At 32.0% G+C, this 72,089-nt stretch overlaps 3 protein-coding genes and 1 long non-coding RNA gene across 11 annotated transcripts; 3 read left to right on the top strand and 1 right to left on the bottom strand.

Moving 5' to 3' along the window:
* Positions 1-4,253: 4,253 nt before the first annotated feature.
* On the top strand, positions 4,254-12,658 carry LOC111409895 (RNA polymerase II-associated protein 3). Of its 7 annotated transcripts, none has more exons than XM_023039999.1 (13): positions 4,254-4,385; positions 4,898-4,996; positions 5,425-5,491; positions 5,576-5,625; positions 5,724-5,848; positions 5,927-6,048; positions 6,131-6,213; positions 7,656-7,817; positions 8,352-8,447; positions 10,575-10,757; positions 11,135-11,229; positions 11,324-11,421; positions 12,278-12,658. In XM_023039999.1, exons 1-13 carry the CDS (start codon positions 4,344-4,346, stop codon positions 12,373-12,375), a joined length of 1,320 nt encoding a protein of 439 aa, XP_022895767.1. In that variant the 5' UTR covers positions 4,254-4,343; the 3' UTR covers positions 12,376-12,658. The 7 variants fall into 7 exon arrangements, with proteins under 7 accessions (XP_022895767.1, XP_022895766.1, XP_022895765.1 ...); XM_023039998.1 differs by having other exon boundaries at positions 5,410-5,491; XM_023039997.1 differs by adding an exon at positions 10,218-10,220 and having other exon boundaries at positions 5,410-5,625; positions 8,352-8,441; positions 10,596-10,757.
* Positions 12,659-16,352: 3,694 nt separating this feature from the next.
* On the top strand, positions 16,353-17,807 carry LOC111409894. The gene is made up of 2 exons (XR_002705570.1): positions 16,353-16,557; positions 16,662-17,807. It is a non-coding gene; the product is annotated as an uncharacterized LOC111409894 (long non-coding RNA).
* Positions 17,808-40,506: 22,699 nt separating this feature from the next.
* LOC111409893 (homeobox protein knotted-1-like 1) lies at positions 40,507-56,597 on the top strand. Of its 2 annotated transcripts, none has more exons than XM_023039991.1 (5): positions 40,507-41,078; positions 41,219-41,329; positions 41,494-41,662; positions 54,652-54,893; positions 56,251-56,597. In XM_023039991.1, exons 1-5 carry the CDS (start codon positions 40,866-40,868, stop codon positions 56,443-56,445), a joined length of 930 nt encoding a protein of 309 aa, XP_022895759.1. In that variant the 5' UTR covers positions 40,507-40,865; the 3' UTR covers positions 56,446-56,597. The 2 variants fall into 2 exon arrangements, with proteins under 2 accessions (XP_022895759.1, XP_022895758.1); XM_023039990.1 differs by having other exon boundaries at positions 54,643-54,893.
* Positions 56,598-59,822: 3,225 nt separating this feature from the next.
* LOC111409892 (nicotianamine synthase-like) lies at positions 59,823-61,046 on the bottom strand. The gene has a single exon (XM_023039989.1). The coding sequence runs from the start codon at positions 60,933-60,935 to the stop codon at positions 59,979-59,981; it is 957 nt and encodes a 318-aa protein (XP_022895757.1). The 5' UTR covers positions 60,936-61,046; the 3' UTR covers positions 59,823-59,978.
* Between the last annotated feature and the right edge of the window lie 11,043 nt (positions 61,047-72,089).

The following is a 72,089-nucleotide window of genomic DNA, read 5'->3' as shown; positions in this document are numbered from 1 at the left end:
CGATAATCCAATAAACCAAACAATTAGATTTCACCAAATATTTCAAATCTTCGACTAGTTTTGAAAAATCTACACTTTTGATGCTAATATCTTTAATTTGTTAAATCATTTAGTTTTTTTTATAATATGAAGAAAAAAAATTTGAATCATAGAACGAAAAGAATTTTAAATCAAACAAAAAATTATTTATAATATAAAGAATTTCATCTTTTTTTTTTTGAAACAATCTTCAAAAAATATAAAATAAAAACAAAACAAATTAAAAAAAAGAATGTTGCAAAAATTAAATAAAGAACATATAAATATTTTTAATTAAAATTGAAAAAATTAAGTTTTTCATAAAGAAAAAAGAATTAAAAAGCATTTTAAATCGAAAAAAAAATATTTATAATATGAACAAAACAAATAAAAAAAATAAATAAGAAAAAAATAAAAAAACAAACAAGAAATCTCCATGCATCCTGGAATAATGTAATGAACCAAACGATTAGATTTCACCAAATACTTCGAATCTTCTAGTAGTTTTGAAAAATCTACAATTTTGACGCTAATAAAAATACAATAAATACAAAATCCGTGCAACGCACGTGTCAAAGACTAGTCTTCTATATAAAATTAATTAAATAAAAAAAACTTCATCTTCCACTCTTACCCCATCCCCCATCCAAACCCCACCTCCACCTCCATCTCCACCCCAAAACCAAAACCTTGCTACCTGTCCTAACCTCCACCGCCACCCCTACCCTCCCTACCATCATCGCCACCACCTTTGCTACCATTTTCTCTACTGTCAAATAGAACCCAAATGAAAAATCAATCAAAATCGAACTATTTGATTTGGAAATGTGGATCCATCTCAACCTACAACCCCATCACCACCAAGCTAAGTTCAGGCGGCGAAATCACTGCCATCACCAAGTCGACAAGCCATATCTAAGGAAAGAACCACCACCACCACCACTATACGTTCACCTCCGCCGACAATCTACAACCACCAAACACTTTACCACAAACTCAATCAAAACCAAAAACCTATCTAGCAACCATCGCCACTACTGACCCAAACTGCCACCATCGCTACCAACTCACACTGCGACCCCCACCACCATTACCCACAACCACCAATACATGTAAATCCAAAAAATCCTAACACCACAAAGGAAAAAAGAACATATTCCCATTTTCATATCCAAATTCACTTGACCCAAATCAAGAAAATGAAAAAGAAGAAAAAACGTGAGATTTTTATTCCTTTTGACAAACTTGGCTCTGGGAACTCTGCATGGAATTTCAACTTCAATCTCAACGATAGAACATCACACTACCACCTCCCAAGTTGAAGCCAAACTCCTCGAAATCATTGAGATCAAGTTCGAGGTTGGGTATGGGTTGGGTGGCGCGAATGGGGATTGGTGGGGATGGTGTGGAAGATGATGATGTTTTATTATTATTATTATTATTATTATTATTATTTTTATTATTATTATTATTATTTTATTTTTATTTTTTTGACTTCCTTGATTAACTAATGGTCAAAAGGATGGATTTCATCTGTTTGGAGTCAAGATTCATATTTCTAAAAGAATAGGAACCTCCGTTTAAGATAAAGTATGAAAAAAAAAAATTTTAAAAAAGGTTAGGAACCGATACTGTAATTTTTCCTAAAGTAAAATATTAGAGTTGGACTATATTTTGAATTTAACTAAAACTTTATTCCACTAATTAAATTAATTGACTAATTAACGATATTTGTCAAATCCATTTGTCTAAATTAATTTATACGACTTTAATTGCTAAAAATTTGAAATATATTTATATATAGTATTATTTTAGAGATGACAACGGGACAGGTTTGGGGTGGAAAAATCCCATCCCGCCTCGCACCCTGCCTCGCCTTAGACGGGGCGGAGCAGGGGCAACTTTTTCCCTCATTTAATTTTTTATTTTTATTTTTTTTTTTACATTTTCAAAATTTTGAGTTATATTATAATTAAAGAATAAAATACAAATTTTAAATGGGTCTTTAGCAGGTAAATTATTTAGAAATAAAATTATATTTATTCTTTTCGTTTTCTTTTTTAATCTTCACGGGGCGGGTTCGGGAGCGCCCTGCCCTGTCCCGTCAACCCATTTGGGGCAAGGTTCGTCGGGACGGGATTTTTTGTCATCCCTATATTATATTATATTATGGAATGTTTGATAGGTATTTTTATGTAAAAATACATTTTAGAATAGTAAATTCATGTGAAATGTGTAGTTGAAAAATAAGAAAAGTTTTTGATTTACGTGTAATATTATTTTAATAAAAAATGTGTGGTTGAAAAGAAGAGAGAGAAAAAATACATTTTGAAAAAAATAGTGACCAAACGGGGCCTATACACAAGACATGATCTATGACTGCTTGTTGATTTGGTCGACTTGCCCTCGATGCTAATATGAGCACTTGTACTGAGTTCATGTTGGTCTTAATGTAATAACAAAGTTGACGGACTAGACATGTTTTACTACGTATCTATGCTTTTGTAATGTAGCGGGAACTCAAGACCAAGACTTCGTATTTAGACAAAGCATAGTGGAAATAGAGTCGTTTAAATCATGAAGTGCCCCATACTAAGTGTCTGCGGTTTAGATTTTTTATTTCCACTTAAGCATATGTAAATTATATTAGTATCTTTAGAATTTCAGTAAAGAATGGCTTGGTGGATCTTTTGCTATTACTTTGTTAGAAGATATTCCTATTTTGAATCATATTTTGGCTTGAATGGTATATTGGTTTCTAATTTATCCTTATTTATAGTCTCACATTCTTTCAATAAAATAATTTTGTACGTCGATTTATATTTGTTTTTCTACTTTTAACTACTCATTTTTAGATAAAAATCACTTTTAACAAAAATTATTCTAAAAAATTTTCTATCAAATTAATGGTGAGCCCTCGATCATATGCATGTAACGAATTTGTATGGTTAACTAACTCCACGTAAAACTCTCATTTATTGAAAGTGGATCAATTAGAGAAAAGAAAGCTTTTCGGTCATTGATTTGAAAAGTTAATTCCAATTCACGTCGAAATAAATTTTCATTATATTGTCATAAGCATTGGAAGTCAAATTAGTCAACATTGAAATCTAGCTATTCATGAATTAGAAAATGTTGTATTTTTCAACTTAAACATTGAAATTAAGTTTTGTGAGATGGATATCGAAGTGTAAAGGTGAGTTGGATTACGCAACGTTTGACGTTACCAGATAAATTTTTTTCAATTTCGTCTCCTATAAGAGAGAAAATATAAAATACTTAAAATTCTGTTATATTCAATATCCCATTTAGTTTTAAATATAAATGGCACACAACATCATTTTCTTTTGAATAATTCGACCCATTCTCGACTTTCAAAATTTGGATGGAACTATCGTCTACTATGTTTGACACCTCGGATTTAAGTTAGAGTGCGTTTGTTTGTTAATATTTTTTATTCATCAAAATTCCTATTTTTGTGCTATTTAATTGATATTTTTTTCATGAAAAATATTTTCCTTATTTTGATCAAGTAATCATATTTTCCATGAAAACAAAGAAAATATCTTTTTAAGGGGAGTAGATTTTTATTTTTTAGGTAATTTTCCTCTCTTTCTCTCTCATGTAGCTCCTCTCTCTCATCAACCCAGAAATAAAAAATGAATAAAAGTAACATTTTTTTGGATTGAAAATTAAATTAATCAAACACATTTAATCGACAAATTTCATATAAATAAATTCTAGACAATTTAATTGTTTAAAAGTTATAATCTTTCCATGTAAATTTCATGTTGCTAATCAAACAAACCCTTATTGATTATTGTTGTTTAAGGAAATCTTGCTTTTGACATTCATTTTGAACATCTTGATCGACATTCATTGACTTGTAAAAAATTTGGCCATCGATTTGAGATTGTCTGCTACGTCATAAAATGTCAACAAAACTGTCACATACTCAAAATTAATGATTAGACTTACTTAAAATTAACTATCAAATTGCTTACTACGTCATAAAATATCAACAAAATTATCACTTATTTAAATTAATGATCAAATTGCCTGTTCAATTATAAAACGTCAACAAACCTGTCACGTAGCAAAGCTCTATTATTTATGGATTATTATTGTTTGTAAGTTTTTCCGAGGTCTGGCAATTAATGCAAAATAAATTGTGAGGGGTACCCCTTTTTTTTTTTTTTTTTTTTTTTTTTTTTAAATGAACCACAAAACGCGATTTTAACATTTTTTTTTTTTTTTTTTAAACAATACTCCAGAAGCATCGCAAAAGAGTCATTTTGTACATTCTTCTGCTCGGAATTGGATGAATGGCGAAAGTTCCTCCAAAGCATGCTCGCGATCAATTTCAAGTAATCTCTTTCTCTCTTTAACATTTTTTTATATTGATGTCGATCAGTGTTGCTTTGTATGTACTTTTTTGAAATTTATTAAGTTTAATTTGTGCTTTACTAGGTTATTATTTTGAGCGTTTTAGTTTAATGGAATTAGTTGGATTACTTTCCAAGAGAACTAGAAACTGAACTCATAATTCTAAAAGAACTTACGAGTGAATGTATCGATGTTTCAAATTTTCAGTTTGTTTCATGCGTATTGTAATTTCCTTTAAATCTCAAAAATTGATTCTAATTTTTCCTTTGAATTCCTCCTTTATTTATCTAGTTACCGTCCATTTTTTCCTTTTTCTGCTCCGTTTTCATGTTATTCAATTGTAGAGGAAAAGGTTTCCATTTTCTTTTCCCGATTTTCGTACTATATATTTATTTTGTGATCATCTAATGAGAGAATGACTGAGAAATTTTATATGGTTTCTGTAATATTGTTCGTAAAAGATCACGGGTCATTGATTTTACTTCTTGATCAGGACTTCGAGGGGCTTTTGAATAACTTACAGGACTGGGAATTATCATTTAAGGACAAAGACAAGAGATTGAAATCACAATTTGTTGGCAAGGACAAGTTGGTATTGTTCAACCTATTCTGCTGTTTCCTTTTTTACTTTACGTCAAGTTTTTTCCCGAGAAATCTGTGAATACTTTGCTACTTTCATTTTAGAGTCTTCAGTATAGAATTGTTATTTATGTGCAACCAGATACCGCTCTGAAAATACTTGTCTTTAAAAACTTTGTAGGTTTTTTTTGGCTTTTTGCATGTTTGCTTTTGTTCGGAAGGGCTTATTGAAAATCATTTTCGCCCGAACTCATTTTCAACCACATATTCACTCCCTGAAATAACTTTGCACATGTGCCCATAACTTTTCCTATTTTTATACCATACATTCTTCAAAAAAATCATTTTTCACTTTAAATACTCTCCCCCAAACAAACACTATTATTTCAGATTGCTGTTTCTCATATTATGAACTTATTTTTCAAGGATCTTCCTGCTCAGAGACATAGCATGAACAGTGCTAGTCAACATTCTAATGGCACGGGAGTTAACGAGAAACCACCAATGGGTAAAACTACGGCTTTGGATAATTTAGGTTCTGGCAGACAATATGATTATATGAAGGACTATGATGCAATCCATCGTTTATCAGATGGCTTAATGGAAGAAGAAGCTGTGGATGCCAATTCAGAAAAAGAGTTGGTATGATATGCTGTGTCTGTGAACAAGTTCGGTTATTATGGTGACGGGATGCCTAGCTTCCATTTTATGCTGATCTCTTTTTCTATATCATTTTTCAGGGTAACGAGTTTTTCAAGCAAAAGAAGTTTAATGAAGCAATAGATTGCTACTCTCGAAGCATTGCTTTCTCACCAACTGCAGTAGCTTACGCAAACAGGGCAATGGCTTATATCAAAATCAAGAGGTATTTTCTATTTATTCTGCATATAATTTATGAATTTTGCAATGAACAAGATGGTTACTCTTTTAATTTATTGATTAGATTCCAGGAAGCGGAGAATGACTGTACAGAGGCCTTAAATTTAGATGACCGCTACATAAAGGCATATTCTCGCCGATCAACAGCTAGAAAAGAACTTGGAAAACTAAAAGAATCCATTGATGGTATAACCAAATTGATATACTAAATATCTTTTCAATCATTTTGCTCATATGCTCTGGCTGAAATAGTTATAACCCAATGCAGACACTTCATTTGCTTTGAGGTTGGATCCACACAACCAAGAGATCAAGAAGCAGTATGCAGAACTCAAATCTTTGTTGGAGAAGGTATAAATCTTATCTTTGCCTAGTCCAAATGCTGTTATTTCTAATTTTTGCAATAAGATATAATCATTGGCTCATCGTAGGAAGTTTTATTGTGGCTTTCATGGATTAGTTAAAATTTTAGAATTTTTTTATTGCTTAATTTGATGGTGTTCAAAGTGCTGGAAAAATTTCACCTTGGAGCATCTGCAGGGATACTATGATTGTGGTGCATGGTTCATTTAAAATACATGGAATGTCATTTTATGTTACTAATTGTAAAAATTAACAATTGTTTATTAGTCTACCTTATGCCATTGACAATCCTATGGAGAAACTGGAAGCATGTTCTATCTGTTATTTGCAACACCAAGGGGAAAAAGTGCCTTGCTAATATGTTGGGTGGTTATAGAACGCCTAAGGATATGAAAATCTTGGCTTCTATTAAGAATGTGACCTAGCTGATGGAGAAACATAAAATTTATAGATTGATTGATTTTGTATTAAGATTGTTACGTATACAATTGAAGGTGCATACCCTATTTTGAGTACAAAAAGAAAGGGGAAAGAATATTATATGCCTCCGTTGTGCATTTCGTAGAATTATTTTTCAAGTAACTGTGGGAATCGATAAAAAAGTTGAAAATTCATTTGGCGGATATGCAGAATCTGTATTTTGAAATTGAAGTTGAGGATAACTAATCTACAAGAATGGTACGACGGTTATTCAGGACTTTTGTGCACAATTATGCAAAAATTTTAAGTACTGGCTGAAACAAGTCTTTGAATAGTTTGCAGAACAAAATCACTTTTTGATGGCCTAACAGTTGAAACATTTTCAACATATAAAGCATGTGGAACATATTTCAGGCAAAACTTCGGAGAAATAAGTGTTCTCAAAAATTTGTTCTGTAAGCATAAGGTCAGTCTCTTATAATCCTTGTAACAAAACATGTATAATATGTAAAGCAGAGTCCTCTAAGCCCATCAGTTATAGACAGAAACAGGAAAGGTCATTTTAGGGCCGTTCATGTCGAGGTCTATCATTGAAGATGGGATGGTATTAGGTTATGAGGCTTCAGTGTGGTGGTAAGGCTTTGATGCTCAAAAGACGAGAAGAATTTCTTGGTAGTGAAGAAGTGGAAGTAGTGTTTTGGTAACCTGAGGTGGTTTGGTGAAGAAAGACATTCCTCCCGACTGTCATATTATGTGAAGCAAAAGAATATCTACTATAATGCTTTGATGCACATTCCATAGTTTCTCCTCATGCCATCTTTACTCTTCTGAAGCTTCCTTTTGCAGGCTGTAAAGCTTCGAGGTTTTCAATGTAGCTAAAATGCTGTAATATTGATGCTTTATCCTTAACCTTTTTTGTTCTTGTTAAAGTCTTCTTCTGGACAATTGTTGCTGCTCGTTCTTTATACATTTCTTTTTTTTATCTATTGTTGTTGCATTTACTCTTGTAGGAGATTCTTAAGAAGGCATCTGGCGTAGCAGGAGGTTCTTCGCAAGGAGTACAAAGAGAGGGAAAGTTGAAGGTAGAAAAGAGCAAATCTATACACAAGGTCCAATCTGTTTCACCAAGTTCTCCTGCAGGAGTGGCTGAGGTTCTAAAGGATAATTCCAAGGTCTGAACAACTGCAGTTTACTTATTTTCACCTTTTACCAGTTATCTTTTGAAGAATTAGTTTACTATGTATTAAAAGAATCACGAATTAGGTGCCTATTGAGGCTGCTACAGGGTCCAACTTTTGGTTAGGTAACGAAAGAATGTAATGTCTTAGGCGCGGTTAAGCAACGTCCTGATTCTACTTTTTGGCATTTTGGTATTGGGTTCACTATGAACACTACAAAGTTGTAACATACCTATGAGCAATTTTTTGTTATTGTTTGTCTAGAAAATATTTAAATTATGAAGAGGTTTATTTTTAATGGCAGATCCGTGGACTAAAATAGAATTATAAGTTGTCAATCTTATACTTTGGTTCTCTCTCTTAAAGCTACTTTTTTAAATTATGAAGAGGTTTATTTTTGAATGGTAGATTCAGGGACTAAAATAGAATTATTATTTGTCCATCGTATACTCTGGTTCTGTCTTATAAAGCTACTTATCTGAATTATGTGTTTATTTATCTTTTTGAACTTCAAAAATTTGTTGGCAGGATAGAGAAGGTGGTGCAGAGACATCCATGGAGGTCGAAAGCAGCAGACTCAGAACCCATAGAGCTGATATGAACACTAGTTTTGGGAATGTAAAGGTTTATTTTGAGATCCTTGCTTTGATGGACAAGCTTTACTTATAGTGTATATCCTGTGTGGTTTCGAAGTGGTATAGATAGATAATATAATGAACCAAAACGGATAGTGTCGGACATGCCAACACGTAATTTTTCAAAAAAATATCGACACTGCACATCATCAACTCATTAATTATATTCTTTAAAATTCTTTATTTACATAGCTCATTGATTAAATTCTTGAAAATTCTTTATTTACATAGTATAATTTTAGTTTGTATTTGTTATTTATCTTTCTTGTTGAGGTCTTTTAAATAAGATTACTTATTTGTTATTTAATAATAACTTTGAGTTAAAAATGTATAATATATCTGTAAAGAAAGAAACATGATCATAGTAGAGTGTCTAAGGAGTGTTGAAATTCTGTTCTTGTTCGACACGTGTTGGACATGGACATGCTACTTTATTTAAAGCGTCCGTACAACAGAGAATAGATATATGATTATACTTTATTAAAAGAAACCTTAATTTTTCTCTTGTTCTGCTCTTTCATTGATTTATTGTCAAACCTTTGGAGAACTATAAAGCATAATTAGAAAATTTCTGGCTTTCCAAGATCTGAAGAGAGCATCGGTGTTCCCTAGCCATCTTTAGGTTATTACTTTAGGACAAACCTTTTCTACCATTTCGCATTGTAGGAGTATAGCAGAAAGTGGAACTTGGGCGGAGAATTGCAGTGGCATGGGGAAGGAGGGGGGACATCATGAATTAATTATTCAATATGGAATTTTAGGAGTGTGATATGAGATTTATGGTGGCCAGCTTAAGGGCATTACGACGATGAGCATTAATTCAAGGGAAGTACTTTCTAGTTAGAAAGCCAAAGGACTTTCAGGCTTTGTTGTTCTAATAGGGTTCTACTGATGCATGTTGTGTTCCTGGTCTGAGGACAAAACATCTTTTGTCAGAACTCTCAGTAACATGTAAGGTTTTCCTCCTATTCTGAACTAAGATTCAAAATTGCTTGATGGATGAATGGATGTGCAAATAAAACGAAGACGAGTTCAGAAATTTGCTACCTTGCCAAAGAAGACCATTGGATGGAGAAGTTGGTCAAATTATGGGAAATCTCTTAATGTTTACCAAAATTTGCTAGAAATATAGAATGACTGGCATGCACATATGCACTCATATTCCAATATTTGATGCTTGACTGGATTGATGTGTGCTGCATTTTGACTAAAAAGATTAACGCTGAATGCCCACACAACACCCTATTAGTGGTGCACTGCCCTTGATCATCCAAACAGGAAAAGAACCATAAGGCCACATGTCATAAATGTTAGTGAATCAAATCATTTATGTAGAAGGTAACTCTTGAAGTTGTTGGGATTTATTTGTAATAAGAAATTGTCTGCAATTCAAAAGGTCTTATCATAAACTTCCATTTACCTGGGCAATAGATGCATAGGTAGCAATCCATTCTATAGTTCTTCTCATTACCACCCATGGGTTTTGATGGGCATACCATGATGATATATGTTGAACACAAGCCCTGATTAAGTCATTCTTTTAATAGCTCAAGAACTAATATATAGGGCTGTAATGCAAACAAATAATAGGTCCTATTCTGTGCTTTTTTGGGGTAAAAATATTGCTACACTACAGTATGGAGACCTGTTTTTAATTTTGTAAACAATACCTCTTAAGTTAGCCTTTTTAATTTCTTAAAAAATGAAAATGAGAACTAAGCTATATATTCGGAATTAACTCTAAACAAGCATAATAAAGATTGTACTTCTTCATTTTATTATGATTAGCAAGTAATCTATCCATGGGCAGAAAAACATACGATGAGATGCTATGAGGAGTGTCTTGGCAGTTAAAGTCAAAAGTATTTTATGATTTCAGAAAAACATACGATGAGGCATCATTAATCGGTTCAATTCTATGATGTCTAGGTTTGAAGTAAAACATGGTCATGCTGTTTCTATCTGATATTAATAAATATAGATTCAGATAGTGAGGACAATTTGTGTCATATTTGCTTTTAGATAAAATATATCATGGTTATAACATAGGGTCTTGGTGTCAAATTTCCTTCTCTCTCACACATGGGTAATCTGTTCTTATTAAAACTCTTTGTAGATTGAACACAAAAATGGCGAGCAAGAGTTGAAGGCATCAGTGCAGGAGCTTGCTGCCAGAGCTGCTAATCTTGCCAAGGCTGAAGCTGCGAAAAATATTTCCCCTCCAAATTCAGCTTATCAGTTTGAGGTTTCTTGGCGAGGACTATCGGGTGATCGAACTCTACAGGCTCATTTATTGAAGGTCAAAATATTACGCTGTCATTTTCTCTGCCTTTCTTCTTCTTTCTTTATTTTTGTATTTATTTATTTTTTTCCAAGTTAAAGGTGCAATTTGTGTTGGACTTCACACACTTGTATAGCTGTCATTTTTCTCAGAAGAAGGAATTTTCCCCCAGTGATGGTAGCCTCTGAGGATGATGATAGTTGAAATTATACAATATTTCCTGTAGTAATAAAGTTTAGTTGTTGAAATGCGACCTATTCCATTTATGACAAAACAGAAATGGATACCATGAAGTGCCAAAAATAAAGAAAAAGATCATTTGATACATGGCTTCTTATTGTTGGTTTTTTGTATTTTGTAAATTTTGAAATATAAATGTGTTTTCCACTTATCAGGTGACACCAGCAACTGCATTACCAGGGATATTTAAAAATGCTTTGTCTGCTCCGATGCTTGTTGACGTTATTAGGTGTATTGCTACCTTTTTCACGTAAGTTATTTAGTTTTTATCATATATTGGTGGAATCTTCATGCTCGTAGTTGTAATTAAATGCTAACATATATTTGATTATTCTGTTTGGCAGGGAAGATATGGATTTAGGTGTAAAATACTTGGAGAACTTAACCAAGGTCCCCAGATTTGACATGGTTATCATGTGCCTTTCACCATCGGATAAGGCTGGTATGTCTATGTGCAAATTCTCTGTTATGTAATTCCATGGACTATATGTTGTCTATACTGTAGCCAAGGTCAAGCTATATTTTTCAGTGCCTTCAAATCATAACTGCTGGCGCTACGTTAATAATAACTATTTGTCAGTTCTAGTTTTATTTTCAGTTCTAGTTTTATTTTCTTACATTAATTGATAACTAATTTTACAAACCACCTCGTGAGTGATTCATCTGTTCTTACGAGATTTATGCTGGCCTTTATTTTAATCTAATATTTTTTATTTTTTTTTTTATTTTTTTTTTGTGTGCGCGCGCGCGTGAAGTAAAATGAAGGTTGTTAAAATATTGGACAAGTAAGAATACATATAATTGGGGTTTCACTTTGGGGAGAATGCATTGCTGGATTCACATTTTACCAACCTGTACACCATACACACACAAGTTCAGATGGAGACGTGTTAGGACTTGAGACTGAATCTAATGGTGTCTATAATTACACGTGGTACTGAATCTAATCTTTAATTCAAATCTCAAACATCCACATCAACAACTAGATGATTGTCACATCATATTATGGACACCATTATGTGCAATAATTATGTACAAGTAAAATTTTCCTACTTTGTTAGAGAGAGCTTTTAATTGGACTGGTGTTAACAAGATGAACATTCTCTATATGAAAAGGTCTCAAATCTGGTTTTCATAGAGGTTCATGTCTAGGATTTAGTTCCAATTCAGTACATTTGTTTGCATTAGCTAAGGGCATTCCATTGAAGAGTAGACGGTAGACTAGTATTTGCAAGTTCGGCTTCTTTGAGATTTCACTTCATATCCATTTAACTGAACTGGATTTCCTCTTAAATCAGATCTTTGGAAGATATGGGACGAAGTCTTCAGCAAGGGTACGTCGGAATATGCTGAGAATCTTGGTAATTTGCGCTTAAAATATGGCGTAAAACAATGATGGAGTTGTGCTTTGGAGGATGGATTTCATTTCTAAGGTCTGCCTGTTTCGAGCAATTTCTTCAAGGAGAAACTTGTCAGGTGTTGGAGTCGGAAAACAATATATCGATGTTTTTTAGCACGGAGTACCTTGTTGCTTGCAGTTGTATGATGATATTTCTTAATTTAATATTCTACTTTGCCAGAAATCATTAGGCTGTACACGGGATCCCATGAAATATGTGGATAACAAATGGGTACTAGTTAATAATGTATGATGAAATTATTGTATGATTTTAACTGGACTAGATAAAAAAAGAAAATTATTAGTCAAAAAAATAGTTGTTAAAATCGGACCGAACTGGTTGGTCTGGCTTGTGAATCCACGAACAAGATTGTGGTCTGGTCCAATTGCTCTAATTGGTACATTTAGCAAAAAAGGGAAAATTAGGCCCGTTACTCTAAAGTAAGAAATTAGAATAGTATTATAGGCAACTTACAAAAATACCCTTAAAATTAGGGGTTTTTTGAAAATTTATACAAAAAGTTTTTCTGAGAGTAAAACATACTGCCTAAAATTAAAAAATGGCATGATGTCACTTTTTTCCTTTTATAATAATTATCACTTTAAAAAGGAAAAAGTAAACCTTTTTTCACTTTTAAAAATTTAATATTACTTTTTTATTAAAAAAATAATATGTAACCTCATTTTTATTAAAAAGTGATGTTTGTCACTCAAAAGTGATAGAAATTTCAAGAAGACGATTGTAAAAAGTGACAAAATTCAAAAAAAGTAATAGAAATTTAAAAAAAAAGTGACACAAATTTAAAAAGTTATATAGATTCAAAAAAAGTGACAGAAAATAAAAAGGGACACTTTTCCATATTCTTCTTGAGTAAACACTCTGCATGTTTCAATCTAATTGATTCAAAGTTTTCATTTTCATACGTATTAAAAAAAACATGGTTATGTTCAAATTTTCAAAAAAAAATGTACACATATACATCTAATTAATTGCTCCAATGAGACTTTTTTTTAGACACATTTTCCTTAAACAAACACATTGTATACATCAATCTAATTGATTAAAAACTATCTTTTATGTATTAGCATAAAACAAGGCTTGAATTTGTATGTTCAAGTTTTTAAAAATGCACATGTATACACATCTAATTAATTTCTCAAATGAGATAGTGTGACTTTTTTTATAATGTCATTTTTTCATATTCTCCTTTCGTCAGACACTTTATATACATCAGTTTAATTGATTCAAAGTTAATTTTTCATATGTATTGACAATCAATATCTTCTCAAGTTCAAGAATGTTACTTTCAAACATATTTCGAATCACAATAGCAAAATCATAAAAGTGAACTTCATAAATGTCAATTTTTTACATTATAAGTTTCAAACCTAAATACATTGCCAACAGGCTTTTTGCTCCTCGTTTAAGTTCCTTCAACTAATGGAGACCAATTTGCTACCTCTTCAAACATCTATACTCCAACAGTAATCCCAAAAAGAAACAGGTACCTCACCCCCTTCATCATCTATATGTTCACAATCCTTACTCATTTAAAACATAACTACAGAATCCCCATTCAAGACAAAATTCACGACAAGACACTATCTAATCGGCTGTGTACTTCATCGTGCACGCGAATAGCACCAGAGATGACCAAATCGAAACCGAGCGGGAAATATATAAGCATTGTTAGCTTGAACTTACACAGAGAATGATTCTCAGTCTATAATTCTCCACAAATCAAAGTCGAACATATATGTTACATGGCCAGGAACATAAGTTTTGCCATTGTATTCTACAGGGTCGAATAGACTTCCACTTGCGAAAATTGCACGACCTTTGTTGAAACAAGATGGAAAATACAAGGAGAAGTTAATTTTATCATCATAATAGCCATCTCTAGAAAATCTTAGTACTTATCAGACCTCAGTCCATGAGTAAGCTTCTTCAGTACTGCACTCAACTTGAGAGGTTGGATTAGAAATAGCCATGATAAGAGGTTGTTGTGTATCATGTGAACTGTGATTAGATAAATCTATGTAAAACACCATTGTGGGGAGGGGGAGAGAACCTTATTGAAAGTAGCTGTAGGAGGAGAGGCAGTGGAGCTCAAGGATTTTGGTGACAGTGTTGGGGGTGATGATTTGGGGCTTCCTAAGGCTTTGGTTGGGGTGGGCTAAGCATATTAATTACGGGATTTAAGATTTTAATTAAGGGAAAAATTCATATGTATGGTGTATTGTTTACACCAATTCACAAATCAGGTACAAAATTTAAAAATTTAAAATTCAGGTTTCTGTATAATAAAATTGAAAATATTTATTAATTAAATATAATAAAGTCACAGTTACACGATTAATGGTAACAAATTGATAATTATTGATCACAAATTTACTTATTGGTCACATATCATTCAATTAATTGGTTACAGATTATTTCGAGGTCACAATTAAAAAATTTTGTAGGTCACAGATTATTTCAAGGTCACGGATAAAAAATTTACATGTTACAAATTATTTCATTGATCACAGATCAAAAAAATTACAAATCACAGGATCACATATGTTCAAATTTATTGGTCACATATTACAAATAGTTGGTCACATTTACCAAATACCCCTACCGCAGATTTTGATCCAGCACCAATTTTGGTCACAAATCACCACCACGAAATTGCCACTTGCACCACACCATTGACTGCAATGTACCAACACCAATTTAACAAAAAAACCACCATCACCCTCGTCGCCTACACCGCACCACCACCAATTCAAATTGTGCATAGTTAACACCACCACCAATCAGATCATACCAGCACCACCATCACCCCCGCCACCCATCCCATCCACAACCACCGTCGCCACATCCATGACCACCATCACCGCCTTACCATCGCCAACCAACATCACAGTCACCATCACCCAAAAAGTAAGAGAAAACTCACCATCACCGCACCCAAACTCCCATCCAAAACCACCATCACTAGAACATCCACCCACCAGATCCAATAACCTCCACCACATTGTCAAAACCATCGCCGCTAGAACCACCACCACAACCACACATCACCACCAACTCAACAGATACAATCGCTGAGACCATCGCATCACCATCCAAATCCACCGCAGCTAGAATTACAACTTACCAGATCCAATTACAACCACCACATCACCAAAACCACCGTCTGCGAAATGGACTCTGTAAGTGCAATAGATAGAATGATCGCTGCAACCATTAATGACACAATTTTTATCTTACCGCTTTGGAAGCTAATATCTGTAATAAGCCAGGATGATGACTCGAAGGAATAGCAAGTTGCTACTTCATCACCACCTCAACAGTTCCAATTGACTGTGAGCACTGCGAAACTATCCAAAGGATCTTATCAACTGTAGTCACAGTGGCATCACTGCACTTGCTACGAACCACCAACTCCATTAGCACTACCACAATCCACTAACGCCATTAGCAGCACCTATTGCGCACGACAGCGCAATGAATGGCAACATCGCTGCACGCAGAGTGATAGAGAGGCAAATTTTTGCAAGCAGTGCGATTAGAGACTGCACCATCTCTAGATCGCAGCAGCATCGTCGAGGGTGCTCTCCGCGACGGCTTCCAACTTCGACTTCCGTCATTGTTGAAGTTTCTGTTACTCATCATTGAAGAGAGTAAAAAAGAGAAAATGGGATAAAATGATTTAGGGATTTCTCGTGGGTGTTGAATTTAGAATATAATTATTAATAATAAAATATTAAATTATTACATGATTTCTGGTTAAATTTGTTTCATACCTGATTTTTGAGGTGTGATCTTTACATACAATGGTGTAATTTTCCCTTTAATTAATTTTAAAAGTATTATTCTAATTTGTTAGTTTTGGAGGTATTAGGCCTAATACTATTAATACTAATTAAAATGTTTAATCTCGTAATTAATATGCCCAAATCCACTCAAAACCCAAACACAATGCAATGCCCACCACTGATTATAGACAAAAATCTCAAAATCGCCACAAAATCCACAACTCAAGTTTCTTTGTACGAAAAACATAGGGTGAAAAAACAATCGCCAACCAGCGAATCATTCCATGGTGGCTTTGGTGTCTCCAATTGATAACTATTTCGTCCTCTATAGACTTTTTCTTGAAGTTTTCGCTTTACTGTGCACCATTAACGGTAAGAGCTATTGATCTAGTCCTTCATTTTTCTTTTTCTCTTGAAATATGAGTATTCGATTGGGGTTTTGATACAATTACCTTTTATCGTTTGAAATTTTAAAGGTCTCAGATGATTGTAAAGTTCTATTAGCTTCTGCTAGTATAAATTGAGAAGGAACGACAAAAGTTACAGATATAACTGAGGATTTTAAAGATGCAACTCGGCTTGTGGCACTGGGTTTGGGATATAATGAGGTTCTTTTTCTTTGTGATGTTTGTTATTTTTCAATCAATGTGAGATCAGTCGGAATTTTTGCTATATTTTTCCATTGACAATGTATATGGTGGCTTAAGATTGGAATTTAAAACTTTTTCAACACAATTATAATTACTTTGTGAGGTTTGACAGTCGAGTTTTGTTTTGTGTAAAATGCTATGTGGATATTTGTTTATGAAATGCTATGAAAATTCTCCTATGTGATCTTTCTTTATTTCTTCAATCTTGATATACAGAGTTGATTGCAAAACGTTCTTTATGTATTATTTGCTGTACTATAGTTTTGTTTTAGAAGAGAAATACTGCAATGTGATTACTTATTAGAATGGGCATCTGCATATAGAGTTCATTTGCTTACCATGGTGAAGTGCTGTTTTGGTACTTTGACTAAATTCTATTTGACATGTCATGGGTGAATATGATGTCTGGTTTTAAAGCTAGCGTCAAGGTGTAATAATAGTTGGTACTATGCCCTTGTTTACTACAATTGGTGATGTTGAATACTAATTTGTTTTCACTTAGCTAGTGCTTACTGCAATATGTTCAATACTAAATATTAGTTGCTAATACTGATCTTGTGATTACGTTCGCGTATCTGACAACACAAATGGTATTACAAAATTCTCGTGCTGCATTTTATCTTCATTTTATTGTAGTTTTTATGCCTTGGTGATATTTTGTACTCGTTCAGTGTAATTTTGGTATGGATATCAGGTTTAGGAAATATTGTTGAGGCGTTGATCAAGAAATTGAACATATCGAAAGAGAGGGGGGTCCTAGGTCTCCAAGGGAACTACTGCAAAGTACTGGGAGAAGCCCACTAAGCAAAGCCCAAATCGCAGCCCCTGTTTTATCTTGCAGCCCCGTTGTATTGTTGGTTATTAGATTGAAGCAAAGCAGCTCCTGTTTCTTGTAACTTTTTGTATAGAGCAAGGTTGTAACTCTCCTGTCTTTATCCTTGTTCCTAGTCTAATTGTCCCTTTTTAGTTCAAGTATGAAAACTTTTGAGAAAGTGTGAAATATTATGTCGAACAAGTATTTAAGAAAGAATGAAAAAGAAGTCGTTTTTGTTTTGGTTGGACAATAGGTGCGATGAGGCCTCTGATTCAAGTCGAGTTGATGCGTTGTTGTTTATTTCTATAACAAATGATTTCTTACTAGAATAGAATTGATACTTAATACAAATATCATGTTTTGGTGCTTGTATTTCCTTTTATGAGGTCTCAATTGAAAACAAAGGTTAGTGTTTTATGTGACGTTTTGAGTGACCTTTTGCTCGAAGGGTTGGCCTTAGTAGAGGTGGAGTGATGGTGGTGGTGGAAGAGTGGCTGAATTTACATAAAACAATATATATTTAAGGTTTTGATCAATGTTTTGTCACTTTTTTTAGCTTGTCACTTTTTCGAATGGGAATTTGCATAGATGTCCCTCCATTATCAATTGCCAAAAAATTTGTCATTTTTTTGAAAATGTACTAAAAAATATCTTATTTTGGGTGCAAATTGTCCACGATACCCTAGTAATAACCTTTTTGGGGGTACATTTAATGTTCCTTAATGTGTATATTTAGTGTTAATTAATGTCATGATTTGATAGTTGACGTGGGTAAGAAAATCCTCTTTGAGTAATTCTTATACATTGTGTAACAGAAGTATTAACCAAAAAAATATTTTATTTCATAATCTTTTGCTATGTAGATGAGTGATAACTTGTCTAAAAAACATAAGTTTTTTTTAGTCTTCTCTAAATTAGCATTTATACATTTTTAATACTTTTATCTTACAACTTACTAGTATGGAATTATTAAATACAACCCTTCATAATTATTTGCAATTTTTTATTCAATCACTTTGATTGCTTTTGCAAATTTCTTAGAATGACAATATCCGCCATAAAAACTTGTTAGAGATTCCCTAATTAATGAAGCACTATGTAAGTTGTTTTTTGTTGAGCATTGATGAATACACATTGATGAAAACACTTAATACTGTGATAATTGTAGTCCAATTACACCAATTAATTGATTCCCATTAGATACTAACCGTAAATACTTACTGTTCTGTCAAACTAGACTGTGAAGACCAACAGTTAAATGTTGACCTCGACTAATAGTAAATGTCGGGAACAACAGTTAAATTGTCAGTTTCACCGATTTGTTACTATTTATTATTATTTATTCTTAGTTGCCACTGGCATGCTGTTAATGTCCGATATAATTTTATGTCGAATGGTTACAATTGGTACCTCAAAACTTCAAGCATGTAGTAAACTAAGATTCAGCATCTCGCGTGGGGAAGAATTTGTCCACATAGACGATGAATGGAAGTGACGGGAAAACAAAACCACTTCAATCGTAGTTCCAAGTTGATGACAAATATACGTGAAACATTTTATAGCCAAACATGTCCTCTTGTAAATTATTTTTCATCATTAGGTTATTGTATATATTTTTGAATGAATGCAATATTCCCCATAAAATATGGCGGAATATTCTCAATTTAATAAAGTATTGGTTCAATGATTGTAAAGTTTTTGTCATTTAACATTGAGCATTGATGAGCACAATTAATACTATGAAGAATGTATTACATTTACAACCCTCAAATGATACAGTAGACTGTAAAAATCAACGATCGAAAATGTCAAAAAAAAATATGCCAAATTCAACAGATGAAATGTCGAGCTCGATAGTTAGTAAATTTTGGGCTCAAAATTGCAGCTGTCGTATTCTGTTGTTTGCTATTATTCGGTACAATTTATTTGTAGGTATCAATTTCATGCTAATAACTCCAATATTATGATTGTGTCGAATGCTCATCATTGCTACTTCAATTTTTTAAGAATGACAAATAATCTGAGATTCATTATGCCAGACGGGAAAGATTTCATCCGTATAGATGACGAGTGAAAGTGGCAAGAGAACAAAAGAACTTCACTCTTAATTCCAAGTAATATCATTGAAGCAGAACTTATGTTACTATTGATAGAAAAGCTTCGTGACTTTGTCTCGACCATTGTAGCACGTGTATCGTCCAGGGCATAAGGGGCATGATGACTTAATGTCATCCCTACATTCCTTTTATTTATCACCAACATTCTGTTCAAGGTTCCAAATTTAACAATGGCAACTAAACACGAGGGTTGCACTTCTTTGCGGTTCTTAACCCAACGCCTTACGACTTGAGTTGATGACAGCCATGCACCACCTATGTCCGCGTTCCCCTGAGCCACTCTCTCTTTTGAGAGGATTTGTGGCATTTCAAGCCCTAGTGAGATTTTTCACTATGCATCGAATTAAACTACATGCTCCATTGCTTGTGTGGGCCCTATCAATTCCTTTGAGTTACATTCTTCCGAACGTACTCCCCAAGTGGGATACTTAACGCGTCAGCTATAGTACTACACAGGTCAATATGCACAGTGCCTAGTATCAATCGTTTAGGACTAGGATAACCCCTCATTTTGTTTTTTGACAGACCAATCATTCCATAAACAAATCAGATCCCTCATATTATTTTTAGTTGTTTATATTTGTTTTTTTTTTTAGGAATGAAATTATTTTAAAGAATATAGATTTCCATACTCTATTTATATAAAGTGTGGCGATTCTAATATTCTAATGAACAATTCATGAGTATGGATGATGAATCAAAAAATTCTATACAATTCTGAAAAACAAAAAGATCCTGCAAGTCTAATCATACCATCCACTAAAACTAAATTGAAGTTCAAAATCCTGAATATGTATAGGGATGTCAAACGGGCCAAGCGGCTCGTGGACGGCTCAGGCTTGTCAAATGAGAAGCTTGAGCACGAGTCGAACAGGGACGAGATCCAATGAGTTGAGCCATTGCCACCTCTATATGAATATACCTCTAGTCAAAATATACGAAGATGAAGTTTAATGATAGAATCAGGCTTTAATTTCTATTTTGTACATAAGAATGACGACTTTTGTTGTTTATGTTGTATTATTATTTTATTGTTATTACACTTGTAGCTTTAGATCGATTACAAACATGATAACAAATGTGCGAAACATAACATTTCATTTACTAAGAGTTGTTAAATTTTCGACAACAACAAATACGTGCTCAAATTCTCGACAATCGAACATTGATAAGTTTTCACAAGATAAAATAATCGGGCATAACGATTATATCGTACTAGACGATACGACGAGTATACAATAATGCATAGATACGATAGCCATGATTATAATACATAAATGGTAACGGTTACACAATCAAGCTACACAATTGATTAAATAACTATATTTCGCATACCATGAAATAAACTACACCTATACGAAAATAAGTTATACAATGTTTTTCATCATCAAAGTACAAAGATTAGATACTTGAACTTCATAACCTGCAAAGTTCCACTATTCTCAACAATTCAAAAAGGGAAGTCAATGTTTTCCATTTAACAAATTTCAATCATTTCAGTTTTCTCCTCTCTTTTCACCACTTATAGTGTAAGGACTTCAGTTCGAAGCAAATGATATTCAAATTTACATTGAGCGCTGCTTCTTTGTCACTGCCACTTCTTTATTTTCAATTAGATAGGTAGCATTTGAGGGCACTTCCTTTACTAGAAGAAGGCGATGACATGCCCTTCAGGCACTCTCCAATAGCATCATAGTTTGTCAATCTATTCAAAAATCAATAACATGAACAAATACCAAATGTCAAATGATGGTATATAATATATTTACTTCATAACACACGTAGAAGAGTACATAAAACAAGTTTGATGTTGTATCATAACTGTCGAAAAACAATGACCAACTATCGAGAATTTTAGATCATTAGTATCTTGAATGACAGTTTATCTCGACAAATGGATTCCATAAGAACTACACTTGAATAATACATATGCTAACATGAATCGGATATTTGAATCCTCAATTGAACCACATTACATCAAATTTAAAAACATATCAACTCACAAATTCAACTCACATTTAAATTAAACTCAAAAATTTCGTCTGAGTGATACGTGAACCGATCATAAATTGATTCAACAACTTAATGTCAGTGAAAGATAAAAAAAGATCGTAGCATATGCATTTAAATTATTGTACTTACAAATTGAATAATCAAGTCTTTCAGAAAACACAATCACAGATCAAACATAATTCCTTATTCATCCAAGATTGAATCAAAAATCTGAAAAAAAAAATATCAAAATGTACAGATAAATGAACAGGCTTACAAATAAATGTACCTAAGTTGATTCAAAAATTAAAAAATGAGACTAACTTCATGCAATCTCAAAAATCATATCATAACACAATGCAACAAGAATTTAACATAACGAAGACTCTCAAAACAATAACATATTTGGAAAGAAATTCTCTGTAAAACCTCAAAACCAAGTAAATTGTCAAAATTATACAACTACACTAAACAAGAGTGCACTAAAATTTCTTCCATTCTTGCTTCCAAGTACAAACTAAATGTAATTCACTAAACAAGATTGCAGTACATTTTTTGCATAGTTTCGCTTTTTCATTAACAAAGCACATATGCCCATTAAAATTTAAGTAATCTTAGTTACAAATCTAAATAAAGCAATCCAGTAAAATAAATAAATAAATAAATAAATAATAAAAAAAAAAGGAACACCAAATAAAAAAGGGAAAAAAATTAAGGAACAAATCTTGATTTTTCTTAAATAAAAAAAGTTAAAAATTATTACCCAATATTACATGAAAAGTGCTTGAAAATCTCAAATTTTTTAGGAACTTGAATATGGTCATTTATTAAATCGAAACCCTACATAAGAGTTTTTTCTCTTAACTTCAAATTGCAAACAACCATAACACAAGTAAAATGCAAATTATTCAAAATATTCAAATCTAAAAAAATTAAAAATGAAATTTACCTCGATTTGAAGTTAGAGCGAAATACAAACCGTCGAATATTAAACTTGAAATGTACTTCGACTAGCTATGAGTTATCGATCGTGACATGGAGAAGTGATCATTGTGGGGTGGAAATTCTTCAAATTCTTTTCCATCATTTTGTGTAAAATAGGTTAAGAAAATGGGTTTGTAATGCGACATAGGTTTAAAAAGTGGTTTTGCAAAATGGGGATATGTACAAAATTGAAAATTGGGTTTAAAAAGTGATATGGATGTTTTGATTTGATTTTTTTCTATTTTTTCTATTACTTTTTCATCTAGTCAAATCAAATTTAATTAAGGACAACCAAGGTATTTAAATTTTCTTTTTCTAAAGGGGTTAAAAAAAATCGAAAAGTGACATTCTTGCAAAGATTATTAAAAAGTAACATTTTTGAAAATGCCAATCCAAAAAGTGATATGGGATGCAATGTCTACTTTTTGAATTTAGATCACTTTTTTAAGTATTTGTTACTTTTCGAGTTATTGTCACTTTTTTTCTTTTCGCTCTTTTGAAATTTTTGTCATTCTTTTAAGTGACAAACATCAATTTTTAATAAATATGACATTAGGGCTGGGCAAATCTTTCGAACCGAATCGACCGAACCAAACCCAAACCCGAACCGAACCCGACGGTTCTTGTCAAATTAAATACCTGAACGGGTATTTGAATTGAGAACCGACGGGTATGGTTCGGATCTCGGTCCTAGACCAAGAACCGAATTTTTCAATTTTTTTTTTATATTGAGTAAATCAAATTATTTTAATTTTAATTTTTTCTAAACAAATTAACAAATTAACGATTTCTAAATCCAAATTTTTGGCCCAATTACTCATTTTATTGTTTCATTTCTTAGCCAAGCAAGATCAAATCCACTAAATAACCCTAAACACTAACACTAAAGTGCATAACGTTGTCTCGACTCTCGCACTCACTCTCGCAGCCTCGCTAATATTCCAAAACCTATACAATCATCGGCCGACACTGTGACCTCCGATCGAAGCTATAACCTTCGCCAACCGAAACTTTGATCGTAGCGATCATTTGAGTAAGGTAGTTTACTAGTCTCTGACATTCCAAAACCACTGAATGTATCATTAGTTGTATTCATATAATGTTGTTATAAATGTTAAAAAATTTAATTATAGTATAGAATCGAACCGAACCGAACTGAACCGAACGGAACCGAACCCGAACGGTTCCATATTTATATTTGGACCCGACGGTTCAATTTACTAGATACCCGAAAAGTTCAGTTCGATTCGATTCGGTTCTCTTTAGAACCGAATCGAACCGATCCGCGCCCACCCCTAACATTATATGTCAGTTTTTAATAAATGTAACATCGTATGTCATTTTTAAGATATTTGTTTACTGAGTGTTTGTCACTTTTTTTTTCTATCACTTTTTTGAATTTGTATCACCTTTTTTGTCACTCTTTTTAATATGTCACCTTTTTTGAATGTTGTCGCTTTTTGAGTGTTTATCACTATTTAACTTTCTGTCACTTTTTTTGAATTTGTATAACTTTTTTAAATTTGTGTCGCTTTTTTTAATTCGTCATTTTTTGTTTCATTTCTCACTTTTTTTAATTTTTGTCACTTTTTTTGTGTTTATTACTTTTTCTATTGACAAACTCACTTTTTAATAGAAGTGAAATTGTGTATCATTTTGTAATAAAAAGTGACACTTAATTTTATGCTGTATTTTTAATTTACAAAAAAAAAAATTCATATGATTTTTAAAGTTTTTTCTAAAGATCCTTAATTTTAAAAGTATTTTTGCAAGTTGCCCTTTAACAAATGAATCGGTCAAGAATTGGCTAGATTGTTCAATAATCGTCTGAACGGGATGGGATAAGAAGTAATCGGAACCGGTCAAGGGCAAAATATTATACTCAATCATTTAACTGGTTGTAAAGTTCTTTACAAAGTCAAGCGCAAAATTTTATATTTAGCCCTGTTTAAGCCTCATTTTTTCTCATTATTTTTTTTATAGTATTCATTTTCAATCATGTATTTTTTATTAAAATAATATTATACATAAATAAAAAAAAATTCTTCTTTTTTAATCATACATTTTTCATCAATTTACTATTTCATAATATATTATAAGAAATTAATGAGGCTCAAAGAGGGCCTTAATTAGCAAAGCCCGAGATTTGTGTACCTAGGCATTTAAAATGAAATATTACATCCTACTCATTATGGCACAAAGTGAATCTATGTCATAACTGTGAGCGAATTTATATATTTATATTTAGAAAAATTGTTGTCTTTTGTTATAAACATTATTTTTAATTAAAATTTCGATTTAGCAATGTATTGAACCACTAACTCACTGATTGAATCATGACTCGATGACCGGATGATTTTTCGAATCAACGACCGAGTCGGACTTGATAACTTTGGTCACAATCGTATAAGACGTTAAAATATGTCAATAACTAACACAAAGTGCGCTCCCGAGGCATAATCCAGTGGTGCAAAGGACAGGAGTGAGATTATCTCATGCCTTGCTGGCAGCCGCAGTGTGGAGGTTCGATTCCTGAGACATGAAATTGGACTCCTTATAGGCGCAGTGTACATGCAGCTCCTCTTTCCTGGCTTGTTGAAGTACATCCCGCGATTTACCTCCCTCACAAAACTCTAGAGATGGGACGGGGGCCCTCAAAGTTAGGGTTCAACCTTTTTTTTTTTTTTTTTAACTAACACGAAGTGCTCTGGTTGACTAGATGCCCTGAATTTGGTACAGGAAGTTTAAATGCTAGAAATATTCTTGCAGTTAATTATTATTTTTTTATGTATTTTTCTTTATTCCTTGAGTATTTTAGCCAATCTATTCAGATGAAAAACTAGTCCAACCATATTTTATGGTTCAGTTGCATTGTTCTTTTGCAATTTGTTGTTGCTAGCACTTATAAAATTATAGCATCCATAGGAAGTACGAAACTCATATAATTGAGACAAGATTATTTTATTTTATTTATTTATTTATTTTTGGCTCTTGGAAGGCAGGTTTTTTCCTGAAAGGCATGATATTTTCTGGAAGGTAGGAGTTTTCCTGGAAGGCAAGGTGCATACATGGGTTTGACTCGCTCGACATTTTGGCAGTTCAATTGGGAGGGATCTTGGACCCTGGCCAGTTTAGGGCACAACCCGCGGTTTACCTGGTCTGCATGAAAAGGGACTGGATTGTAGGTCCCAGAATTAGTCGCTGTAAGACGGACACTTGGGTATCAAAAAAAATAAAAAAAATAATAATAATAATTGACACAAGATATTGAAAGGAAAGTTTCATCAGTGTAACTGTTAGACTGTATAATTTTAATTTGTGACCTATAACTTTAATTTAGTCTAAACTTTGCCATCCTGTCACGTGTCTTTCAAATTGATGAAATTCTTACATAAAGGATGGCGACATGTCTATTTACTGCTATTCCATTATGTAAAAATTGGTTTTACAAACTTTCTAACTTTTTAATCTAAAAACATGTCACAAAGTTCATTTTTTTAAGAATTATTCTTGGGATATATAACGCGCCCCAGATACTCATTTTGAACACCCTTATGTGCCCCCTATATACCCCAAGAATAACCCTTTTTTTAAGTTTTACGTATAGCATATGTGGAAGACTAGCTAAGCATTTTTTTGTCAGCGATCAGAACTATAGGTGACCGAATGTAAAAAGAAGAATTTACTTAAAAAGTAACATGCTCTCAACACTCATGTCCATGTAACATGTTTCTAGTTATCTTCATAAGAATTTTTTGCACTGGTTTTTCCTATTTAAAAAGGGCGCCTAAAAAACTTTAGACCACTTAATATATTATTACATAATTTCAATGTATCATTTTCTCAATCCAAGGGTTTTTGTTTGGTTTTATTTTTAAATTTTAGTTCTTGTTATAAACTAAAAAGAAAAAAAGAGTACAGTAGAAAAAATAATCGAGTCAAAACTCAAGTGTATATTTTATTACAATAATAGAGTGTTTCAACGGGAGTTACAGTTTGAATAAAATAAAATCTTCTAGAGTAAGTAAAATTTATTTAGGTATCTTGATAAGACTAAATAGTCATCAATAATTATATCAAAACTTTACATTAGTTTTTGATGATTATTTGCACAATAACTGAGTAGTTAAAATCCAATTTGCCAAAAATTCGGTGGGACGAAAATCGAATGGGGGTAAAAATAGTATAACTAATTACAGAAAATTTAGAGTAATAAAATGATGCATCATTAAAATATTATCAAAAAATTCAATGGGACAAAACTTGTACGAATGAAAAAGTGTACAACTATTTCCCATTATTTCAATTATGGAAGTCCTTGTATTGAGTCATCCATGTCTTATATGTCATTGTCAATTTCACAATTTTAGTGAAGTATATTTTTCGTCGTCTTGTTATAAACTTCAAGTAATGTCAAATTCATATAAGATAATCTTTGGTGACTCTAATAACATGATGGTTCGACAAAAAAGAAAGAAAGAAAGATATTGTTTTATTATCTTCAAGAGTCTCGTAAACAATTTACAACATATAAGAATATATTTTGAGGGTAAATGTGCCGTGGTTTATTAACATTCATTATGTAAAAAATATGTCTCATTAAAACTTTACTAAGAAAAACTCTATGAAAAAAAAGTCATAATCACAAAAAAATTGAACTCTACGAAGGTTGTAAGAAAATTCATTGGAACATAAATTTTGGTCAATCAAAAAAAGAGTAAAACGCATATTTCTCTCCTCGTGATAAAATTTCTTGAACTATATGCTTCGATATATGAAATCATTCAAGAAAAGTATATGTGATTACATTCACTGTAGGATAATTTAACTATTTAGAAAAGTTTTTCTAAGTTCATTATGTTAAGAATTTAGAATTACCTATTACGAGTTCATTTTTCACATATCATTTTCGCATAAGTACACACATTTTGATATTCGAACTGCAAGTCCAGAAGTTTTATGTTTCTCTAATAAGTTCAAATTTATTAAGATTGTATTTATGTAGCCAAATTTTTTCGTTGGTATTCTTAGACAAAATTTCTTTAATATCCTAGCTATCATTAATATTATGAAGTGCTAAATTATTTATAAAATTATTGTCAACAACTTTTTTCTTTTGATGTTATTTCTTTTATCTTAATAACATAACTTATTAATATATATCAATTTTAAAACTTTCAGCTACTTGAACCTCTTCTAGAATTTTATGATTAATTATATTTATAAACTCTCTAGGAATATATGCTTTTTCAATGGTACCATATTTATTACTTGCTTCACTCCTTTTGGTGACTTTTATCTTGAAATTGAATTTTTGAAAATAACCATATTTATTATTTGCTTCACTCCTTTTGGTGACTTTTATCTTGAAATTGAATTGTTGAAAATAAGTATAAAAACTTTCAAATTAAAATTAAAATTTCAGTTTTCATTCTTTAACTTTTCAGTTTTTGATTTTAATTTTTAGATTCAATACAAAATTTAATCTCATTATTATATTTATAGCTTATGTTTAATTTGATTAAATTTCATTATGAGTGTGTTGATTTTTCTACTATAAAAGGGGTGGATTTAACATTGTTTTACACACAATAAAACAAACACTTGAAATTTACTCTCTAATCATTTTATATTCTTCTATAATTTTGGCAATTGATAAGGATTCGTTCTTTTCCTCCCCGTGATTGTGTTCATAAAAGGAGAATCGACTGTGAGCTGTAAGGGTTTTATTTTGGAGCCACGCAAAGTCGAAAGTACCCGTATGAAGGGGAGGCCAGACAACTTTAAAACGGCGTTTATTTGGACTCTCTTAGGCTAGCTTTTATAACTCTATCATCATATTTATATTATTTGACTCATGCTTACATTTATAATTTATTACACAAATCACGTAATTTTTACAACAATCTAAAGTCGTGCGAGTGGTTTTTGTAATAATAATTTGTAGTAGTTGTTAATAAACTCATTATTATTATGCTTCAATTTTTTATTTGATTCTGTTAAATTTTAGAACCTTTTATCTTTTCTATTTTGAAACTTACTACAAAATTTTTCATTCTTTGGGAGCTTATAGAATATTTTTTCCTCATTAAATATAGCAGTTTTCTAATTTGTCTTTCATTATTTTAATTCTAAGAACGTGTTTCCGTTTTGATAACTTATTGAAAAATTTTGAAACATATTGTTATTTACTTATTTGCTATGTTTACTTGAATTTTATTTTTGCATTATTATATACATAATTTCTAATTGCATTCACAAGTTAATATCACAAATATTTTAAATCTTAGACATACAAGTTACAATTCTAAAAAAGCTATGAACAATATTCATTTTATTGTCTGAAAAGTGCACTGTTAATGTAATATTATTAACTTCAATATTCATTCAATCTCTTCTATTATTACTTGGAGAATTTGTTGTTAGAGAATTAATATATTCAAGCTTTAAATATTTGACTTAACTGGAATTAATTGCACAGTGTAAATTGACTTACAGTTATGTCTCTTTGCCTTAGTAAGTCACAGTGTAAGAATGTCATCTCGTGAAGATACTAGTAGTGCTAAACCGAAAAATTTTGATGGAAAGAATTTTAAAAGATGAAAAAACAAGTGGAATATTGCTTGACCGTTTTAGGGTTAATTTCTGCTATAAAAGAAGATAATGAAAGAAGAGAATCTACCTTATTTTGTAACCCATAACAAACTGAATTCCATTGTCAATCAAATTTTTTAAGTGCTCTTTCTGATAGATTTTATGATATATATCAAAATATCACAAGTGCTAAAGAGCTTTGGAAAACTCTAAAGGAAAAATATGGAATTGATGATGATGGAGTTGATAGATTTAACTCGTCAACTTTTACCAAATATGTTATGGTGGACGGAAAATCTATAAACGAACAAATCCATCAATTTTAAGATTTACTACGACATGTAGAAGAAAAATGATCAAGTTTTAGCGAGGACTATAATGTTTCATGTCTTATAAATAAACTTCCACCTTTTAGGCCTGATTTTGCTAAAGGTCTTAGACATAAGCAAGGAATTTTAACATTGTACCACATATTCAATTCTTTAAGAATAGAATAGCATCATAGAGATTGTATCAACAAAGTTGATGAGTCACATGCTAAAGCAAATTTGGTTGAAAATCCAAAAATCCCTTCTAGCTCCTCAAAGCAATATAAGTCTTGAGGTAATAAGTTTAAGAAAAACTCTCACCGTTATAGGAAAAATTCACAGCCTAAGATTAACTATACTAAGGATAACAAAGGAAAAGAGAAAAATGAGCAAGGGCCATGTTATGTATGTGGAAGAACCAACCATATCGCTTAAGATTGATACTACAAATGGACTAAGGAGCACAAGATTAAGGACAAATTTCAAAATGATCAAGTAAACATGTTGAAGGGTGGTGAACATTCCATTAGGTGAGAATCATCAATATCTTTAGTTAATTTTACTTATATTAATAATGAATGGTGGTTAGACTCTGGAACAAATGTTCATGTTTGTTTTGAAAAGAGTTTGTTTAAATCTTATCATACTTCAAGTGGAGGAAGCGTAACTTTGAGAAATAACTCCACTGCTTTTGCGTTGGAAATCGGAAGTATCCAGCTTAAGATGACTTCTAGAAAGAGTTTAATTTTAGATCAAGTTCTCCATATTCCTAAAGTTAGAAAAAATTTATTTAGTGGATCATTTTTAGTTAAACAAGGTTTTAAACTTGTAATGGAGTAAAATAAAGTTCTTATAACAAAAAATAATGTCTTTGTTGGGAAATGTTATATTAGTGATGGATTTTTTAAATTAAATATTATTGAAAATCTTCATCATATTTCTTTTATGGTTCTTAATGTTGAAATTAGTTATTTGTGGCATGAAAGATTGGGTCATGTTAATAATATGAAGATCAAAAAACTTATAGATCTAAACCTAATTCCAAAATCTCAAGTTGGTAATAATAAGTGCGAAGTTTGTGTACAAGCCAAACAAACTAAGAGACCTTTCAAATCTGTTAGAAGGGATACAAACCTCTTAAAAGTGATTTATAGTGATGATTGTAATTCTAATAGATCGCCAACACAAGATGGTAATAAATATTTTGTAACATTTATAGATGACTATTCTAAGTATTGCTATATTTATTTATTGAAAACGAAGGATGAAGTCTATGATAAATTCAAAATCTATAAAGCGGAGGTCGAAAATCAATTAGAATGTAAGATAAAAATTCTTGTCATGCAGTACAACTCTATAGTAATGCAGGCCTCATTCACTGATATGTTTTCAAGGAATTTGCACTCCTTGTCATTTAGGCTTCGTGTAAGCAGTTAGCAGAGTCCGTTATGGGTGGCAGCAAGGCATGTTCCTATAAAGAGAAGGTGACCTCACTGGGACTGCTGCCTGATAGGAGACCTTTAGGGAGGGTCCGATTTGGGAGTAGCCATAAGTCGGCTTCTTTGCTCTTCCTGATCTCTCTCAATAATAAGGGCCTTCCTTTCTTGGCTCTCTTAGCAACCTTAGCTTCAACAGCCTTGGAAATTTTATATCCTAACATTTTTTCTCTATTCTAACCAGAGATCATAAAGATCATCTGTTGGATCGGCAAAAAAAAAAAAAAAACCTGATAACTTAGAAGGAGTTGTGGGTGGCTGTACAACGGCGCTCCACTAGAACAAACCTGCTTGAAAACAAACTAAAATCTAATATCACAGTGTTGTAGGATCTCTGCTTCATTGGTAAAGCTCAGATAATGTCAGCTCTGTTATTGACTACCGAGGTGACCTTGTCTTTTGTAAACTGTCTAGAGAAAATAAAATATGGTTAAAACTCCAAGAGTATATCACAATAAATAATAAACACATTTTTTACAAAACCATAAAAATACTTACACATCTTGTTGTATGAAATTTCCATTCCCCCCTAAACAAAGAAGAACTTATCCTTTCACTTCTTCATTGAGGACGAAGTGTCCAAAACAAGTGATCCCCAGTCATATGCCCAACACTGGCTTAGTACCAACCGGAGTTCTTTCCATCTTCTTTAAAGGAATAAAGAGAATTAAATTGATCTACTGTGAGCTCTGGATGGCGTAACCTATGCCTAGGAATAGAGTGGCTATGAATGTGCTCCATGCGTTAGGACAGAGCTGAATGGGGTAATTTCCTGGGAAGACAAGACCCATGAATAGCTCTAGAAACTGTAGTCCGGCACATAGAATGGCAGAATTAAGTATCACACATCTATTTGGGGGATTATCGGCTCGATAAAAAGAGCTGGAGATAATCATCTCTATCGAACTAGTGATGCTATACTTAGCCTTCCATGCCGCCAATAGATCCTCCATCATTACCAACTTAAAAGATGAAGCCTCTCACTCATTACTTGAATGATTATCCTTCTCTCCATTATGAGAACCTACATTTTCCTTATCACTAAGTTCCCTTTCTACCATTGGGTTTTGTGCCATCCCAAGATTTACCTTCCTTACAAAACTCTAGGAACGGGATGGTGGAGACCCTCAAGGTTGGGTTCAACTTTTTTTTTTTTTTAATTCAAGCCTAGTCGAAAAGACCCGCTTTCCAATAAGAACTACCATTTAGATCCTTTATGGTAATAACGTAGGAGGCGTGCATTCTAATAAAAGAATAAGGGAAATGACAAAAGCTGAGGTAAAGATTTCCTTGACGTTTGAGTTAGACGGAGGAATAGGAGTAAGGGAATAGGAAATGCACTCTTCCTATTGGTTAGCCCAGGAGAAAACCCTATACTCATCCAAACTTATGCAGTGGTCGAGGTAAAAAGTAAAGAAAATGAAGGCAAGGTTTTTGTACTGGTCAAGTGGCAACCTCACATAGACAGAAGGAGAAAGCACGGTAATATTCTTTCTTCCTTTGGAAAAAGAAAGAAACTTGAAAGCAAAAAGTGTGGAAATGAAGAGAAAAGAAATATATAAAATGGAAGAAGACCAACAGGAGTGCTAAGTGTTGACCTCGAAAATTGGTCCTTCCACGTGGCCAACTGAAAGCTACTCCACGTGTTCCTCCCTGCGCACAATCAGCGAATAATCAGGCGCACACGGTCGAAACCAGCGGGGGTGGTGGCGGCCGTATACACTCCAATGGTCAAGTCAGGTTAAAGTGATCGAAACAGTACCCATGGGCTATACGAATCAACGATAAAGGGGGGGGGGAGAAAATATATAAACTTACTATGGAGTGTTATGTAGTAAGAGTTTCATTACCTTTTCCTATTGCCAAACCTTGGGTATTTATAGGTGGTATGAACTGTTGGATGTGGAACGCGTGTATACATCTGACAGTATGAAGCGTCTGCTTATAGGCATCAATCAGCCGCGTTTGTAGAGTGGGAGGACGGTTTGTTTCTTCTGAGTTAAATTGATATAAAGTTGATAAGTCATATCAACTAGCCTCATGGAGATGTCAAATCAATTTAAACCTTAGATGCAGGACAAATCTCAAATTGGCGGCGGATCTTCTAACGGGGTCCACTTGATCTCGACCTTGAAGGTGAGATGTTTCAGCAGGTCAGTAGTAGGAATCGCTATATCACTTCGGAGACACTTCGGAAGGGTCGTTTTCAGGTCGGAATATGTGGTGCTGCGCGGGGTCCACTTGATCTCGATCTCGGAGGCGAGATGACACTTCGGGATCCGAGGCATGTAGAATCGGAGCGTAACACTAAGGAGCATTGGATCCGAAAATGGAAGATCCAGATTAAACAAAACTACATAATTTTAAAGAAAGCTTGTCCAAGAAACTATAAAAGATAGTGGAATACTAACCCTCTGCTCTGTTAACACATGTCACCGTAGATCCCGATAGTTATCCTCCATAAAGATTCAAAGTTGAAGTATTTTTTAAGCACTTTCATGGTCAGCACATCACCCTAGGTTAGCATAGACCTTCAGAGTAACTATTGGAGTCTAAACTTCGACGTCATCAAAATAAAAATTTCCCAGATCATCTTGCGAATCCTAAATGTTAAGGTCGAAAGCATCACTCGAGATCAGCTTAGGCAAAAGACTGCCATAATCAACAGAGACAATGACGCATGAATCCCAGCCATCCTGTCAAACCTCTTTGCTTACCAATCTTGGAATGACACTTGGTGACCTTGACGTTTGCACCTCTTCTTCAACCAATCGACTAAAACAATGATTACATGATGTCAAGCCATCATTGGCTGATAGCATAGCTAAAGCCTATGTATAATAATGACATGACGATGCCGATCTCAGTAACAATCAAAGCAACCAAAACTTGAATAAGTAAGACGCATTTCTAGGATGGCACTGTAGCTAACAAGACTTGAGTAGGCCAAATGGTGTGATGGTCCTTCCTATAAAACAGAACCAATGGTCCTTTCTAAAGGCAGGGCTCGAATTTTCCCCAAAGCAATACTGCATTCTCCAAAATATCTTCTTTTTGTATACAAATCATGGGCTTTGTCTCGAGATTATGTACAATAAACACCTCTTTTTCTCATTAATTTGTTTAGGAAATTGATTTACATTTTTTAACGTTAACAAGATATAAGTATGTGTTTATAAAATTTGCATTCAGATCACAACTCTTCACATTTGATCATATAATGTTCTGCAAAAAAATTCATATTTGAAGATAGAACATGAACATTGTGGAATACTGACAAAAAATTTATGCTTTTTGTGAAATACTAATGTAATATTTTTATATATAATTATAATAATTTTATATATAATAATGTAAAAAAATGTGACTCTTCAAGAACATTACAATTTTATCTAAAATATTGGTAATTATAAAGTTGTGTTATGAAACAACCCCCAATATTTTTATAAAAGAATGAAGTATTTGTATAGAAGTTATGTTTCTCTATGGACAATACAAAAATAACAAAATAATATTATTCTTGACTATTTACGTAATTGTGTTGATTCATGAACATCAATACAAGGTTCTTCATAATATTCGTATTTAATTGTGCTTCTTAAAAAGAAACAACATAATAATATTCTAAAAGATAGATAGGAGTATAATGCTTCAAAAAGCATTAATTCAATATTCTTATTAAATTTTGATATGCGTGAATTTATTTATTTGTATTTAGGAGCGACATAATTTAATCTTATTGAATATTTAAACATAGCAATATTACAATATTCTATTTGTCGTGATCATCAAGAGTGGACCTCGAGAGCAGTGGCACTAGTTAACTTGGAAGTGTCCTATGGCATGATCACACGAATAATTAAATTCCACTTAGTTGTCTTATGAATTAATATGTTTAAATAACTTGGTATTAATATCCTATTACTAATTTTCGACCTATGTAATTTAGTGTGATTCATATTTTCATGATAATCGATAATCCAATTTATTTAACTCTCTCTCTCTCTCTCGGTAAATTAAGCATATTCTAAGCACGATTTAATCATATTTGTAATCTGAATTCATATCCAAAATAAAGCATTCAATTACACGATTATCTAGTTGACTGTACACGCTCTACATGTTATTCATAACATTATTGATTGTGTGTTAAAATACAGTATTCTCAACCTGTTATAAGCCTCTTAACACTAAAATAAGCAACCTATTACTTAATTGATGATCAAGTAATTAAATAATGTAACAAAACATACAATATCAATCAAGAACAAAAATTAATTAAACTATTTAATTTTTGAACTAAAAATAAATAATAATAAAGTCCATCTTCATTAGACGCAAAAGAATCTACCTTAACAATTTTCTAAAGATAAAACAACAAGAACAATGTAAAATCATCACCTGAAATTAAATGAATACAAGAAATATGTGACAGCAATTTATTGTTCTCGATCTTCAACCTTGAGATTTGACTCTTCAAGTCCTTGATATTTCTTGATTCAATCCACATGCTAAATTGTTTCTCCTCTTCAACTTATGATAAATTTGACCTTGTTTTTTTTAAAGATTTTATGATAGGAGAGGTGGGATATAGATTCCCTTAAATGTTTTCTCTTATTGTGTATTTATAGGTGGCAAATTTTAGGTCAAAATTACGTTCAATTTGAGTTCCAAAAGAATTTCATTTGAATAAGGAAAATTGCCTCCATCTGTCTCTGAAAGTGCCTTCTTTATTGCATTCGCACGGATTTTAACAATTTAGTCTCGGGTGCTAATTACGCCCAAAGAATAATGTGGTAATTGTAGCACAATTTTGGGGTGTCGATTCCACAGGGAGATGGACGAATTGTTTAAAGAATTTGACAAACTAAGGTTTTCGTGGTTGTGAAAGGAATTTATCAATTTAAATGAAATTTAAATATCAAAGTGTGAGATTAGTAAAGCGCCGAAATTCACTTTTTCGGATTGGATCAATCAATATCAATCATTCATGCATTTTACTCCAAAAATCTAGGCTTTTTTATGACACATTCCCACATTTGTTCATTAAAATAAGATTAGGAAACGTCTATATATATCAAGTAAACAGAAATAATTAAACCACCAATGACATAAATGAAATTGAAACTCAACAATTATTTTGATCAATTGATAGAGAAAAACATGATTGAATCTATAGCCAATCTAATAAAAGTTAAATCAATTTCAAAACCAATTCATAAAAGGAGAAACCTAGATCAATTTGTTTCACTTGTAATCCTAGAATTTATACTTCCTAAAACAAATTCAGCTTGATTTATTAAAACAAGATTCAAAAAAATGACAATATACCTTAGCATAAAGCAGTAATCAAATTATATCAATAAATTATTGAAACAATTTAAACTCAACAAACATTGTAATCAATCGATTAAAAAAACATTATTAAATCCATGATAGATTTAATAAAAGTTAAGCAACCCTCAAAAGTATAATATAAAGATGAAATCTGAGTCCTAGAATTATCTAATAATAAAAATCACATTACATGAATGAAACGACGTTGAAATCCTCAAATCCGATCAAAATCCTTCGTGGATTCACCAAATAATTTAGTTCTTCATTGATTTCTTGTGTCCAAGACGAGAGAAGAGAGATAGGAGATACGAGGGGGCATCTTTTGGTCGAATTAGGGCTTAAAATCGAGTGTCAAATTATTTCTAAAAGAGGTTGAACGGAATAAGGAAACTTGAAGATTCGGCAAAAAAAATTGTTATGTGTGACTGCTTTCAGTATTTTCACCATAACTATCTTTCTTGATGTCCGATTAAGACAATTCAAACTGCGTTGGAAAGCTAACACAAATGGCTACAATTTTACTAGAAGTAACTATTTCCAAATTCAAACGTTTACTAGGTCAAAAGTGGATCTCAATCTCCTACTCAAAATTTGGAATATCCTTATGCGGTCGAAATTTAATTTGTGAAAATATTATGGTCATAGTTAATTTCTTTTTGACTTTTAATTGCACCCAATGAACTCCTAGCTTTTTCGAATCATCATTCCATCGCTCGTCTCATCTTTAGATTATTTGCAACTTGATCCTAAACGTTTACTTTGGTCCTTTTTCGCTCCTTTCTTCTAACTTCAACATTTTTCTATCAAAATATAATCTGAATCAAAACATAAGAATAATGAATGCATTTTTGTATGAGATAATCGCAAAAATGCAATAATTAAAAGGGAAAAATATTATATTTTACACTTTTATCAGGTGTTGAAGTTTTAAAGGGTGAGTGCGCAACACATAGTATGGTGAGCTCGAACAATACTAATTTTTGGAAAATTGCGATTAGGTCCCCAAATTTTCTCCAATGTTCAACTTGAGTCATTTCTTCATACAAATCAAGTCCTTTGCTTTTCAATTTCATCCAATTGATTCAATGCATTCATAGTTCATCATTCCTTACTCCGAATCAACTACTATATTTCTACAATTTGGTCTTCGAATTTTAAAAATTATCCTTTTTTATCGATTTTTCATTCATTTCTTTCAATTCTATGTCCAATCATTAAGTTGTACCTAACAAATGATAAATACATGACATTAAATTATAGTTCATCAAAAGTACTATAAAATATCCTAATTTAATGGGTTTGATAATTGTACAAAATTCACTTATCATCCTTCTACTTTTTTAATATCAAATCCTAATATGATTCAAGGATCAAGTATTTAAGCTATTGCATTTTCATTGATTTAATTGGCTGTACGCACGGCACAATAGATTTGGCTCGATTTTATTCATCGACCCTCAACGTTTTTCTTAAACACTTTTAACACAATTTATGGGAGTGATGTGGGAGAGTTTTACCACACTAATGCAGAATGCTTACATTTCATTAACCCATTATTTAATTTTTTTCATAAATTTATTTTTAAGTACACATTTTATTAAATTCACAATTTTATCAATTTTTAACAACACGTTTTATCTATTTTATTTTATTTTTTTATCAAAAGTTAATAAAAATTTAATTTTTAACTAAACGTTAGATTCGAACATCACGAGAAGGAAAGATAGTGCAAACTACAATGGAAAACTGAACTTCCACAGTTCCACCGCTTGTGGGAATATTATTTTGAACAGACAACAGAGTGAGTGATTGGTGAAAAAAAGACAGTGCAGTCAAAAGTGAATAAAATCACCGTATCTAAATTTTTTTAACCAAATCCCTTTCGAAACATGGCGGAATGTCATGTCATTAGAGTAACATATATGATGTCTACGATCCACATGTTTAAAATTTTATTTCATATCTCGAATGGTTAACTTTGTCAAGAGAAATAGCATAGTACCTTATATGATGATTGCTTATTTTATTATCTTTCGACATTTAATTTTTCTCATGTCCCGTAAACATTGTGCTTCATTTAAGCATATGAATCTTGAAATTTCATCTACTCAGTTTTTAGTCTTGATCGAGTGGAGATTTTAGTTTAAGTTTACTGGATTCTGATACTATATTAAATTTAGGATTTTATTTTTAAAATTCAAACTTGTAAGATGAGAAATTCAATATCTTATATGTTGACTGTTTATTTTATAATCTTCCTCTTTGTCCGTTAACATTTTTGTACATGTGATGGCAAGGCATTTTCTTCGAGAACACTGAAATTATGAGGTGAGTTCATACTAAATATGCCACCTTTGAGTTCAACAAGTGTGAACACTGTCAAAATTTGTTTGAGATATACGCTAGTAATCAACAAGTGTGAAAACTATCAAAATGCCCTTCAATATTTTGGATGTTTGGTAGCGAGCAATGGGAAGGAACCCATCCAAAAGGACTAGTGGCGCCAAAGAATGAACTTTTAGGGACTTCAACACCAAAATGAAATGTTAGGAAGTTATTCCACTAAAATACCAACATTTAAGGACTTATTGCACCAATTACCCTAATGTTTATTGATCACCTCGATATCAAGTACCCAAGGCTCCAAAACACTATAGAGTTGACTAGTTAATTACAATTACAATTCTGTTATGCTGTTAGGGAAGGTTTGACAGTATACTCACAGTAGAGGGGAGGGGAGGATTTTTTTTTTACTCTTTTTATTCACATGGACACCACTTCCATATGAGTAGAGGTCGGCAAGAATGCCAATTTCTTTCTAGTAAAGATGTTTAATTCTTACAATTACAACAAATAGATGCAACAGACATTTGTGACAAATGGTGGTTGTAGATAAACAACATGAAAAGTGAATTAAACGACTAACTATCTTCTTGTCCACAATGTCGTATAAATGCTCGAAAGCATCATCTACAATTTCTCATACTCATTTATTTTTAAGCAAAAAGCCAAAAATATGATACAAGGTTACTTTCATATATCGAAATTTTATCCATTTACATTTTTAATATCAAACCCTAATCTGATTTAAGGATCAAAGAATTTTTAGCCATTGCATTTTCATTGGTTTAATTGGCTGTATGCACAATTGATTTTGCTCCAATGTTTATCACTCAAAAACTATTCATCGACCCACAACGTTTGTCTTGGACACTTGTTAACAGAACACAATTTGTAGGAGTAAATGTGGGGGAGTTTACTTCATTAAGTCATTGTTTGGACTTCATTTTTAAATTTTTTTCCCCAATTTATTTTTAAACATGTATGTCATGAGATATGTAACTTTTATCAAAATTAACTTAAAACTTTAACTAAATCAAACAGTAACTAGATTCGAACGTCACGAGAAAGATAGTGCAAACTACAATGGAAAAGTAAACTTCCACCCCTTGTGGGAGTATTATTTCGAAGAGACAAGAGAGGAGTGAGTTAAGTATCAGTGCAAAAAAAAAAAAAAAAGCAGTGCTGTCAAAAGTGAAACCACTGTATTAATTTTTTTTTAACCAATTCCCTTTCGAAACATGGCATATTGTCATCCCATTACAGTATAAATCTCTCTCTCGCTCGCTGTCTCTCTTTCTCCCCAACTCTGAATCTATGTAGAATCCTAGTAGTGTATCAAAATCTCTGTTTAGACAGTGTTACAGAACGTGCGAAAGTGCATTTGGTATACCCTACTGCTCCTGCCCCGTCCATCCATTCTCTTTACTCTCGTCCATTCCTAAACCAGGCTAATATTATTTATTTTAGCCTACACAAACGGGCTAAAAAAACAATGCTACACAAATACGCTAAAAAAATTGGCTCAAAAATGGGGTACACATGTATTAATATATGATTGAATTATTTAAAAAATAAAAATAGTAAACTCCCAATCATGCTGTCAAGTCAGTCTGCTTTTTTCTATCTTTAAGCCTGCACAAACATCATTACTCAATATTTTATCTTTTTTCTCTGTGTGCTTGCGTGTGTTTCCCTAATTATGTTTACAACAGAAACTCTGGTCTGGTCTTTTTCAACTTTTTACTCAGGTGGAAAAATTCTCTATCTTTCCCATGTTTTCTCTCTCTCCTCCTTCTTTTTTGATGATTTTTGCCCTACTTCAAATCGTTGAAGTTGTGGCCAGTTTTTTCTTAACAATCCCAGCATAGAACTTTCTGTTGGATTCACTGTCCTGATTTCTTGGTTCTTGGTTCTTGATCTTTCAGCATGGGGTTTAATTTAAAAACACACACTATTGTGGGTGTTCATATTCAAGAATAACTGTTTTTGTCATATTCTTTTGTCACAATCTTATATCTCCGCAAGTACGATCAACACTACTAATTATGGATGAATTATACAGACTTCATTCCTCGATTTCATTTCCTATTGATAATAACAGTACGGGAGGGTTTAGTGATCATCATCTGGGTTTAATACAAGCAGCTCAAACTCATCATGAGATCAAAGGATCAGAAATTTCAGATATAATCAAGGCCCAGATTGCTAATCACCCTCTTTATCCTAATTTAGTATCTGCCTACATCGATTGTCGAAAGGTAACCCTGTTGAATAATTTGCAAGATACACGCTTTTCTTCACTGTTCTTCTTTATAAAGGCCCACATAAATATTTTTCTGTTTATCTCTGTGTTCCAGTAGTGTAAGAATGTTTTTACATAGTTTGTTTACGTTAGTAGGTGGGAGCACCACCAGAAGTGGCCTCATTTCTTGAAGAAATCAGCAAAGAAAGCAACCCTATTTATGCCCCCACTCAGATTGGAACTTATCCTGAACTTGATAAATTTATGGTAAAATATTTATAACAATTACTGCACTGAGTTTATATTGCATGAGTTGAACGGAGAAGTGTAAAATGATTCATGTAGCTGACGTGTAATTTTTATGGGAAGCAAGGACTAGTTTGTTCTTCGTATTATTCTGAGTCTAACCTTTATTTGTCTGTGTTTTGGAGGAATCATATTGTGAGGTTTTACACAAATACACGGAGGAAATATCAAAGCCATTTGATGAAGCCACAATTTTCTTGAGCAACATTGAATCTCAGCTCAGTGATCTCTGCAAAGAAACCTTAACTTCTACAGCCAACTCCTCCTTGACTTCTGCTAACTGTAATTTTGCAGGTGAAGTTTAATTCTATTTATTACATGCACCTTTTTTTTTTTTTTTTTTTTTTTTTTTTTTTTTTTTTTTTTTTTTTTTTTTTTTTTTTTTTTTTTATGTTTTAAATTCTCATAGTCATCAACATTTCACAGTTTTCTACATGTTACTGATAGTAATTTTATTGGCATAGAATGACATAGGCATTGCTCAATGTTTATTTGTTCATTAATTGTGCTGTACGGCCATCTCCAATGTATGACCCAAAACACCAAAATGCACCATTTTTTGATGCAAAACAACCCCAATGCAACACTATACTTTGCACCATTTTGGTGCAAAGTCAATGGTGCAAAGTGTAAAAAGTCATTTTTACCTTTTCTTTTCATTTTCCAAATAAATTGATTAAGGGTATTTGTGTCATTTATGCTATATATTTTTTAATACAATAAATAATTTTATTTTTTATTTTATTTTTAGCCCTTGTTTATTCCTCATTTTGGGGAAAGTAATGCATTTTGAATAATAGATTTATGGAGAATGTGTGGTTGAAAATTAAAGAAAATTTTTGAATTTACATGTAATATTATTTTATTGAAGAATATGTGGCTGAAAATGAGTTTTGAAAAAATGAACTTTTAGAAGGATGGGGATCAAACAAGGGCTAATTATTATTATTTGCATTTAAAATAAATTTTAAATGTTGAAAAATAATAATTAATGAATTAATTAAAAGAAGAAAAAAAATTTAAAATACAACAAACACGATTATTTCTTAATCGATCATTTGTGGGAAGAACATATGAATCCCAATAGTTAAATTGCAATAATATTTCGACTTCATAATAGCGTAATATCCTAATTCGAAATGCATTGCTCTATTTTTTAATGACATGATTTAATATTTTCAGTATTGTAGTATTTTTCTTTTGTACTATGTTTTTTATATTTATTAATGAATTGTTGTAATGTGACCAAATTCTAATAGGTATTCTAGACAGCACTCGAGTGACAGTGCCATTCGGATTTTTCGCTTTATATCAGTTTCACTCATATTTTGACATAGTTTTCACCTTTTAGGTTACTTCTCTGGTTTTGACATGTCCCCTATACATAGTAGACTCTTCATTCAGTTTAGGTATTACAAAGATTGCTGAAATTGTATTTTTCTCTCCATTAATCGTAAGTTAATAAAATTACTTTGTTCCTCTGTCAGTCTCCTTTCTTGATTTAATCTTTTTTTGCTTGTACGATTAATACTTCATATTGTGTCATACTTGCCTCTTCGTTCTGAAAAAGTGATATAACCTTTAGTTTCCTCTCCATAACCCAGGGAAACACATTTTCAAAACCTGGATTCAAGTTTGCCCTCATTTTGATGAGAGTAGGTAGCGCAGCCAAAAATCTTATGTTTAAAATAGTTTGGAGACTTTTCAAACCATAGTGTTTCAAGGATTTAAAAATCAATAGCACTTAAAGGAATTTTATTAAAGGCTATGCTACATGTACACTTTTGGTGTACATAATCGTTTACACTCCCTTCACATCAAGGGGCCCATAATGAATAGGCATCCTCTATGTGAGGGGGTGTAAACGATTATATATACCAAAAGTATATAAATATACTAACCCTTCCATTAATCAGATAAGTGGTAGCTTATATGGCTTCTCCCCATAAAAGTTTTAGGAGACCAGAACTTAGCAACATATGTCTCACCTTTTCCAACAAGGTTCTGTTCATTCTCTCAATAATACCATTTTATTGAGGAGAGTACGTTATTGTTCTATGCCTCGCAATTCCAGATTCTTTACAAAAATAGTCAAATTCAAAATTTACAAAATTCCAAACCATTATCTATTCTAAGTGTTTTGATTTTCTTATTAGTTTGATTTTCAATCATCACATTCCATTGTTTAAAGTTTTGGAAAGTGTCGGACTCAGATTTTAAAAGAAAAGTCCAATTTTTTCTTGAAACATCATCTACTATAAGTAGCTATAGAACATCATCTACTAAATCCGCTTAATGTATTTACTAATGCTGGACCTCACGTGTCAGCATTTAAATACTCAAGTATTGAAGTGGATTTATGAATTCCAATTTTAAAAGACAACTTATTTTGTTTTCCAACGACACAATCTTTGCGAAACTCCAATTTTCAATGCTATGTTTTCCAAAAACATCCAAGTTTATTTAAAATCATCAATTCTATTTCACTAATATGGCCAAGTCTCTTATGCCAAGTTAAGGATTTATCACCATGGGATTTCATAAATGCAAAACTATTTCAAACTAGTGTTTCAGCTTGTAGTGTGCAAATTCCATTGGCTTTAGGAGAAGAAATTATTTCCTATGAGTTAAAGACATATTTTTGTATATCCTTTATGAATTTTATTTCATATTCATCATCCAATTCTCCCCACGAAATCAAATTTTTCTGAATATCAGGTACATATCTGGTTTTAGGCAACTTAAGAATATGACTATTTTCCGATAAAAGGTTATGTTTTCCAATACATTTTATTTGACAAGTGATACCATTTCCCATCTAAACTTGACCACCATTTAGGTCTTCAAATTCAGTGAACTATTCTTTGATGGGACACTTGTGAAAAGAACAACCAGAATTTAGAACCCATTCTTCCGGGTTTCTTTTAGTTGTAGTAATAAGGACAACTCCTTGTATATCAGATTCAATATTGCAGGCTTAGATATCTTCTTAAAGCAATTTTTTTATGAAATGTGTCCACTTTCTCCACAATAATAACATTTCTTGACTTGACTCTTAGATTTCAGTTGATCCTTGTTCTTATCTTTAAGAACATGTTTGGAAGTGATTTTTCCCCTAAAAAATTTAATTTTTTAACCGTTATTTCACTATTCAAGCCATCATATTTGATTTCTTCTCTCACAAGTGAACTCTACTTTTCTCCCAACGGTCAAAAAATTAATTCTCTAAATCACTCCCAAACAGGCTCTAGATCTAAAATTTTTGGATCTCCCTTTTTTATAAGGATTGTAATTGTACAGAATACTCTTAATCTGATTCAGTTTTGTTGGGCTTTTGATACCGAATAAATCCCGGGCTATGATGTTAACGTGGGTTAATTATTTCATAGGCATAGGCTAATGAATGAAATAAGTCGAACAACTAAATCCATGAGCTCTACCCGGTCGAATTGTATTCTTTCTTGGATGGCTTGAATTTTGGCTCGTCTACCTTCTTTTCTTTTGTTCATCTAAAAGCCTAACTCTAGAGTATTTATAAGGAATAAACCCTAGTCACTTTCTAATGATGATTTTTGTGGTTTGTGAGAAAAATAAGAGAAATTCGGCTGCCCCCTTTAGCGTGTGAAAAAGGTCCTTAGAAGTGTCCAAAACGTTTATTTACTTTGTGTAATTGTTGGTTTCTTCATAACCTACCTTTGGAGTGTTTTCTCATAGCTTTTGTGGCCACAAATCATCACCGTTTCTTGTCCTTAGTAGGTAAAATTGAATAGCAATCGAGATGAATTATATTGGTTGTGGATCAGAGCCGGTTGGATTGTTTGTTGGTAGAAAAAGATACATTTGACTGAGCCCGAAAAACACCTAATTGAAGATTCTTAGAGAGAGCTTCCTCAATAAGTTTCTTTTTAACATTTAACCATTCACAAAAGTTAAGCATCCTTAAATTCAAATTTAATTCATGTTCTTTATTTCTTATAGCTGAGATGATAATGTCAACACTCTAAAGCATTTCTGAGTTCCATGTACTTGTTACTTAAGGTATTTAACAGGGCAATAACTTGTTGATCATTATATAACTTCCCATCACAATTAGCTAAGTCTTGAATCAATTTTGTGAATTTATCAATATTATCTTCCAAGGTAGAAGAGGTATCAGATTTGAAGTTGTAAAATTTCCCTAGGAGATAATATTTATTAGGCATAGTCTTAATTAGGTAAAGTGATCCAAACTTATCCCACAAGGTTTTGATAGTGGTGGTTTCCCCAATCTTTCTTATCACATTATCAGACAAATGAAGAAAGATAGAATTCCAGGCGACATCATCTAATTTCTGTACCCCATGTTCCATCAAAAGCAGTAGCACACCTCTGTTGTAACAACATAGTCATCATCTTTTGGTGCTAGACTAAAGTCTCCAGTACCTTTCCAAATCTAAACTTCAAATTTGTGTACAGTTGTCATTTTAACTGATAGAGTCACAATATCAAGATTATACAGCACACAGAATATAACAAATCCAAATAGTGAGAAAAATATAAGATATGCAAAATTCAAAACAAAGCAAAATATTACAGTAATATCTCCTTAATATGTAATTTACACAAACTATTAGGCAGCTTATGCAATTCAAGGATACAGAATTATATATCAACAAGTATGTTCAAATCAAACAAGCAATTATCAAATTGAATTGTCAATTTGATAGGTTTAAGGAGTGGAGACCCTTTGATCCACTACTCCCTCAAATTCCCATATCTACGCAAGAGATCTTGGACAAAGGTAAGCAGTGATAGATCACTTACCTTAATAACCAAATCAATTAAACAAAACAATAGACAGTTTAATAATAGCTAAAAATTAAAAAGTATGGAAGATTATACTAGAGCCTGAAACCTCTAAATTTCATACTAAATGGAATGGTAGAGTAATACCAGAACCAGAGCAGAAATCCAAGACTATGCACAGGAACCCAACAAGTCACAGTAACTCGGTATAACTCAGTAGGGAGTCAAGAACACTTGCAAAAATAGGACTGAGTCAACTCAACTCACTAGTACTCGAAACGAGTTTCAAAATACCACGAGTTAGTGGTGAGTTAAGAAACAAATCACCATAACTCAGTAAAAAACATGATATTTTCATATCAAAGGCGAGTCCAAGTATTTTATCGTTACAAAGTTACAGAACCCTCACGAACAGAACATAATTTAACCTAGAAGACAAAAATATTTAAGTATCCAATCAAAAATTGAATCAAAGGTAGATAGTAACAGTATTTTTCGGAATACACAATTTGGTCTCAATAACTCTCCAAAAAAATTTCAAGATTTAACAGATTTGCAATTTTGAGAATTATGGTTTCAAGAACACAAAAAAGCCCTAACGCTAGAAATAAAAGAACAGGGTTTGATATCACTTATTGATCTCAGAATCACCAATATAATAACAATTTGAAAAAACTTATAGTTGCAGAAACATAAAATCACAGAAAATAGAAGAATATAAAGAATTTTTCGCCACTAAGGGTTAAATGTTCAGCAGAAGGCCTACTCACAACAGTTACAAATGTATTTCTTCACTAATTATTCTTCTTGACTCTCTAAAAATTACACAGAACATGCTCCATTCAATCTCTCATATTGCACACTAAATACAATTCAAAACATCTCACTAAAAAATTACAGAGATTGAACACGAAGAAGAAGAGCACAAAACACTTGGAGAACAATCCAGAAACCCTAACAAATAGCCCAACAAAATCCAGTTGAATGAGAGACAAGAGGATCAATATGACAATATCTATGTCTAATCAAAAGTTTCGAATCAAACGGCAGAAAAAATCCAAGTGTAAGCTAGGATAAACCATTAATTAAAGAGGCAGAAACGTGTTTTGGAAACATGAACACAATCTGGACCACAAACCAACAGCCCTATTAGAATAGCGAGGCAGCACAACACAACATTTATATCAAAATTTTGTGAATTAATCAGGGACTTGGTATGCAATAAGCGGGATGTTGGGGATAGATTAAAAACCGAATGAAAAAGAAGGAATATCGAATGCTCGAAATTATACATAAATATAGTGCTGCTGCACTTTTTTATGATTGTAGAAAAGAAGATATTATATTGTAAATTTTTGTGACTTAGATACTTTTAGTGGCTTGAGTTACATGGGTATTTATAGATAAGATTTAACATGTATCTAGCCTAACTCATGAACCAACATTGAATAGATACGTTTCTCCTCCTCTAGTACATTAATGGATAAATGCATGTATAATTATAATTCATGAATCTAGATAATAATTGCAAATTACGTTTCCAACACCCCCTCTTAATTTGCAATTTTGAGAATGTATCTTGCCTTTTGAAATTTCTCGACATAGATCGCCTTAGTTAGAAAGTCTGCGGGTTGCTCATTCGTTCCAATGAATTCCAAGCTGATTTCACCATTACTCACCATATCTCGAATGAAATGATGTCGCAACTCAATTTGTTTTGTTCTCGAATGAAACACCGGATTTTTTGTCATGGCTATCATAGACATATTGTCACAATAAATTACTGTGGGCTGTTTTTGAACTTGTTTCAAATCTGCTAGTAATCGTCTCAACCAAATAGCTTCACAAGTTGCATCTGTAACAGCAATATACTCAGCTTCCGCGGATGATAACGCTACTGTTTTTTGCTTCTTTGAACTCCATGAAACTACATTAGTTCCGAGACAAAATAAATAACCAGAAGTGCTTTTTCTATCATCCAACGAACCTCCCCAATTACTGTCGCTATATCCAATCAACTTGCTCTCATTTTCTTTTACATATTTGATGCCTATTTTCTTTGTTCCTTGCAAGTATCTCACGACTCTTTTAGCTGCTGCAAAATGAAGTTGACTTGGTTCATTCATGAACCTTGAGATCATGCTCACGGCTTGAACAATATCCGGCCTTGTGTTTGTGAGATAAATCAGTGAATCAACAAGACTCCTAAACAATTTTGCATCTATTCTTTTTGCTCCGTCATCTTTTCTCAACTTATCGTTCGCTGCCATAGGAGTTGAAATTGATTTGCAATTCTCCATATGAAATTTCTTCAGAAGATCTTCTGTGTATTTCTCTTGAGAAATAAAGATTTTTCCTTTGGACTGCTTCACTTGTATTCTAAGAAAATACTTCATGACTCCTAAATCAGTCATCTCAAATTCATTCATCATTTTTTGCTTGAAATCCTCGACTAACCTTATATTAGTGCCAGTGTAGATAAGATCATCTACGTAGATGCACACAATCAAGAAATCATGATGTTGCTTCTTCACATAGAGAGAGGGCTCATTAGGACTTCGATGAAATCCATTCTTGAGAAAATAGCCATCAATCTTGCTATTCCAAGTTCTTAGAGCTTGCTTCAGTCCGTAAAGTGCTTTCTTGAGGCGATACACTTTATCTTCTTTCCCTTTCACTCCAAATCCTTCAGGTTGTTGTACATAAACTTCTTCTTCAAGCTCTCCATTAAGGAAAGCTGATTTGACATCAAGTTGGAATACCTGAAGCTCCAACTGCACTGCAAGAGCAAGAACAACCCTGATAGTTTCCATTCTAACAATAGGTGAGAACGTCTCATTGAAATCAATTCCCGGTTGTTGAGAATATCCCTTCGCTACAAGCCTAGCCTTGTGTTTTTGTATGCTTCCATCTTCATTATACTTTGTTTTGAAAATCCATTTCAGTCCTATAACATCTTTGTGTTTCGGCATATCCACCAATTCCCAAGTTTTATTTTTTTCTATCATGGCAATCTCCTCTTGCATAGCTTTTCTCCATGTTTCTTCCTTCACTGCGACTTCAAAACTTTGAGGTTCATAGGTAAAGAGAGCAAATTCAAATGTCTCAAGAATTTCTCTCAAGGACCGAGTCTTTTTAATCGATGAATCGAAACTTGAACTTTCATCTCGAATCGGCGATCTTGGTGGGGGAGGATTTGGAATTTGAGGTGGACTAACATGACCGAGTTCATCCTCAAAATTTGATGCATCGTAGAACTCCTCTTGAGATATCAATTTGGATGAATTTCCTTCCCAGCTCCATGATCCCATTTCATCAAAAATAACATCTCTTAAAACCACAAGCTTGCAAGTTATAGGATTGTAAAGGCGATAACCTTTTGACTCATCACTATAGCCAATGAAAATAAACTTCTCACTTTTTTCATCAAATTTATCTCTATTTGGAGTAGAGATATGAGAATATGCAATGCTGCCAAAAATCTTCAAGTGATCAACTACGGGCTTTTTCTTGTGCCAAGTTTCAAACGGTGTTCGGTTTTGAACGGCCTTTGTTGGGCATCGATTCAGAATATAAATAGTTGTGTATCGCTTCCGCACAAAATATTTTGGGTAGACTTTTGCCAATCATCATGCTTCTAGCCATTTCAACAATGGTGCGATTTTTTCGCTCGGCTACCCCATTTTGTTGGGGGCTCCTCCGAATAGTGAGCTGTCTCTGAATACCATTATCTTTGCAATACTCCATAAACAGAGTGTAAATAAACTCTCCTCGACAATCTGTCCGAAGGGTTTTGATTTGATGACTAGATTGTTTTTCCGCTAGAGCTTTGAATTTGAGAAATGCAGAAAAAGCCTCGGACTTTTCATTTAGAAAATAAACCCACATCATCCTTGTATAGTCATCGACAAATAAAATGAAATACCCTTTGTTTCCAAGAGAGAGTCCTCGAAGGGCCCCAAATATCCTATGAATAACCTCCAAAGGTTCTCTAGCTCTCCAAGATGTTTTTGGAAAGGGAAGTCGATGCATCCTTCACAAACTTGAGTTTTTGCTTCAATTTCTGGGAGTCCAATCACCATATTCTTTTGCTTGAGAAGTTGCAACCCTTTGATATTAAGATGTCTGTATCTCAAATGCCAAAGTTGAGATTGATCAAAATTTTCACCTGTGAAAGCCACCTTTTCTTGAAGTGGCATATTCATGGGAAACACCTTATTGAAGCTCATAGAAACTGTGGCGATGGTGGAATTCCTTTTCTTGTCAAATATTCTACATTTTTCATCATAAAAAAATAACAGAATATCCTTTGCGTAGCAGTTGTCCAACACTAAGGAGGTTACTAGTCAAATTAGGCACATAAAGAACATCACCAATGAGCTTTTTGTTACCTCCTTTAGTTTGAACAGTGATAGTTCCCTTTCCTTCAGTGCTATGTAACTTTCACCAAGCTTCACTTTTGAATTGAAATTCTCATCAAGATCAATGAAATTTTTTTTATTTCCAGTCATGTGACTGCTGCAGCCGCTGTCTAGGTACCACATATTTTTTGATTGTTGTTGAGCCGTCATACAAGAGAAAAGCTGTTCATCTTCATCTTTGGAAAAGTTTGCTTCATCCTTCTCATCTTTGTTCTGGTAATAATGTTCGTCAGATTCCCGCAAGCGTACGGGTTCGTTGTACAAGTAATAATCGTGATGAGAGAATTATCGTCCCATAGGGAATAAGGATCAATTTTAGTATATTTCATATAGTTAATTCGTATTTGTAAAAAAAAACGATCGAGGGAATAGCTAAATGATTTTTATAACTAAAACTTGTGAAAATAATTAAATTTGGTTTAAAAATTCAAAATGTGTAAACGTATTGGATTCCCGACGCCATTGATTAATTCTTAGTTCTAATTCTCAACCAATAATAATTATCTCAATTTATGAAATTGCGACGATCGATGATTTCGTTATTTATTTATTTATTTATTATTCTTTCCCAATATATAATAAACCTATGATTACCACGAGACGAACCTATTCCTAGTCCGAATTCATATGGCAAACATGCATTAACATTTAGGATTATCATATAAGATTGCACAAGCCACAAATATTATTCCTAATATTTATTGTTCATGTGTCCCAATAATAGTGTTATACCTATCGTGAGTTTTTCAACACTACGAAAAAGCAACTTATCATCCTAATGGTGCGCAAACATTAGAACAATCTAATTAAGCATATTATTGGAATCACAACGCAATAATTAACATAAAAACATAGGTCTCGAATTAAAACTAAAAATTAAACAATTTTGTCATCATCCAATACGTGAAAAGGATTAGCCAAACATGATGCGAGAATTAAATAAATAAAAGTGGAACGACATCACCGATTATTGACGAAACGTAATTAATCTCAAATTTTTGGCACAATCCTTGACGAATTATTTGCACCAAAAAAAATCTGGAATTTTATCTCCCTGCCACGTTCGGTCTGTCTCCAAGTAATCTGCCACTTTTATTGTTAATTCCACAATTCGATGTTAGCCCAATGCCTCTTTTTCTGTCTTCTCCACCAGCTGCTTTCTGCTTCGTTTTTCTCCTCTCTTTCAGCCCCAAAAATGTGTTGGAAAATATATAATATAGGCAGCCTAATTGATTCACCCAAAACTGCCGACCAGCCGTCAATGTGTAAAATTATATAAAAATAGTGGTTGTCTTTGTTTTTGCATGTAATTATATTGGCTGCCACCCTCTCCAATTTCCTCCAGCAGCCGACCAGTTTTTATTTTACAAACTAATTCTAATCTCTGCTCGTGTTTTCTCCAATCTGCCGGCACCAATGTGTAAATACAAATAATAGAATTCAACCCCAGCCGGCAGCCCCTCAATGTGTGTGAAAATTATAATAATGGTTGCCTCTCCTTTTTTTTCCAGACTGTCGTTTCTTGTGCGTATATTATGAATTGAATTCCAAGGCAGCTGCCTCCTTCACCCGGCTTTGGTTTCTGTGCGTATCAATATATTAAATTGGCCACCCCAAAGCTCAATTCCCAGCCTTAAGTGTATGTATCTTTAATTTAGCAGTAGGCAGAATTCTCCTGCTTTTTCTCTCTTAGCAGCCGACAATGTATATCTATTTATTCCCCCAGGCTACTCCCTTCTTTTTTCTACATGTGTTTGTATATATATACCTCAACAAGTAAACCCTTATTGTAGCCCAATTAGGGATCCAAAATAATATTAAATTTGAATTCCAGGACAAGTCCAATTGAGGCCCACGTAATAGATTATTTTTCTTCAAGTCCTCAATTCTTTTAATGTGCAAAATTTGATCTCCAACTTCCATCCAACGTCCAACTTAGTCCACTACTTTAGATTGTTCCATTTTTCGCCCTTTTTATGTCTTTCTTCAATTCTTCGTTCAAACATGAGTTTTACCTAAGAAAAATAATACAATAAAATTTAGATCATATTTTGCCAAAAGAACAATAAAATTATATAGTTTAGAGTCCCGAATAAGTGTATAAAATACACTTATCAAATAACAATCTCTTTGAGAGTGGTTAGGATTTCTACATCTCTTGCATTTGTAGAAGCAATCATTTGTTTCATGATTTGATTTTCTGCAAATTTTGCAAAAAATATTTGCATTTCCAGCTTGACGATTTGGATTTCCGTCATAGTTTTTTGATTGGTTGCCTTGTGCTCTTCCCTTTCCTCTTCCTCGAAATGATCCTCCTCGTCCTCGTGATGATTCTCCTCTTCCTTGGGAAGATACTCCTCTGCCTTCTTGCCGCTGTTTAGAATTTGAATTATAAAATTTCATTTTGGACTCAAATGCTTGCTCAAGTGGCTGATTTGAGAACCTGCCAATTCTTTCTTCATGTACTTGCAGGGAACTCATCAAATCGTTAAAAGTATATTTAGACAAATCTTTTGATTCTTCAATAGCGGCGACAATAGAATCATATTTCGTGGGAAGGCTTCGAAGGACCTTTTGAACAACTTTTTTTTCTTCAATTGTGTCGCTAAGGCTTCTGATTTGATTTACTATTTCGGAGACTCGAGTTAGATAGAATTGCATAACTTCATTATCTTTTTTTGATAAATTGTCGAACTCCCTCCAAAGAGATTGAAGCTTTAGAGATGTCACCATGTCATTGCTATGAAATCCCTCATTTAAGATATTCCAAGCTTGCTTGGCTCTTTTGACACCGTGAATTCGAGGATATATGGTCTTGCTTAATCCTTTTTGTATAAATCCAAGAGCACTTGCATCTCTCCGTAAATTTTTCTTGTAATCTTTTTGTTGAGCCTCCGTCCATTCTTCTTCTTATTCTTCATTATCATCAGGTTCCGGAAATCCATCTTCAACAACTTCCCACAAATCTTGCGAAATGAAGAGTGTCTCCATTTGACTACTCCAATAATCAAAATGCTCTCCTTCAAATATGGGAACTTGGTTAGGAGGATAGGAAAACATGGATGTAGAAACATGATTTGCTACCATGCTTTGGAGAGGGGAAATAAAATTTGAGATACGTATAGAGAACTAAACTCTGATACCAAAAAATTTGTTAAGGATTGATTAAAAACCGAATGAAAAAGAAGAAATATCGAATGCTCGAAATTATACGTAATATAGTGCTGCTGCACTTTTTTATGATTGTGGAAGATAAGATATTATATTGTAAATTTTTGTGACTTCAATCTTTTAATGGCTTGAGTTACATGGGTATTTATAGATAAGATTTAACATGTATCTAGCCTAACTCATGAACCAACATTGAATAGATACGTTTCTCCTCCTCTAGTACATTAATGGACAAATGCATGTATAATTATAATTCATGAATCTAGATAATAATTGCAAATTACGTTTCCAACGCGGGATGCACCCCGTTCAACTTAATTATGATCCCCAAACAAATTGTGATTGTCTCGGTACATAATTGACTATAAGTACAGTAATCTTCAGTATTTAGTTTACTTGCCAATTGCCACAACATACACCTATATTGATTTATTAATGGCATGGAGGAGGAAGCTCTTATCATATTTGGAGAAGATGGAGCATGACAAAGGAGGGCTCAGCTGATACCTTTTTACTGTTTTATTGTTCTTTATTTTTTTCATCGTTGGCTTTTACTAATTAAAGAGCGTTTTAATTAACTCATGTAGGCGTCCTAGCGTCACTTCTCTGGATTATTAGCAGCTCAATAAAGAAAACATGAAATTTCTCACACTTTTGTAAACCCAATTTAGAAATATTGAAGATTCAACGAATTTGGATTTGCATTATTCATCTTTGCACATCGTCTGCATCATTTATCATGCGCATGATAAATTTTGTAGGCTTGAAATTGGATATTGGTGAACTTAATATTGGGACATATTTAGAATGTTATACATTTCTTTACTTGCACACACTTGATTGGAAATGAATGTGATTTTTGCATATTCTCATTCACTAACCATTTTTGGTTATCAGATGATGCAGGTGTTGCTTATGGTGGGAATATGAGCTATGGAGAGTTTGAAGCTTTTGATAGTCAAGAATCTACTGATACCCGTCAAGGTGAACAGGAGCTCAAAGAAATGCTAATGCGCAAGTACAGTGGCTATCTTAGCAATTTGAGACAGGAATTCTCAAAGAGAAGGAAGAAAGGCAAATTGCCAAAGGATACAAGGAATGTATTGCTGGACTGGTGGAACAAACACTACCGGTGGCCATATCCCACGGTAATGTCAAATTCATCTCGTATTTGCCACATTTGGAATGCTGTGCACTACTGTCCCATAATGTGTACTAGACAGGTCCTGTGTATTATCCATGTCGACCATGCACTCAACTTAATAGTTTTCAAAATGGAGTGCAGAGTTCATCGACTGGCAAAGTAAAAAGAATTAACCACCGTGGACAATGGCTGTGGACTAAATAATTTACCATTCAAGTAACTTTCAGGAATTAACTGCTTGTTTGGTAAAGCTTTTGAACTTCATTTTTAACCACGCATTTCATTGGACCTGCAAGTTTAATCCACTTTTTCACCTCATCTCATGGGATTCCTCCAGCTTTTATCAACTTTGACAACATTATACAGCCCCTAAAGTTCAAGATATGTAAATAATATTCACTTTTTGAATGAAAGGAGCCAATACTGATTCTTGTAGTATTGTTCGGGGAGTCAATAAGCTACGTCTCATTGCTTGTCCGCCTCGTGGGATTTAGTTATGAATTCTATTGCAAAATGTTGTAAGAATATATCTCGAGAATTTAAGAAGTTAAAATTAGGTCTAGAAAATCGGTTGTTTTACTATCAATCAAAGTTCATGTCGTTGTAGTACCTTATCTCATTCCCTCTTGATAGCTTTTATTGTAGAAATCTCCTAGATTATGTTCAAATCAAAATGGAAAATCTGTTTGAATTTTTTTCTGTACTATTGGGAATGATACTTGACTTCAAAGGAAGATATACTTTGAAGTTCTGATGAAGTGCATAAGGGATTAGAGTTTATGATGAAATGGGACCGTCGCAAGGCAAAATAATGATTTTTGATTTCATGATAACTTCGAGTTTGTTTGTTTTTGGCGAATTGCTAGTCTAATTCGATTAGAATCTAGCCAATGAATAAAACACAGTGCCTTCGATCTTGATGCAAGGCCAATTTTGGACAAAATCCATCATTTAGGCCCTCGTTTAGGCGTTTTTGCTATTTATGGTAAATTTTGTTTTTGCAATATCTCTTTCCATAAAATTTGGATTTGTATTCCGTTTGTTAGAGGATGATCTTGAAAATAAGGATTTTCCATCTTAATAGTTGTCTCGTATTTTTCTAATTTTGAAAAAAATATCTTTTTATTCTATTTTTCGAATTTTGCTAGTTTTTTTCTATTTAAGGCATTGGAAGTCCTTTGAGGCGGCAGTTCTTGAATTCAATAAAAATTTTCTTAAGAGTTTTCTCATTTTGTGATTGTTCATCTTCCCTATAATCTTCCGCTACGTCAAGTTCTCTAAGTTTATATCAATACATTCATGTGAACTCCCGGTTTCCAGCAATTTCGTACAATTTCTATGTTATCTTCTGTGCTCTACAGGAAGAGGAGAAAAATAGGCTATCGCAGATTACTCAGTTAGACCAGAAGCAGATCAACAATTGGTTCATAAACCAAAGGAAGCGACACTGGAGACCATCTGAGGACATGCGATTTGCTGTTATGGAAGGCGTTAGTGGTGGCAATGCAGGATCCATGTACTTTGATGGAGGTGGGACTGGAGATGATGGCACTTGAATACACGACGATATGTGAAAAAGTATGCATTCTAGCTAGTTACTTACCTTTCAGATGATAGCATAGCATGTGCAACTTGAATGTATCCAAAGGACTTGACTGTGCACCGGTTTCAATCTTATGTGAACAATGGAAAACAACTTGTTTGGTCATTATCGACTGGTTTCTAGTGTTACTTTCAATCAATGAAGTCCAGTTGACTTGGTAATGCTGCACTTTGTCGTCATGGATAACTAAAAACGATTTTGATTATGAATTTTCTAGTCTGTTTTGTTTTTATCGTTGGAGAAAACCTAATTTAGTGCAGTTGGGATACTAAGATAATTTCAAGTTTGAAATTGTGTCAAAAAACAGAAAAATTTTCATGAACTCAATTTTTAGTCGAGTGAGAACCTTCTTTTACATTAGAGTTCGTCTCCATATTCGATGACCTGAGACATATAGACATCCTCTTGCTCATCCTGCGGTACATTCCTTTTTAGGCACATTGGCATTTTTATTCACATTTTTCAAAAGAAAAAAAAATCATTTTTACTTTTTAGCCACGTATTAGAAAACACTTTTCAAAGAATCATTCTAAAAAAATTTCTTATCAAACAAGCGCCGAAAACTTAGAGACGATCTTATCTAACTAATGATGTAAAATGACCATGTAGCAAATGTACTAAGGCACCGTTCCATACAATATATTTTCCATAGAAAATGGAAATTCTTTTTCATTTCCGACTTTTTTGGGTGTTTGATACATCATTTTTTCCAGGCAATTGTTTTTCATGAATAGTGCTCACACGGGTGCCAATTCCAGCTTTTTAGGGAAAATGAATTCCCATGGGTATGGTGGTTTTTCAAATTCCAACTTTTTTTTTTTTTTTTTTTTTGGGTTTTGGAAATGGAAACAAGTTCTAAGAGTTAATGTCAAAAAAAAAAAAAAAAATTCTTTAATTGACAATTTCCGTGTAAAACAAAGCCAAACGGACACTAAAAGATAGATGATTTTCTAGAAAAAAAATTTCCGCAATGGAAACAAATTTCATCCCCAATACAAGTAAATTCTATTTCTTTAATTGACAATTTTCATGTAAAATAAAACCAAACAAACATTAAAAAACACTTTTATTTCAACATTTTTCATATGAAAAATTATACCAATCAAATACAATAATTTACAATTTCCAGAAAAATAATTTTTAGGTAATTCAATTCCCTGGAATTCATTTTCAATTTAATTCAATTTCATCTTTGCAATTAAACGGACCTAAAATTAATGTCACAAAGATTAGAAGCACACCAACACATGCCAAATTACAACTCATTGTGGCTTTTCATTCCAAACTCCACAAAATGAAAAATTTGGACAAGTTTTATGGTCTCTCTCTTTTGAAAAGTTAAGAAAGTATTTTTAAATATGTTTAAATAATTTTTAAAAAGTACTTCGTCTTATTATAAGAACTTTAAAGATAAATCGATCTAAGATAACTTTTTTTTTAAATTCTTTTATAAGAAGCAAATATAAAAGCAAAGCGGAATCCCTGCCTATGTTTAAACATTGCATCATGGATCAAAGAAACTGACGGCTCCATTCCAGACAACAGATGGTGATGTGAAAATGATTTTTTCCCTGTTTCTATATTTCTTTATTTTTTAACAAACAAAAATATGTTAAATCTTAGAATAATTCTATTCAAACAGTGGCGCCTGTCATGGTCCCTGTTTGAATAGCACAGCCCAAAATCTTATTTCATCTGATACTGGATGATTGGCTGGCTATATATATGTCTTTTTGTCTTCTAATGACCAATAATGTCTAAAGTAGATTGCTCTGACACTTGCTTATGGTGATGAAATTCTATTTGTTCATTTAGCGACTAAGGCCATCTCCAACCACAACACCATTGCACCATTTTGCACCATTTTTTGGTGTAAAATTGCTCCAACCCAACACTAAACTTTACACCATTTTGCACTATATTTGGTGCAACACTATTCACTTTGCACTATTTTGCACCAAAATGGTACAAGTGTAAAATGCCAATTTTGCCCTTATTTTACATTTCCCAAATAAATTTGTTGAGGGTATTTATGTAATTTGTGCTATATATTTTTTAATACAATAAATTATTATTTTTTTTATTAATATTAATAATTATTTGTGTTTAAAATAAATTTTAAATGTAAGACATAATAATTAATTAATTAATTAAAAGACGAAAATAATTTAAAATACATCAAACACGATTAATTAATTATTTATTAAGTAATTTATGTATTTCTGAATTAATTAAATAAATAATATTTCAAATAAGTAGATTATAAAGAATAAAAAAAGGGAAGAAAATGGTTAAATACTGTTCATTTGGTGTAATTTTTGGTGTAATGGTTGGAGATGAATTTTAGTTTGGTGCAAGATTTGGTGCAAAATGGTACAAAATTTGGTGCTGGATTGGAGATGGCCTAAAATCTTCAAGTAGAAAAAGGATATGTAAGGAATCTAAGAAATTGCAAATGTAACAATAAATAAATAAGTGAAATATATATATATATATATATATATATATATATATATATATGCTTTGTTTGTATGTGCCAAAATAAAGTGGTCAGGATAATAAGCCCGTTTGCCCCCATTATTTGAATTTATAATGGGGAGAATAGTATCTTTTGAAAATTGTGTGATTAAAAAGTTTTTGATTTGAGTGTAATATTATTTTATTGAAGATTGTGTAATTAAAAATAGGAAGGAAAAAAATTAAATTAAATTGAAGAGTTTTAAAAGGGTTCAAACGAGGGCTTAAGTCATGTCTTTAAAGCATTTTGAAGATATTCTTTATTTTAAATAGTTTAATCTTAAAATTATGTTTTAAAATAATGTTATTTAACATCATTTACGTTACAACACCAATTTAGACAGTAATGCGTGATAGACTCAATTAAAGGTAAAATTATGCGACTTTCATTTAATAACAATTAATATCATATAAACTGATCTTATAGCACTAACGGCACTAAATAACATTATTCCAAATAGAGCCCTCAACAAGCTCTTCAGGAATGTCATGATTTCGATAACAAGCATCCACCCTTCAATATTTTCTTAATGAATGTCACACGAATACTTATTTAAGTGCAAAATATAACATGGATCCTTGTGGCAATCGCACTACTGCATTTTGAAAGATTTGCGATTGATTGATTTTGACCTATAAAATTACACTTTTATTTGGTAGTGATTAAAATTAGATTTTTAGCAAATTTTGATAAAAAAAAATTATTGAAAAGTTGTGGGTTCAATGAAATATTTGATTAAAATTAATTGTTTATTTTGACTTTAAAAAAAAAAAATTAGATTTTAATGCTTAGGTTACATGTAACTTCGGAGAGGATTCTGAAACAATCGCCAAGAGTCATCTTATTTCTTGAAATTAACACAAAATGGATACATTTTGCTGATGTATTAGCATGTAACAACATATGGAAAACAATGAAAGGATTCAAAGTTCTATGTGGGATATAAATATAGTGAGAGAGAAGATTCTTCAACAATGATGCTCCTCCACTGCCAATTCCTCAATCATGTTCATCTGGCTTAGGGGATTGAAAACTCGAATCTCCGCACATTTGCTGCAATGCATTAATGGCCCAAATCCCTGATCAATTGATGAGTGCATAGAAAATGGAGACTTACGAGCAATGATTACAGAATTGATAACCTCGTCTGCCGGATGAAACACTGAAAGAACCTCGAATCCTCGTAGATCACAAGGTTCAACCACCGGATATAGAAAAGCACGCGCGCCATGGGCGCTTCTAAGCATCAGGAGCGCCTCCGGTGCCATGTGTTTGTTTAAGTGCTCGAGTATTCGAACCTTTTCCTCCTTGTTCATACCAACAAGGGCCGCCAAGAAAACGACGTCATAGTCCTTGAGAGCACTTGTAACGTTCATGATATCCGTAGTATGGAATATCATTCGTTTGGATAAGGCGGGATCAGATTCCACAAGGTGGGACGCCATGGAATTGGCAGATGAGTTGATGTCGTAGTTGTGGAAAGTGGTGGAAGTCATGTGATTTGAGGCCAAGACGATCGAGGTAAGGGGAAGGGGACCTGATCCCACGAATGCAACACAGCTCGGGACATCCTTGCTGTGTTGGCTAAGGATGTTGAATTCGAGGAGGCTGAGTTTAAGGTAATTCGAAAAGTAGGGAAAAATATGGAGATGCTCAAGAGGATTGTCAAATGATCCTAAGATAGTTGAATAGTGTTCCTCAAGGAGCCCTTCTGCTTTTCCACAGAGTCTAATGAGTTTGGACCTGATTTCTTGAATTTTCTTGCACAATTTTGTGCAGTCAATTGGATACGGTGGCATGCACGTGAAAACGAGATCTGTAAGTAGCATGTTGACATCTTCGGAGGGTTTGAGGCTGTCTAACCTCGAAATTTTCTCGTAAAACTCGCAGATTTTTTGAACCAATGGATCCTTGAGACAAACCATGTCGACTCTATTGAGGTAATGTTACGAGGTTTTAAGAATTCTACCTTATAGAAAAATGAAGTGTTGCGAGCACACTTGAGGTGATGAATTCTTGCCCTCTAAGGGTGTCTATTTAATGGAAATTGTAGGACCAGTTCTTGAGAAGGGGAGGGGTGAAACTTGCAGCATTATTCAACTGGCCCTTCATTTGTTTATTGACTAGTTTTTCTTCCACGAAAAGAAAACTCCGGTGTGGCGACGTGGAGACGTAAAAAGGAAAAATTATGATCGCGTACTTTGTGGGTCGTCTTGTATTTTATGAACTACATCTTCGAATTACTTGCTACTATAATTTCCTCACTTGTAGAATTCTTGTAATTTTATATATACTCATATCTATCTTTTTCATATTCCTTTCTTTTCCGACCATTCAATTGGTGTTGAAGAATCCGTGAATGAGTTGTGGTTGAGGGCCAAATGCATTATCAAAGTTAAATATTTATAATAAAATTAAGGTTATACCTTGAAAGAAAAATCTCCTAAAAATTAAGGTTTATTTCCTCTAACGGGGATTCAAATATATTTTCACAAATCTTGACTTGGACTCTTGCAATTTCCCTATGAATTTCTAAATCAAGATGTGATTTCATTTTAATGCAATGCCTTTGCCTATTGCGCTTACTAATTATTTTACCATAGGGAAAATGTAATATATACTTCGCCATGATCGGTGCATATGCTTATATTTAGAACAGTTTTAGGACACGTCTAAAAAATCATATTTTGTAGAATAAGGACTTAAAAGTACTTACAAATACAATAGAAAATTGCATATGTTTGTTAAACATATTAAGTAATTATTTCTATTAAGTTAAAATTAAATATTAATTTTAATCATACATTTATAGTTATTATTCATTTATTATTCACATGTTTTTGAAATATAATATTATTCGTCACTAATAATTTTATTCGAACACTCTCAACTTTATCCAACCTACGCCAAAATAAAGATTACTTATTTGCCTAAAACCTCTTATTTGCATTAAAATTAAAAAAAATATATATATATATATACACACACACACACTATTATTTTATTTTCAGTTAAAAGTGTGGCAGATATATCATTTCTTGTAGTTTTCAAGAATTTTGTCTTTAGGCTTTTTTATTTTTTTTTATTTTTTTAATAATGAGAAAAGCAACTATCACTTCGACAACGGAGAGGTTGTCACTATTTTTAACTAAATTATTGTTTTATTGACAATTGACAATTGACTTTACGTCTAAAGATAAAGTTCTTTTCACATCTTTATGACTTTATCACTAGCTAATCGAAGAAAAAAAATTAAATATTTTCTTCTTTCCTTTGACGATTTGTGCCTATTTCATTTTGTTAAATATCAAATTTTTAGTGAATTTAGAAAGATAAATATTTAGGAAATGTACGTTTAAAAAATGATAAAAATTGTATATCTCATGAAATTCGTGATAGAATTTATTGTTGAATTTGATTTAAATATCAACAAAGACACATTAAGCATTCTGAAATAATAAGTTCGACCCACCTATGAAAAAGTACATAAAAAATAAAATATAAATCGACGCGACGAACATATTAATTCATTCCAGCAGAAGGCATGAAGCATGCAACAAGAATCTAAGACTAAGCAGAAAATGCGACAGATTTTCACACAACATTACATATTATGATTAGGAGTCAAAACTCAAAAAATAAAAAATTGTAGCAGATTCTCTAAATTCTTATCCGTTCACACTTCAAATCATCAATATTGAGTATACGTGCAAGAATAAAAAAAATCAATTTATAACTTATTAATGCTTATTAATTAAATTATGGCATCGTTGCCTTCACACTTGTCATACAACTAAATTATGAATATTATTGTCTAAATCTTATTACATTGCCTGCAAGGATTTGGGGCAACTTATGGAAGAGATTTTCGACTGTCTAACTGCAAATCTCCAATCAACCGTATTCTAGTTCTAGCTATAATTTCTTGTCAATCATATAATTTCAATCTCACCATTTTCACTAACTTTTGGCTCATAGATGGTTGGAAATATAGAAAAACGCAAATTCAACTGAGATTGTCGACCGCACAAAACCACCCTCAAGGTCGAGTGATCTGACGTGACTTGTTTGGTACCTTTAGGGACGGTGAATTGAACTATGTCTTGACATATAATAAAAACGTTTTGTTCCATTTACCTTTTTAAATATATAATCATGTACAACATAGCGTGTAACTACCAAACACTATCTGAATTCGGCTTGTTTGGAATTAATCCGAGAATCATAATTTAGTTCAATAACAGAACTAGTCAAGTTTGAACTCCTTATTTCGAGAGCATATATGAGGATTTATACTATATTAATTAGTTATTATTCTAGACTTATATTTTATTCATTGACTAGTTGTTTCAAATGTAATCTTGTTGACATATTTAGTCTGTTGTGTGACAAATATTAACATGTAAATAAAACTTTGTGTATTCCTCTCTTGAATTTACTATTTCATATCTTTAAAACCAAAAAAATAAAATAAAGTAAAATGTTTTCAAGGTACATATATCATATTTAGCCCTATTTGGTTTCGTTAAAAAAATAGTAAAAATCTAAATCAAATTCAACAATTAACTTAATCACGCCTTCATAAGACCCACAGTTTTTATCAATTTTTCATTCACATGTGTCATTAACTTTTATCGATATCTACTAAAATCTAATTTCCAGCAAAAACCAAATCAGGAATTAGTAAATTAAGGTATATCCTCTCAATCTATGATATCAAAAATTTTTCTTGTACAGAATGGTTAGATCACCAATCGAATAATTAAACTTTACCGATGGTATGGACGAATTCCTCGCTTCATCCAAATGTGTAAATGATTCTAGCCGCCTTGGGACCAGGCTCAAGGGAAGGAGAAGCTACCTAACTTAGTGTAACATTGTAACATAAGGAGTCGAACACAAATAATATTATATTAAATTTTCCAATATTATATACAAGATAAGAATACAATACGGGTAGAGATGAAGTTTTAACGCATTCATGAGAGTGAAAAACAAAAAGTTTGAGATAATTCAGATATTCATATCATAAGTCTCATCGATAGGCCCCATAAATAGGGAAATGTTGGACTTCTTCAGTGATGCACAAAGAATCCATTATTTTGAGCAATAGATTTTGTACTTTTTCATTTTTTTTTTTTTATTCATAGGAAATTGCCCTTTAAGTAATTTGAATGGCCAAATTGAATCCTATAGGGTCTTATGTTGACATCATTTGTTGAGATTGAGTTCTTTATTGTTATTATTTTTTTTGCCTTTTCTTTAGCAATTACAATGGTGCAAATAAGAGATCATCACTAATTCGATCTAGCCTTCGTTGTAGTGCTCATCGTTTATTTAATGCTTATGCATCTTTGTCAATTTTCTTTATTGCCGAAAGTGGCAAATATTAATATTATTTTTTGGAAACTTAAAAACAATTATTTTGTAAGAGAAGACAAATGTATATATTCGTAAAAAGTAAAATTATCATCAATTAAATATGAAAATAATAGTCAATATATAAGAGTCTTCGTTATATCTTAATTCTTAAGAAGAATGACATTTGAAGATGATAGCATAAAAAAGAAACAAGGATAAACTTTTAAAATTAAATCTCGAAACTAAATATATTATTAGAGTAAAAAAAAAAACGAGCAAGTAATTTAATCCGTCTAAAGCTCAAACAAATAGTTAAATTTAAAGATCACTATTCGCAAATCAATCACCATCTTTCGAGATATATTCAGGTTAATGCTTCGCTTGTGCTACTCCTTTTAAGTATTGTATACATAATTAATATGAAGTTTTTTAGGAAAATAACTAACTTACAAATAAACTTGAGTTGCATGCATTTGAGATGACCTCATACAATAATGGAGGAGCAAAAGAAAGGAGGCAAAGGTTTATAACTATCATCTCCTTGGGTGTCATTTTCGTTTTCATTTTTTTTTTTCCACGGTTAAAAGCAAAATGATTTATTTCTAAACCCTTGTTGCATGAGCTTGGTTCGACTCTAGGAAAGGAGCGAAAAAGTTTTGGCTTGAAAGCTGCGAATATTTTGAAATAAGCTATACCAACTGAAAAATTGCATCTTTCCAAAATTTATTATAGAAATAGATGAAGCAAAAATAATGAAAATCATAAACAATAAGTGATGACTGACGAGTCTAAACAACATCGACAAATAAATTTTATATTATGGAATTTTCGAGATAACAATTATGTTTCCGTATAAATTAATATCATAAAAATTTCAGAGTTCAAAACAAAGAAAATTGCTTAAAGTTGTATAGGCTATTCTATTTCAAAAAACATATTTCATCCCCACAAAAATATTAGCCAAATTTGAGCTGCCCAACAGGCAAATTAATGCGACTACTCGAAGACGACATAGCCCATACTTCATATCTTTGGAAAAGTAAGGTGTGTGACTATGGTGGAAATTTGAGATAATGACTATTACCCTTTTCTTTTTCTTTTTTTTCACTTTAAAATTTGGCCAAATTTATCAACAGCCCTCCCGAACTTTCTATACACACACACATCAACGAGTTTATTAAAACCAAACTAGAAAGATGGAATACTTCGGAGAGACTTAAAGCGAGACCTCCAATATACGAACTTCAACACAAAAAAGAAGAAAAATAAGATTAACGATATTATTCTATGCACTTTTTTTAATTGAAAAATCATGTCCACAATTTTAAATATTCACGAGTTTGAAGCGAAGTATTCTCCAACAAGTACGTTCTAGAATCACATTGAAGATGATACATTAGAGATGTTATTTTTCGAGTTAAAACGCGATAATCATTTAGTTTTCATAATAATGAGTCTTGGCATGAAGAAGTTATCTACAACATAATACTCAACATGATAAGAGTTCACGTCAAACTTTTCATGACCGCGTACAAACTGTATTATTAAAAAATATCGAGAGATTTTTTTGTTTTTCCAGTTTAAATACTGAAAAATAAATAAAATGTTTCTGTTTTGATGATGCAGTATCAATCAGATACCTTTCTATGAGGGACCATTCAGTTGCATTTTGGTTGTTCTTCAATGAAGTCAAGTTCATCACTAACAGTTATCCATCTTTGCCTGCTGGCCAACGACGTCGTGTGCCGTATCTTTTAATGTCTCTATTTTGATTGCATTTTCCTTGTACTCTAGTCTTAACCAACATCATATCATACATACAACTTGATATATATGGTCAAAAAAAAAAAAAAATGTAATTGGCTAGGGTTGTCGTGTTTGTCTATTCTTCTATCTTTTTTTTATACGTTGAGATCAAACTTGTTTGGCCACCATTAAAAGTTTTTGTATCCATTAAAAGTTTTTTTTATCTTATTTTGACACTAAGCATGTGCGCTTGCTATTTGAATAAGCTATAAAACAACAGCATTCTAAAAAGTATAAGACGCGACTAGACGACGAGGTCAAGTTTTGCGTTATTAAGGCATCTAATCTAAGCGAACTTTTTAGAATACTATATAAAAAGTATTGGGAACAATAAAAACGTTCTCATTTCGATTAAAAATAAATAAATCATTAAAAATATAACTTACTAATTGATTTAAGTCTATCTTCAATAGGTTTTCCCTTGTGAAGTTGTAATGTCTGGCCATATTATTTTTTATAATTTTATTTTTTTTGTTTGGTGAGTCAGGTATCTGAATTCGCCTGACTAATTTTGAGAAGTCATGGCCTTCCCCCCTGATTTGCTACCCAAGTAAATTTGAATACAATCACAATTTATACATACTTAGATCGGACATTTGGGATGCGATTTTCCTCCCTTTGAATATCCCTTTACGATGTACAGATAGGATCCCTGACAAAATGACAAAGTGCATGCATCATAACTTTATCTTCACAAAACATCAACCTTCCAACATAAATGTTGCCTTTCAACTGCCACAAGGATTGTCTAGCCGTATTAGTCTTACAAAAAGTAGAATATGTTGGATATAATTCTTTTAAGTTATATTTTAAATAAATAAGTTTTTCACAATATATAAAGTGTTTTAATATAATATTTGAGTTTTTAGAAAAACCGATCTAAATAATTGTTTCTATTTACATATGAAAAATTTTGGATGAATTAAATTTTTTGAACAATTTAGGACCGGCCAATGAATACAAAATTATAAAAAGAAACTTAGACAAACAAGTCTTCGTCAAATGTCTAATCAGAAGTTATTTGGCCCCTACTTGAAATTTATGACATTGATAGAGTTCTATGCAGATGTACACTTGATAATATTTCATTGACAGTTAAAAAAATAAAAGAAAAAGCGCACCTTAGAAATAGCCCTATCATTGACCCTGTGCAACCAATTTAATCCATGACGATAACCCTTTTTTTCATATTCTCTTGAAATTGCTTTGAAAATAATTATAATTATATAATAAACATTGAAATACAAATGTCCAATAAATACATAAATAACACAATCAAGACCTAAATATGTCTCTCTCATTATGAAAATTAGAACTCATTTTCTAGTGAGAAAGACAGAATTATACTAGGTAGTTTATTAAGTAAAATACGTTGTAAATATAATAGTATTTATGAATGACTTTTATACCCTCTACAGCCCTAGACATTATAACTATTTTATCCCTTGTAACACTAATTATTCCCTATAAATATGGGGTATAGTTTTTAATAAAACACACAAAATCTATTGGCTTCTCTTTTTTGTATTTTCTTTTTCTTTCTAGTTTATAATATGTCATCAGCACGATTATATCAAAATTAACATAAATTAATTAGAAAGTAATAATTTTTATAAGCATAATCATCTGTCATGTGTACCTAAATTAATTTGATAACATGTGAATTCTTTCGATGTACATATACATTACAACGAGGTTGCTTTTTCTTCTTTGCTTTTCATTTATATGCATATTAATTTTAATTCACGTTTGTATATGTAATCTATACACATATTAATTCATTGTTTATTAAGTAAATTCATGATTTACTAATGTATACGACATATTAATTCTACCTTTAATTTCTGTATGTGTGGAATTCATGTGCATGTTTTGTATCTTTTACATAGTAGTAAAAGATTTAGTCAATAAAAAATTTAATCAATTTTGTTAACTTCTATATATTAAGATTCTTTTCCTAATGTGTGTATGGTAATTAATTTTTTTTTGTATAAATTCATATCCTATAGGTTTGGTAATTAATTTTTATATCACATCTTGAATGTATGATAATTAATATTTTTAATCTAATTAAATATTTTTAGATGCTCTTTTATAAATGTTAAATTGATAATCCATCATATTATTACACTTGAATTAACACAATACTAGAATTAATATTCTAGAAAAATATTATTTGCCTCTGAATAGCATGAATTATAGTTTTCAATATTTCAGAAGAATATTGACGTGTTACTCTTGAATAAGTAATAGTTTAATATAACATGATCTCGAAGTAGGACATTATAATTCTCATTAATATTCTAATTAGATTTTATTTGTTTCGAAAAGCATAATAATATAAATCTAACATAATTACGTTTTTACTCCTGAAAAGTAAATTCTCACGTAATTTATAATTCTAAACAATAATATGTTTTTACTCTTGAAGAGCTCATTATTATCGTTATTTTGGAACAAATAAGATTCAAACATTTAAATTATTTAGAAGAATATTACAAAATTGGTTGAATCAATTAATACAAATCAATATTCTTGAATAATATTGTGTTACTCTAAAAGAAGCGCACTTTTATGTTTATTAATAGTCTTAAAGAATATTATGTTATTATATTTTAAAAATCACAATTTAGACATTCAATGAAATATTGTATTGATCCTAGAGAATTGAAATTTTAATTAAATTGTTTCTAAAGAAGCAATAGTTTATTTATATCAATATTCTTGATAAATATTATTTTGAGCCTCCAGAAGAGTCAATATTTTATGATATGAAGGGATAAACTTACTATTACTAGTAATTTGTTCTCCAATAAATAAAAGGGTAACTTGCATAGTTTTTAATAATGTTTCTTAATTGGTATGCTATACCAAACTTTAAAAGAAAATCTTTGGTGGAACGATCATATCGTCCTAAGTAGTGCAATCGTTGAATAGGGAGGAACCACCTTATCAGGTGGTCCACCCTCATCCAATGAGTTGAAGTCACCTCAGGACTTGATACATCACCTCATTAGGTGAGGGGTTGGCCATCCGATGAGGTAGTGACTCTCCATTTGACGATCGCACCATGTAGGACGGTACAATCGTCTCATCGAAATTTTTTCTCCAAACTCTGGTGACCATTTTAATAAATTTAGTATTGAACCAGAAGTTCTATAACTCTTATATTTTATTCTATGGTATGTCCAGTTAGACCATCACTAAATCAATAATGATTTGAAATTAAAAAATTTAAATGAAAGTTTAACGAAGAACCAGAAGATTCTTCAATTCAAAGAAATCATAAATTATATTTGTCCTCTCTCTTGTTGGTTATTGCACCATCACTAGTTAAATAGAGACTAAATTTTCATATATTTTTGAAAATTAATTAGGATGATATGTGGGACTCCATCATCCACCACGTAGACCATCTAAATATTAATGTATCTAATAGATTTGATACGTCCACTAGATGATTGCATGGTGTTTGCAACCTGAAATTTACAAAATTATCACTCAAATTTTAATTTGTAAGCATAATTTTCAAATTACAAAATCAAGACAATGTGTTTTGTTAATGATGGTGAGTCTACATCCTTAACTTTAATAAGTGTTAATTGGAATGTCAATAAATTGTTTAATATTGTTGCTTGTTAAACCCCTCTAATTAATTTAATTGAGAACAAAAACTTTCTATTTCTATTTATGGGATGTTATTATGCATCATGTCAATATTATAATTGTCGCTATTGTGTTTGACTTATGGTCAAAATCTAGTTTTTCATCTCATTATTTTGATAGTGTAGTACATGTAAAATTGATCTATCCTAATGCAATGAGATGGAAAGTAGAATGCTAAGAATAATTAAGCAATTTGAACTCTTATCCCGAATAGGTGATATTTATAATGCAGTAAAAATTATTATCAATTTGATTGGATAATTCTCTCAGCATTATTGTGAGGAATTAAGACAATGAAAATAATGTACAAATATATCATTATTATCAAAAAAGATCATTCAAATTAGAAGTTCGAAAGATAATTTTTTTAGATACATTTACTGACTGAAGAAATCAACAAAGTCTTACGCACCAATTTTAAATGCTTCAACCTAAATTGATGTCATAGGAGGACAATTCATTAATATTATATTTGATATATCCATGACATGCATGAAGCGTGATGATATTCGATTTTAATATAAAAATCTCCAAACGAAAGTAGAGCAAGTAGCAAAAGTAGTCCCATTAAGGCGATACATACTCTTGACAAGTATTAAGATATAACAAATTATAAAACCCAAGAACAAGTTTAGTTAACTGATATGTTGAAAATTGAGATATCTCACTAAGTTACTTCATTATATAAAAGAATGGAATCGAAAAATAAAAAGTTGTTGACAACACTTTTGCGTAGATGTACTGCATCATATAGGAAGAAATCTAAATAAATGTGTCAAAATATATCAATCAAAATAATGATTGACCAAATAAAAGGGACAGGATCTTAAATCGAATTAACTAGATAAACCTAAGTTTCTAGATCTGTAATCCGAAAATCTAAATGCATATACTTATGCTAAAAGAAAATGAGAAAATTAAAATTGTAAAATGTAATGCACGAGTGGATGAAATCACAAGTCCATATCATGTTATCTTGAGAGCATGATTTTTATTTATTTATTTTTTTAATCGTTAAGAGATGCATGAATTTTGAAATACATGATAGTTAACTTCACATGGCATGACTATAAATGTTATTCCTAAAAGATTTTCAATATATTTGAAGCATGATATTATCATGAGTGCGAGCAAATACGCATTGCACTCTTTTTTCCTTTGGCCAAGATTTTGTCCTATTAGATTTTTCTGACAAGGTTTTTAATAAGACAACTTTTGCAATATACTTAAAAGAATAATGTGCTCCTTTTCCTTTATTAAGATTTTTTCCACATGATTTTTTATAATAGAATTTTAAAAAGGCATATTCTTTGTGTGATTAATGTCTATAAGATATAAAACACTAGCCCTCAAAATAATACTCCTATATTTATTAAACTCTCGAAAATATCAACAAGAGCTATTTTTCAAAAGTGTCATGTTATTACAGATGTTGATAATTATTTCCTATGAAGACGGTGCTATTTAAAGACATTGACGTACAAGATATCGATATTAAAGTATTGAGATACAAAATATGGATAGCTTGATATAAGAATTGAAATCAGGGAGAGTGGCTATATTAGTTTTCTTTCAATCAAGTTTTGTCCTGCTGAATATTCTTCACAATGTTTAGATGATGCAGCATTTTATTACTCTAAATTATTTTGCTCTTTTTCCATTTGTTGGCATTTTTATCTAGTCAAAATTTTGCCAAATAATATTTCAATAAGATAGTTATTATGTAAATAGTTATTCAATGAGAAATGTTATAAATATAATAATATTTATGAATGACTTTTATACTCTTACAATCTTAGTCATTATGATTATCATATTCGTTGTAATTCTAATTCTTCCATATAAATATGGGGCATTAGTTCTTAATAAACCACACAAAATTTATTGGCTTCTCTATTTTTCTTTCTAGTTTATAACAAAATATTGTTTAAATAACATTTAGGGTCCGTTTGATTGTAAAAATGAAATTTGAATGGAAAGAAAACGAATTTCAAGGAATTGAATTGCCTGAAAATTATTTTCCTGAGAATTGTCAATTTATTGTGTTTGATTGATATAATTTTTCACATGAAAAATGTTGAAATAAAAGTTTTTTTTATGTTCGTTTGACTTTGTTTTACATAAAAATTGTCAATTAAAGGGATATAATCTACTGATATTGGGGATAAATTTTGTTTTCATTATCCCAAAAAAAAAAATCCGCTATCTTTTGGTATTCGTTTGACTTTGTTTTACATGAAAATTGT

The sequence above is a fragment of the Olea europaea genome, chromosome 15 (genome assembly GCF_002742605.1).
Source record: "Olea europaea var. sylvestris chromosome 15, O_europaea_v1, whole genome shotgun sequence".
Classification (NCBI taxonomy): Eukaryota; Viridiplantae; Streptophyta; class Magnoliopsida; order Lamiales; family Oleaceae; genus Olea; species Olea europaea.
This window is presented reverse-complemented; position numbering and strand designations above follow the sequence as displayed.

Bases quoted from the DNA above. Each gene is read 5' to 3' on its own strand.
- LOC111409895 (XM_023039992.1), top strand. From the start codon at position 4,344: ATGGCGAAAGTTCCTCCAAAGCATGCTCGCGATCAATTTCAA. The intron at 6,049-6,130 runs GTATAACCAAAT...AACCCAATGCAG, and splicing joins ACTAAAAGAATCCATTGATG to ACACTTCATTTGCTTTGAGG. The intron at 8,448-10,574 runs GTTTATTTTGAG...AACTCTTTGTAG, and splicing joins CTAGTTTTGGGAATGTAAAG to ATTGAACACAAAAATGGCGA.
- LOC111409893 (XM_023039990.1), top strand. From the start codon at position 40,866: ATGGATGAATTATACAGACTTCATTCCTCGATTTCATTTCCTATTGAT. The intron at 41,079-41,218 runs GTAACCCTGTTG...TTACGTTAGTAG, and splicing joins CCTACATCGATTGTCGAAAG to GTGGGAGCACCACCAGAAGT. The intron at 41,663-54,642 runs GTGAAGTTTAAT...TTTGGTTATCAG, and splicing joins TGCTAACTGTAATTTTGCAG to ATGATGCAGGTGTTGCTTAT.
- LOC111409892 (XM_023039989.1), bottom strand. From the start codon at position 60,935: ATGGTTTGTCTCAAGGATCCATTGGTTCAAAAAATCTGCGAGTTTTAC.